This window comes from Erigeron canadensis, chromosome 2 (genome assembly GCF_010389155.1).
Source record: "Erigeron canadensis isolate Cc75 chromosome 2, C_canadensis_v1, whole genome shotgun sequence".
Taxonomy (NCBI): Eukaryota; Viridiplantae; Streptophyta; class Magnoliopsida; order Asterales; family Asteraceae; genus Erigeron; species Erigeron canadensis.
Genome location: NC_057762.1, coordinates 17,660,268 through 17,732,356, shown reverse-complemented (window position 1 = coordinate 17,732,356; position 72,089 = coordinate 17,660,268). Strand labels below are relative to the sequence as shown.

The 72,089-nt window shown below is 37.2% G+C and overlaps 1 long non-coding RNA gene across 1 annotated transcript; it reads right to left on the bottom strand.

Moving 5' to 3' along the window:
* Positions 1 to 23,973: 23,973 nt before the first annotated feature.
* LOC122590230 lies at positions 23,974 to 43,095 on the bottom strand. The gene is made up of 3 exons (XR_006322425.1): positions 42,838 to 43,095; positions 40,864 to 40,935; positions 23,974 to 24,037 (listed from the first exon to the last, which is right to left on the bottom strand). It is a non-coding gene; the product is annotated as an uncharacterized LOC122590230 (long non-coding RNA).
* Positions 43,096 to 72,089: the final 28,994 nt, after the last annotated feature.

The following is a 72,089-nucleotide window of genomic DNA, read 5'->3' as shown; positions in this document are numbered from 1 at the left end:
GGGTTGAAATTTGAAACCATCGATGTTTTTGGAATTTATCTCAGACAACGATGCACCCAAGTACTTCTCAGTGATACAAAGTTGGTTCTATGATCACAGAATCAAATTGTTTATTATTAAGAGAAAGGAGGGATGCCAGTACATTTCAATGAGTCAAAGACACTTCTACTCTCTCAGTGATTCTGATATGATAGATTTGGGAAGACGATGGTTCGTTAATCTTCAGAGAAATGGACTTGCAGATTTCTACTGGAATAGATTCAGAGATGAAAGAATTAAGAATTTCAGTGATAGAGGTCTAAAGCCAGAAGAGAGGTTAATTAATCCTACACCTCTGAAGAAGATTAAGAATCCAGATGGCACATTTCATTTTGAACAGCGAAGGATTAAATGTGTTAAGAAGGTTCCCGCTATCAGATGGGATCAAGATATGCTGACAGCGATGACATTTTGGCAAATAGATATTAAGTCAGGCGAAGCACAGATGTTTGTTGATGATTCACAGGAACAAATGTTGCTACGCATGTATGATCCAATGCAAGTTGTTAACTTGTCAAGAGGTGATTAGAGAAGACTTTTGGATACACCTTGTTCAGCAGTGGAATTTTGGAGAGTTGAAGAAAGGCGTTATTGCAACATTCTCGCACATTACTTACAAGAGAGAATTCATGCGAATAGCACAAGGCTTTTGTTTAACGGATGACTTTGAAGTTCAAGGTTTTTTTTAAGACTTTAAAGAAATCTAGTTGCAACTGTCAAGGGGGAGTCTGTAGATACAGATTCGTTGTGACAATCGCAACATAGAACTTGTGTTTGTAATCATTTAAATAAGAACTTGTGTTGATATTTAATGATTACAGTTGAACTTCAATATTATATCTGTTTGTCTTTTATATTGTGTTGGTGTGTTATATATTGTTTTGCAGGTACAAGAACATAGAACCAACGTCTACAAGTGTTGTAGAATACTTAAACGATGGTTGGATGTTGTGTACGAGCCAAACAAAGTCAAACAAAGCACAAAGGGTCGAACCTCATGCTGACGTCATCAGCATGAAGAACTGACCTCGTGCTGACATCAGCACGAGGTATATTGATTGGTTGCTTAATCGGGATTAATACTTAATTAAGGCCGAAGCCCGCACGATCCAATACACAACTAGTATATACAAGACCTAATCTATGAAATTAGGTTAATCGTTTTTAATCATTTTGAAGATATTCATGAATTTACGAACCACTACACAACTAGTATATATACAAGTCACTTGTTCCTTCGTGTGACCTCCTACACGAACCACAAGTGTTGTGCATCTCCTTAGGTTGGTTAATTACTCATTATTCAGCAAAAGGCAATAGCAATCTAGTTATCTCAAGAGGATTCCGCACTCTTGACATAACGAATCACATCTTATTACGATCCACGCAACAATAGGATACCTTATAGCTCTCATTCGAGGAATGTCAGCAGCTAACTTAGAAACACGTTCTTTGTTAGTCTGCGAAACTCCTTGCTGTGAAGAAGTCACTGATGGTCTGGTTGTAGACGGTGGAGTTGTCGACGAAGACATGATTGGTGTTGGTGCATTTTCGGGTGACAACATCATTATAGAAGTTCGTATTGAGTCGTTTGTATATGTAATTTATTATACGATTTGTTTTTGCACGAAATAAGGTCAAACACGACCAAGTCAACTATAGGGTTGACCAGGTCAAACTCAACTAGGTCGAGTTCGACCATGTGTGGTCAAGTTCGACCAGATGTGGTCTAGTTCGACCTTATGTGGTCTAGTTCGACCAAAGGTGGTCTAGTTCGACCAAAGGTGGTCTAGTTCGGCCATGGGTGGTCGAGTTTGATCATGTTCAATGCCTATATATAGAGATTATATGTTATAGGTTTGGGTAGAGGTTTTAGTTGCAACGTGTGAATCTCTCTAGTCTTTTGTTTACATTTTCTCTACTTAGTTGAGCTCGTGTGTTACTTGTAATCGTTATTATTGAAGTAATACAAGGCTCCGATTATCCCATCCATATTTTGTTCATCATATATTCGTGTTTATTGTATTGTTGATTGCTAGCTATTGAGAATTTCCGCACTCAATAGTTAGATATCTAATCTTGTATATCCGGTGGCAAAGGGACTTTCAATTGGTGTAAATTTTAGAGGTGTGAGGTCTTGCAGTCATTAAGACTGGTCTATCTCCAATCTTGATTCCCAAAAGTCAGACTACTTTGGGAGGTGACTGGTCATCTTCTGCACTAACCAGTGATACTATAGCTGGTTTGATGACAACAGGAGTAACATGAACTAGAGGAGTTGATGGTGCTGCTGAACTAGAGGAAGATGCACCAATCCATCCTTTACCTCTATCCGCAGATAGGAGAGATCCTTCAGTCAACTCTTCTGCCAAGTTCTGCACAGGCTCTTGACCACTCGATGTTGGTTCATCCAACCCTTGTCTTGTCTCTTCCACCTCAGAGTCCTGATGTTGTCTCTTTTTGTAGACGTACTACCAACACCTTGACCTATGGGTACTCTGCCACCATCATTATCTTGACCATCATCTACATCATCATCCCCGTTTCCTCCTTCTCCTTGGTTGACATCTCCTCCTATGTCATCAGCAACGTCGTCTTGGTTATCAGTAACCATATGTTCGAAGTGGTCTGCACCCAAACCTTGAACATCAACGTCCATGTTGATTTCTTGGTTTTGTGCAAGATATTGTTCAGCAACGATCACAGGATTTGCTTGAGCAGCCTCTTCCTGGATCAACAACTCTTGAGGATCCTCTGCTGTAGCTGGAGGTGGTTGTTCTGGTTGTTGTTGTTGTTGTTGTATCTGTTAGAAATCCAAAAATAGTGATAAATTGTAATTTAAGTTAGTGGACTTACTTGTTGTTAAGTCATAAATTAATAATCACTAAGGTTGAGGGACTAGATGTGATAAGTTGCATATGTATAGGAATAGACTATAAATACCTTCATACCTTGAAGATTATTAAGGCCTGGAACACATTTCATTCATACCTGTAACCATTTTCACACACACTTAATTCCAATCGTTCCTCTCTCTCTCTCTCTCTCTCTCTCTCTCTAAAACACACTAAAACACTAAGAACACACACACATCCTATCCACCATTGAATCTGTGAATTCGGTGCTGAAATCGTGTTATCACATGTGGTATCAGAGCAAAATCAAAACCGTTTTTCTTCACGTCATTTTTCTTCATTTTTCGCCTATCAAATCTCATAAAATCATTGTTTTTTGTTCACCAATAGATTCGTGATAGTCTAAAACATAATCCTGTCAAGTTTCAAGTTCCAATTCGATCTAAATTTCGAGTTTGAATTTTGGCATTTTGGCGCAATTTTTGGGTTTCGAATCTATTGTGTTTTATGTTGAATATTGTTCGTAGATTTGTAGCTGAGGTGAAAACAAACAGTTTGCAAGTGATTTCAAGTCCTAACTCCAAGTAATTCGAAAGTTATTGAAGTTTTTCTGAGTCATTAATGGAGTTTTCGATATTGACTGTTGTTGAGATGAAGAAGATGATGCTAAAACGATCTTCATCAGGACGATCTTCCCAAGATCGTCTTAGTGTCTGAGACTTCATATTTTCATTCTTGTGCTTTGTGGCTTGTTGGACGATTCTCACAAGATCGTTCTGAAAAGTGTTGTGTTGAGAAGTGTTTGTTGTGGCTAAATAATCCTTACGGATTGGTTTGGTCAATTCAAAGTGTTTTAACTTTGAAAATATTAAGACAGAAAGCTAGGACGATCTTGACAAGATCGTCTCAGCTCACTGACCCTAGGACGATCTTGAACAAGATCGTCTCAGTGTCCCTTTGAAAGTTGGTGTGTTTTGGTTGATCATTCGAAGTTGTTGTAATTTGGAATCACACACTTCTTGGGTAACTGATCTTCTAGATTGGTTTTGCTCAATTTCATTCCTTCCAATACATACTAACACTCTGTCCATTTTTCTTCAAAATACTTAGAATTTTTCTTCAAAATCTCAAGAACCTAGGACGATCTTCCTCCAAGACCGTCTCATTTCCAAAATTCAAAACGATCTTCTACAAGATCATTTCATTTCCAAAATCTCATTTCTCAGAATTCCAAAACAATTTTCATTAATTCATTTCAATTTCCATTTCTGAAAAATCCAATACCATACCTCAATTTCAATTTCATTTCATACTTAGCCAAATTTCACTAAGGTGGTGTTTGATAAACTCTTAATTAATAAAGCCATGACTTAATTTTAATTGTCTTAATCCATTAAGTCAAGAAAATATGTTTGTCTTTGACTTAATAAACCAAAAAATAACTATATTGACTTAATCTATACAGACATTGTATATCCATTCAGTCACTTAAAACAAACAAGCCCTAAATCTTCCAAGACGATCATCTTCAAAATCGTCTTAATTGTTCTTACATTCTAGAACGATCTTGCCCAAGACGATCTTCATCAAGATCATTTCATTTCCTGTTTTTATTCAACTCCTAATTCAATTCAAGTTTCAAATCAAATCTCTTTCAAATGGCTTCTCGTGAAGCATTGGCATTGGGTTCAAATACAAGACCTCCAGTTCTCTACCGTGGTTCCTATGGACAATGGAAGAAAAGATTTATGGACTATGTGGAATGTCAACCAAATGGTCACCTGCTTAAAGATTCCATCCTTAATGGACTTGCAGTTCATCGCCATCCCACTACCGGTGCAATACTCACTCTTGATCTTTTGAATGCTGAACAAAGAGATCGAACAGCTGCAGATAACAGAGCTAGATCATGCTTATACAAAGCACTACCAGATGAAATCTATGGCTCTGTTGATTCTTATGATACAGCCAAGGAGATATGGGATGAGGTGGCAAGACAAATGGAAGGATCTGATGTGACTTCAACAATAAGATTGACAAATGTGTTGACTGAGTTTGAATGAACTTAGGAAGAACAATGTCAAGAAATCAGAGATTGAGTTAAACATCAAATTCATCAAAGCTCTTGGTCCAGAATGGGAAGATTTTGGAACACAGATTAAGTAACATCAAAATCTGACCAAGTTCACCATTCATAATCTTCATGAATCTTTCAAACTCAATGAACACCAAGTTCTAAACAAAGCTTCATCAAGCAAAATGCCAGAAGTTGTATCTGCTGATCCTTTGGTTTTGATTGTTGAAAAGGAGGTTTCTGAAGCTCTTAAGAGACAAATGGTAGTTGTTTCTTCATCTGATGAGGAGGGAGATGATGTGATGGCTTCAAGAGATGGTGTTTCAGATGAACTATATCAAGCTCTTGCCGCAGTAACAAAGCATTTCAAGAAGAAATTTTACAAAGCAAAGCCAACAAACAACAATCTCCGCACTTCTTCTACAAGTGCATTTCCCAAGAAAGATCACTATCATCCTAAGAGTTATGGGCAAGGTGAAGCAAGTGGATCAAAGCATGGTGAGAAGAAAGAAGCTAATGAGAAATAAGTTGTTGAGAAGGGTAAAACATCAGACAAAAAGTGCTACAATTGTGGAATACCAGGTCATTTTGCTATTGATTGCAAGCAACCTCGAAAGCGGAACTTTGAGTACTACAAGCTGAAGATGTTGTTAGCCAAACAAGTGGAAGCCGGTCATGCATTGCTTGCTGAAGATGACAAATGGCTATTGCTCTCCGATGATGAAGATGAAGATCTCTCTGCTAATGTTTGCTTTATGGCGAGGTTGGCCAAGGACAAGGTTTTTGAAGCAGAAAGCACTGATGATGAGTACCCGGATGATGAGGTAAATCACGACTCTACTTTTTCATCAATTAAGGATAAAGAGTCATGTAGATTAGCTTTGTCAAACTTGACAACTCATATTAAGTCTTTAGCCAACAAAAACAAAAAGTTGCAAAATAGTATTTCATTGTCTAAAAGTGAATTTTCAAAACTTCTTGAAGAACATTTAAAATTACTTTTTGAACATGATGCTATTAAACAAGACTTTCAATTATATAAAGACCAACTGTTGGTTAAAGAATGTGAGTTGAATGCCTCTCCTGATTCTAAGTTATTGAACAAATGCCATAATCTTGAAAAGACCATTCATGATCTTGAAAAAGCCAATCAAGATCTTGAAATTCAAAAGACCAATGAATGGCTTCGGGCAAATGCGAGACAAATGGATATTGATATTCTTAATAAAAATCTCCAAGAATCTAAACCAAACAGTGTTGAACTCGAAAGAAAGATTTCCGACTTAAATCACACTTGTTTTCTAAAAGGCGTTGAGATTGAAAATCTTGAAAAACAAGTTGAGGAATTTAAAAAGAATATACTTTTCTATCAAGAGAAGTTATATAAAGTTGAACAAAACCCTCTCTTGGATTTCACTTCCTATTTTAACAAGTCAAAAATTGACAAAATGGATCTTCTTCTCGGGTTGGGATTTGAGAATATCACTCCATTACAAAAAGCCAAAGAGAAAATTGAACCTTTGTGTGATGAAAAATTTCTTCGACTTAGTATGGTACAACAATTTATTCGTCCATTGGATGACGAATTTGAGAAAGATGAAGTTGAGAGAATACCTAAAGATGAATTTTTAGTTAATTATGATGCTATAAATGCTTCGTACAAATCTAAATAATCTTCAATTTTTAAATTGGAAGAAATAACATCAAATTTTCAAAATCAAGAGTCCGTCGGTAATTCACCTAAACCAACAAAAATGTATGTTCCAACCACAATTTTGGAAAAACAAATAGAAGGTTTACATCAAAAGGTGGAATCTCAACAAAAAGTTATTAATCACCTAAAGTCTCAAAGTCCAAATCCAGAGGATGAATTTATTGTTGTTGATACTAAGAAAGTTTGTGTGAATGTTTCTACTCAAACTGACCTAAGTTCTTTAGTAGACCATTCTACCCAGACTAGTTGTATTTCATCTACCAATACCTCCACTCAGACCTTGACTGATTCTCTTGAGTGTACTTTTCAAAATGCTGCTACATTTATAGCTGATGATTATGTGCAATCTGATTTATCTGATGAAGAACTTGCGCATAGTTTAGTTTTGATATGGTACTTCTATAGGTTTTTCACATGTGATATTTGATGAGTTAGTTGTTCACCCTAAGCTTAGTACTAGTATAGATGTTGATACTTCTACTCAAATTTCTTGTGAGACCAAAGATGTGTCAGTTCAAATTGACCTAATTTCTGAGACTACCCATGATGTGAAGTTGGACGCCAAGATTCCTGATTTTTCAAAAATTTCAAAAGAAGAATTTAAAACTAATCAACCTTCATTGAAATCTTTCACTAAAGCTGATTTTGATAAATTCATGGAGGGAGAATATTTTTTTGATTTAGAAACTGAGAAAAAGATTGAATCTACCAAAATAAAAGTTGAAACAAAAGAGGAATCTCAAAATCTTTTGTCCAAAGCTCCAACTTCATATTATTCAAAGAAATGAGTTAAGACCAAACTCATCAAGACTAAACCAAAGACAGTTAAGATAGAAACAAAGACTCCTACCCCGGTGAAACATGTCAAAAAGAAACAAGCTGAGACCACTCCCAGAACAAAGTACACCAAAGTGAAACTTCCAAAAGACTATCCTAATGGGTGTCTAAGTGTAGTCTCAGAAATTAGGTGTCTAAGGTGTCTAAGTCTAGCTCAGGTGTCTAAGTCTAGCTCAGTTTTGCTAATCAGGGATACATCTAATGTTGCAACTAGATATAGGGATAAATATGGATGGTTTTCACATGATAAACCAAAGAAACAAGAAGTTTTCTCACCTCCAAAAGACTCTAAAAAGATGAAAGTGTTCAAAACTCCTTGTTCTAATCTTCTCAGTGTCAATTCAACAGGTGGAAAGAGCATAATTAGTGATACTAAATGGGTAGCTAAGTCATTAGTACCTAAGTTCACTAATGTTGAGAAAAAGAAGAAAATTCGAAGGAGAAAGGCTGGTAGTAAGAAGAAGAATGCTTCTATTAATTCAAACCATTCATCTTTTAAGTCATCTTTGTTAGACGATGTTAATGGTGCCAAGGCAAGGCCTTGTGTGTTTGTAAACAATGTTAATTCCTGTTCTCGTGTGATTGATTTGAATGCCTATAGACATGTTACTTTTAATTCATGTGTGAATGTTCGTACTTTTTATCCAAATGTGCTTATTGATGATGTGCTTGTTAATGCTTATGTTGATTCTAAAGCATGTTTGAATGCAATTCCTAAGTTATATACCCTGCCTTTGTTAACTAACCACAAAGGACCCATCTTCAAGTGGGTACCTATAGTCGGTTAAATTTCTTTGATTGCAGGAAATAACCATCTGTGTTTGGATACTCAATTCCGGGTGTTCAAAACACATGACTGGAAATAAAGAATTGCTCAAGAACTTTATCGAACGATTCATGGGAACGGTTCGATTTGGAAACAACAATTTCACTCCTATCTTAGGTTATGGAGACATTGAGAGCAATGGAATTGTCACCAAGAAAGTTCACTATGTTGAAGGGTTAAGTCATAACTTGTTCAGTGTTAGACAATTCTGTGACAACAATCTTCAAGTTCTTTTTCGACAATCTCTTTGCAAAGTTCAAACTCTAGATGGAGTTGATATTCTTTGTTGTGACCGCGATGATAATCTTTTTACCGTCAATCTTGATGATAACCAGCCAACCGATAATATTTGTCTCATTTCAAAGGCTACATCAAAGAATTCTTGGTTATGGCATAGAAGGCTTTCTCATCTGAATTTCCAAACAATCAATACTTTGGTCAACAAGCATCTTGTTGAAGGCTTGTCTGACTATAAGTATGAAAGTGAGAATGTTTGTCCTTCTTGTGCTGTTGGGAAGATTAAGCGAGCTTCTCATAAACCGAAGAAATCTCCAAATTCTTAAGCACCTCTTCATTTGCTTCACATGGATCTTTGTGGGCCGATGAAAGTAGAAAGCCGAAATGGGAAAAGATACATCTTGGTTATTGTTGATGATTATTCAAGATATACTTGGGTCAAGTTTCTTGCATCAAAAGATGAAACAACTCAGATTTTGATTGACTTCATCACTTCTACTCAAGTAAATCTTCAAATTCCAGTTCGTTATATCCGTTCGGATAACAGAACTGAGTTCTAGAATGTCGTCTTTGATGAGTTTTGTAAATCCAAAGGCATTACTCACCAATTTTCAGCGGTTCGTACCCCACAACAAAACGGTGTCGTTGAAAGGAGAAATCGAACGCTAGTAGAAGCAGCAAGGACAATGCTTGCTTATTCCAAGTTGCCATCCAATATGTGGGCTGAAGCTGTTGACAGTGCTTGTCACACTCAGAATCGGTCTATCATCAATCAGCGTTTCGAGAAGACTCCTTATGAGGTTGTTAACAAACGAAAACCCAACATCAACTATTTTCACATATTTGGGTGTGTTTGTTACACTTTGAATGATCGGGAGAACCTTGGAAAATTCGAGAAGAAAGGTGATGAAGGTTACTTTGTAGGTTATTCCAAGACATCAATTGCCTATCGAATCTACAATCACCGAACAAACACAATTCAAGAAACCATGAATGTTTGGTTTGATGAGATGTCAGGCATGATTTTTGAGCAAGAAAGTTTGCGACCAACAAGTAATGATCCAAGTGCTTCAAGTACTTCAACAAGGACTTCTACTTTAGCATCTAAATTCAAGAAGTTTCCAACTCCAACAAGTGATGAATTAGATATTCTTTTTGAAGAATTCTACAATTCCAAACCGATTCATGATGAAGAACCTCAAGTCATCGTTGAACCAATTCCAAACAATGATCCAGTTCCTGACAACAACTATGAATCATCATCAAGTTCTTCTGAGCAAGGTGCTACATCTTCTCAGACAACAAATCCATTGAACACTCCAAATGTGTATGTGCCACTTGATTTTGATCATCCATCCTATGAGGAAGTAGTTCTACCAAGCTATGATTCTATCTCTCAACAAAACTCAGGTTTTAATGATGATGATGTTGATATTCAACAACAAGATCCTCTTTCTCATGATCGCAAATGGTCACGTATGCTGAAAGATCATCCTACTGATCAAATTATTAGAGATCCACAAGCTGGAGTAACTACTCGTACTTCAGTAAACGAGTGTCTTGTTGCACTTTCTCTCAGCAACATCGAACCCAAAACTGTGTCTGAAGCTCTTCGTGATACAGAGTGGGTTAAGGCTATGCAAGAAGAACTCGCACAGTTTGAAAGACTGAAAGTATGGAGATTAGTTCCAAATCCGAGAAAAGCTGAGCCAATCGGAACAAAGTGGATATTCAAAAACAAAAAGGATGAGAATGGAGTGGTAGTAAGAAACAAAGCTCGACTTGTTGCAAAGGGTTATTGCCAACAACCTGGTGTTGACTTCGACGAAACTTTTGCTCCAGTTGCAAGAATGGAGGCCATTCGAATTTTCTTAGCATATGCCGCATTCCGAAACTTTAATGTGTTTTAAATGGATGTGAAGACTGCTTTCTTGAATGGTGACCTCAAAGAAGAAGTTTACGTTGAACAACTAGAAGGTTTTGTTAATCCTCAAAAACCAAACCATGTCTACAGGTTAGACAAGGCTCTCAACGGTCTTAAGCAAGCACCCCGCGCATGGTATGACTCCTTAACTACTTTCTTCCTAAGAGGTGGCTTTACCAAAGGAACAATTGACCCTACCTTGTTCATTCGCAAACAAGGTAAGCATGTTCTTCTTGTCCAAATATATGTTGATGACATTATTTTTGGGTCAACCAGTCAAACATTTTGCCGAAACTTTTCATCTCTTATGGTTAATCATTTTGAAATGAGCATGATTGGGGAAATGAACTACTTTTTGGGTCTTCAAATCAAACACTTACCAACTGGTATTTTTATATCACAAGGTAGATACATAAATGACATGTTGAAAAAGTTTGATATGACTTCATGTTCATCAATTTCTACCCCAATGGCTGCTCGAACAAACATAAATGCTGATAAAAATGGGAAACCATTTGACCAAAAGAGATATCGAAGTATGATTAGGTCATTGTTGTATCTTACAGCATCTCGCCCAGATATAATGTTTGCAACATGTATGTGTGCTAGGTATCAAGCTGCTCCAACTGATTTACATTTTCAAGCTGTGAAACGAATCTTTCGTTATCTAAAGGGTACACCCAATTTAGGTCTCTGGTATCCTAGGGATACTGGATTCAATCTAACTGCTTATTCAGACGTAGATCATGCAGATTGTAAGCTTGATCGCAAGAGCACTTCTGGTACTTTACAATTATTAGGTGATAAAATTGTGAGTTGGTCTTCCAAGAAACAGAATTGTGTGTCACTATCAACCGCTGAAGCTGAATATGTGGCTGCGGCTAGTTGTTGTGCTAAAGTTTTATGGATGAAGACACAACTAACTGATTATGGTCTGAAATATGTTCATATCCCTATCTATTGTGACTCTCAGAGTGCCATTGCTATTGCAGTCAACTCAGTAAATGACTCTCGATCAAAGCATATTGATGTTAGATATCATTTTCTCAAAGATCATATTGAGAAAGGTGACATCGAACTCTACTTTGTGGGAACTGACTATCAACTTGCATATTTGTTCACCAAAACATTGGATGAAAAGATGTTTAACTTTCTTATCTCCAAGCTTGGCATGCTAAATCTTGAACCGTAAATTATTTTGTTCTTGATACATTCTAGAAAAACAAAATGCAAAATTTGAAAAGATAAAATCAAATACAAATAGAAAATCTTGAAAAACAAACAAAAAGATTTTTTTTTCAAAGTGGTTTACATATACTATGTATGTAACCCGGACTTCATAGTTTTATTTATCTCAAAGTGGCTTATACATACTCTGTGTATAACCCGTTCTTCATTGTTTTATTTATTTACAAATGCCTATTCATTCTAAGATCTTATTGTTATACATATACATTGATATAAGATAACGCAGAATTGAACGCCTTCGTGTACTTCCAAGTGGTCTTATATGAATATGTATGTGTAATAGCAGCTTTGAAGCCAATTAACTAAATGTCAATCAAGTTTTTTTTCAAATAAAAGTTTTCCAAACTCTCAATTGTTGATATGAGCAACGAAGGATCGAACGCCTTTGTGTACTCCCTAGTTGTTTCATGTTGTATAATTGATTGAGTTAAAATTTGCATAAAATGTTTTATTGCTTCCAACTTGTTGATGTGAGATGCGACGGATTGAACGTCTTTGTGTACTCCCTAGCAGCCTTACTATTGACATTGTTGTTGATGCAAAACTTTGTGTTTCTTACTTGAAAAATATTATTCACAATAGACTCTCAAGTTTTCCGAAAATATCACAACAAAGATTTTACTCATTTTGATTTCACAAAACCAATTTTTGCTCCACCTTTCTATGGAAAACATTTTGATCTATTCTTGCATAGATTAAGGGGGAGTTTGTGATTTCAAAACTTTCTAAACCTCAAATGTGTTTTTTAAATCTTTTTATACACACATTTGACGATTTTCAAATGATTTTCTTTCAATTGAAGTTCGGTGATTAGTTTGCACATGAGCGATTCGTTCACTTCATCATCGCCGATGAGTTCTAACCCCGGAGTATTCAATTCTTTCATTAGATTGTAAGGGTATTTTGAGTGATGATGGTTTCGTGCAAATAGGATGAAGGGAGTAAAGTCGAAAAGTGAGAGGTTAAGGTGATATGTTGTGAGAAAAGGGTTAAAAGAAATGATACCCTTCCCTAAATTCTCAAATCGCCGGGTTAAACACGTTTTTATAGGATGTCATTTGTTGATATCTTGATAAAGACTTCATGGACCCAGTGAAGCGATGCACATCTTTACCTAACCACTCAAGTGTTTCTTAACAAATACTTGTTTCATTTCTCACAGAGATTTTCACATTTCTATTAACTCTTCATTTGGAAGATGTTAATATTGAAAAAGGGCGACACTCTGCTCCAGTCCCCGACTTCATTTAATCAATTTGTGTCTAGAGCTATCTTGGTTGGTCATTAATTTGATCATTATTCATTTATTTAGGACACATTCGTAAGTGATATCTTTGTGATATAGCCGGAACATTTGTAAGTGATATCTTAATAGATATTCCACGATGATCAAATGGAAATCCTACCAATGCTAACATCTTTTCCAACGTCGAACGTAGGTCTCATAATTACATTTATGTGATAATTGAGCGAACGAGAAGTCTAACAGTGACCTCGGATTTTACTTAAAAGTCTTTAAGGATAAAAGATTATGATTGATTGGGGAAGAAATAATAATATTTGATGGAGAAAAGTTTGTGTTTGTCCTCCAAATTTTTGCCGCCGAAATATGTTCTCATAAAAATCGAGCTATGGATTGTTCAGATTAACTTGTCAAAGATTTTCAAAACATTTCAGTCAATTGAGCTCAAATTTTCACTAGATTTTAGTTGATTGAGTTCTTGATTTTGAAAAAAAGGAAATCTAAATTGATTCCAAAGATAAGATTGAGACTGAAGATGAAAGGATATTCTCTCAAGATGGAACAAATGTTTAAAGATGCTCCAATATGGTTATATTCATGTATTGAGGGGGAGCATGATTACTTCATAAGAGACTTATCCAAACTTCATTCAAATGTTTACTCTCCAAAGTGTTCAAGTCAATGTGACAAAGATCAAAGCTACAAAATGTTGAAAGATTGGTTAGAAGATTCATGACAAAGAAGTAAAGATTCAAAAGAGTCTTTATCACCATGTTTGATTCAAGATCTTCAAGTCATACAATAACACTTGTTCAAGAAGCTCCAATGCATATAGCAAGGGGGAGAGTACAAGTTCATGATACTTCATGTCAAAAGTTGAAATTCACTCAAGAATCAAAGATTGAAGAATCAAAGCCAAGTTTATACCTTCCGCATTTCATAAGACAACTCTGATTCATGATTCAACAATCTTCAAAGATTCAAGACACACACACACTCTTTATTCTCTGTTCAAAAAGAACATTGAGAATCGTCTCATGATTTAACTTCAAGAAGTCCAAGACCAAGAATTGTTTCAACATACTCATTGTCTTCACCACCGGGCTCATCAAATACATTCCTACAAGACAAGATAACACGTACTTCATTCATTACAATATATCACTAAGGGGTAGAATGATAGAAATCCAAAAATAGTGATAAATTGTAATTTAAATTAGTGGACTTACTTATTGTTAAGTCATAAATTAATAATCACTAAGGTTGAGGGACTAGATGTGATAAGTTGCATATGTATAGGGATAGACAATAAATACCCTCATACCTTAGAGATTATTAAGGCCTGGAACACATTTCATTCATACCTATAACCATTTTCACACATACTCAATTCCAATCGTTCCACTCTCTCTCTCTCTCTCTAAAACACACTAAAACACCAAGAACACACACACATCCTATCCACCATTGAATCTGTGAATTCGGTGCTGAAATCGTGTTATCATAGTATCACTGGTGCAACAGGAGGCTGTTGAGAGATCGGCTGCGGAGCAACAGCAAAATCACCTTCAACATCAGAATCCTCATGCACAAATCCATTATGTTCTGGAGCAACATAAGCAGGATTAACAAGCGCTCCAAAGAGGTTTCTATCCCTCGGTTGAACTTGTGGAGCCAAGTTTCCACGATGTCTATAACTATCACTAAAGATACGGTTAGGCATCGTTGTCACCGAATCAGCAGGACCCTCCGGAACAAGGTTGGGTAGTCGAGCATTAATGGTCAGCATCACAAACCTTGGATACATCAAGAACCTCTCATCACCCTATGCCTTTATTTGTCTGCACATCTCATTAAAGATATAACGAGAAAAACTATAAGGCTTGTTCAGCACCAAAGAAATCACTTGTGACTGGATTTCGACATTCAGTGAGTCATAACCCGACTTCTTATTACTTAACGCAACAAGAATCACATGTGAAAAGAATTTCCACCTGCCCATCAAACAATTCTTCTTGAATGTGTTCTGATTAGCGGGACCAACATACCCCATTCTTCTGAAAGCTCCAAGTCTAAGTGCTTGAGGAAATGTGGTTGGATCGTTCACTCCTCCCTCTTGGTCTTCGGTACCGAAGTCTAGAATGCCAATCAAGTCAGAGGCGGTCAACTGGATGGTCTGATTATTCACCCTTGCTTCAATGCTTAGGACAACACGGGTAACAATCTTTGCAGATTCCCATAATTGACTTAAGAAAGTCAAATAGATAACTGGGTCAGCAGTGAGAACATGTCTGATCCTTGATTGCAGTAGATAGTTCAGAATCCCGACAAATCTCTCTACATTCGCTTGATTCACATCCAAATCAATCAAGTAATTATGATTTTTGTGAAAGTGTCTCTTAGCCATATGCAAAAGGATACATACAACAACCAAACAAACAGTTAGCAACAACAAATAAAGGCGAACTTTAAAGTTCCTAATCATTTCCTAAACCCTTGATACACCTTGTTTCATTGGCTCCAGAAATGTTATCAACTTTGTAAGTCCCCTAGACGCGGATCGTTAATAGTTTGATCCCGTTATCCAGAGGTGTGGAATCCCTCTCTATAACGTTGTGATTTACAATGAAAGCTTCTAGATCACCTTCTGCCTCGCAGGTCTTCTTCGGGCTAGCGGAACGACCTTTGACCTATTAACCTGCACAAATATGCTTGATAATTCGACAAATGTTCGACCCTAATCTCTGTTAGGGTTTTGGTATTTATAGGAAACCTCCTGAAAGGCTTCAGCACGACCAAGTCATAAATCAAGCCCAGCTCGACCCAATTACGAGGTCGTAATCGTGCTCTAGCCTCGTATTTGACCCTACAAATACGGGGTCGTATTCCTATGGTCCACCTCGTAATTCACCCTGCAATTACGAGGTTGTATTTCATCCTTAGCAGTATATCATTATACATTCAATATAAGTTCATTAATGACAATCACATGACAAACATATTACAATATAAGCTCAAACAATCTAGACTACTATTGACATAGACGTGCACTTACAGACTCCCCTTGGCAATAACTTCTAGACTTTAAGATAAATGTCTTCGTCTTGTCTTTGTCATCAATCTACTTCTTCTGCTTCTTCTTGGTCTTGCTCTGCTCCCCCTCAGTCTTAGCCTCATTCTCAAAATCGGAATCTGACTCTGACTCTGAAGGAGTATGAGTTAACCCTAACCTTTCCTTCATTTGATCCCTCAGAGATATTGGATCATAATAATCATCACTATCCATAATCTTGGCTCTAGCTCTCATATGAGCTTGTGGATCATAACCCAATTTCTTCTCTAGTCTATGCATAATTACTGGGTGCAAATCCGACTCTGTAGAAGTATTAGTAGTAGAATTGGCCTTGGTCGACTCACTATCTTGAGCAATAGCAATTTCTTTATTAAGAGCAACAGCTTCAGATTGCCTTACCAAACCCTTACCCAATCTATCAGCGTCAATATCTTCTGTAAGGAGTTTGGTTTGAGGTGCCTCAAACTCAACTAACATATTCAGCTCTGTGACAACCAGTTCTTGAGTCTGTGGAGTTTCTGAGGTAGCCTTGCCGGCAACACCAACCTGGCTAGACTCTCCTTGAGTCTTTGTCCTCAAAATAGAACTACCTCCTAGCTCTTGAGTAGCTCTAGCAGCATCTGGATCTTCATTCTGATCATCATCATGCCTTGCCTTAGCTAGCTTATCACCTCTGCATCCTAAGCTATCTTTCTCCGCTCTAACCCTGAGATAGTTGTTGATGAACTCATGAAGTTTTTCTTCAGAGATCTTGACTCCCTTCTTCAATGCATCTGCCATCCTAACAACCTTCTCATCTAGAGCCAAATAGTTCTTTTACATATTAGACACTACAACCTATGCCTTGTTCAGCTTATCAGTAAGGTCTACAGTTTTGGCAGCTTCATTCTTGAAGTTCTCAGACAAACTACAGATCAAGCTCCTCATCTCAGACAAGTCTCTGTCATGTTGCTCCTTTTGCTCAGATAGTAGTCTCTGCAGACTAGCAACATCTTGAGTAGCTTCTTCTGATGTCTGTGGTTGTCTTGTCTCTTGTACGGCAACCCTTGGAACACTTTGAGAGACACCAGCAACAACAGAAGTTTCTTGTTCCTTGACAAGTCTTGTTCTTTTCAGTACATGCTGCTCTGGCTCCCAATCTTCATCATCAGTCTCTATTCTTATTCTTCCTTGAGTTATCTCGGTAGGTCTAGGTACCATTCGAGATCCAACTCTGATGAAAGCATGAGATTTGTAAGTATCTTCATCACCATCACTGCTAGAATCATCATCAGAATGGTCAGAAGGCTCTTTGTCTGCTTGAATATCAACAATAGCCTTTCCTCTACTTACAGCATCATCTCCTGATCCAGCCTGACCAATACTTAACCCACTAGCTTCAGCTTCACCTGACCCACTAGCTCTAGTTGCTTCTAAACCAATAGCAGCTCCAGCAACATAATCATCTATGTCTTGGTCTAGGTTTTCATTCACTAGATCATTATCATTGGGATTATACCTCTACACTTGAGCAATATCTCCCTCTGGATTGGCCAATTGTTCCAATAAATCATCTACAATCTCAGGATTGGCTCCAGCTTGGTCGATCACATCATTTGCAGCTTGTACAATCACTTCAGGTTCATTCGGCACATCACCTTCAACAACAACCTCATGCAACTGCTCTGGAAGCTCAACATCCCTAGCAGCTTCACCATCTTTTGGCTGAGGCCCTTCATACGCTGATATGACCCCATCAGCTGTGCTACATAGTTGGCGTTGATAACTGGACCGAATAATGCAACATCTTGTGCATATGGATCATTCGGATAGCGAAACAAAAACTCATCATAACCACGATAAATGATCGAACTCACTTGCTTCACTTCCTTTCTAGCAGGTAGATTCGGAAGTCGAGCATTGATAATCATCATCACAAGTCGAGGAAACAACAAAAACCTCCTTTTGCCCGCAGCTGTGATCTATTTTCTCATCTCGTCGAAGAAGAACTTCGAGAAACTATATGGCTTGTTAAACACCAAGCCAACCATATGTGCATGTGCTTCCTAGTTTAACGTATCAAAACCAGACTTCTTGTTGCTTAACCCAACATTAAGCAAATGAGCAAGATACCTCTACCTGCCATAGAAACCTTTCTTGAACAAGGTCTTACTGGCCAGGTCTCCTGCAAATCCCATCCTTTTGAAAGCACCTTGAATAACTTCATGTCTGAACTTGGTGAGACCTGTCGCACCACCTTCTTGTTCAACTGTACCCAGACGTAATATATCAATGAGATTAGCAGCGGTGAACTGTATCTGCTGCCCGGCAATAATTGTGTGAAAAAAATATGTTCGTCTCCAGCACGAACAACATTTGCATTCGCCCAAAAGTCTCTTAAATAGTCCAACTAAATAATTGGCGAATGTGTAAGCGCATGATGAACTCACGATCTTCTGAAGAAAGCGAATATCTCGTGATAATATTCGGTCCCTTCCTGACCATCGTCAAAGTTCATCACATAGTTATGCGCACCAATGAAATTTCTTACCATTTATGTAATCAATAACAAATGATTAATTACCTAAATCGACATAAAAATTCACACGCATAATATACATCTAGCATTATCTCTGTAATCTAGTCAAACATATAAATTATCCTTGTAATTTATAACAAATACAATTAACATAAATTATCTCCGTAATTTAGTTAATATCATTAACTTTAATTATCTCTGTAATTAAGTTAATATCATCATAAATTATCTCGGTAATTTACAATCAACACATCTAAATAAATTATCCCGGTAATTTAGTTATACAAAATTAACTCATTTTCAAATCTTTATTACGATAAACTTTTGAAAATCTGTTAACTTAACTTAAATTATCCCTGTAATTAAGTTAAAATGATAAATAACCAATTTTCAAATATTTTATAAAAATAAAACTTTTGAAAATCTGTTAAGTCAAATACGAGGTCGTATCTCTGTACGAGGTCGTATTTCATGGTCAAAATACGGTCAACCAAACTCTAAAATACGAGGTCGTATTTTCCAATTTGGCCACGTATTTGTCCAGTTTTTAAATCGGCATCGTATTCTGGAAGTCAACATAAGTCAAAATTAATTGACAAATGCGAGGTCGTATTTCCGGGCTAGCAAACCCCTAAATACGAGGTCGTCGCACTGTTCATCTTCCCCAACTCGAAAACGCGATTTACCCAACCAAAACTTGTAAAAATTGTATCTATACGTATTCAAGTGATAAACATACCCCAACCCTTAGTTTTACCTAGAAAACATCAAAATCGAAGAACTTAGGAAAAACTTGTTCGAAAATTTCGAACCCTATTTTGTTGATTTTCTTGTTGCATGGTTAACTATTGGACGATTAGATTATATACCTAGATTCAGAATTTCGTGATGATCACAAAAATATCACTCAAAAACTCTCGATCTAATCGGGTATATCAAATCTCAAACGGGGTAGCAAAGTGGTATTATCGGGGTCGTAATGATCTAGAATTGATATTTAATATGTGAGGTCGTGTTTGGGTAAAATTGGTTTATATACCCAATTGACCCGAATGGGTCTGGGTCAACCCGGCCCACCAATTACGAGGTCGAATTGATGCAAGGCCCAATCAACCAATTGCGAGTTCGTATTCTGCCTTCTTCAATTACGAGGTCGTAATCTTACCTCCTACACACTTTAAACTTCAATTTTCGTCAAAGTTTCTGAATAATTAATCAACGTTTATTACGAACTTCCTGGAAACATGAAAAATTAAAATGACCAAACCTTTAGCCATCGAATATTCATTTTTTCCTTGATCTTCGTCTTAAACCTGAAAAGTTAATAAACTTACACAAAATTCTTTAACTTTTCCACGATCAATCTTTCTTAAACAAGTATACAAAGACACCCCAAGGACTTACTTATCCGAATCTCAAAGGCCAAATTAGCTCCATAATTTTCAAAAGATTAACTAGATATTTGCATATCTTGTCACAAGTATACATCCGAAAAAGCAATACACACTTATGTATGTACCCGAGACTTTCTATATAACGACCAAATATACATAATTACAATGCTAGATCTTTCGTAAGATTTAAGGACCATACTCTAAAAACAGAGCAGGCATTCTCAGCCATAAATCTGAATATGTTTCCCATAAAAACATTGTATACATTTAAGTTCAGATTATAAGGAAACCTTGGTACTTTGTGCCTATCGATACATCATATAATGGAGTCACTGAACAAAGCAGTTTTAAGGTACAATTAAGTAGGCTTAAAAGCTAAAGTATCGTCACATCTAATCGTCCTCACACAGTGACCTTACTCTTTTTTTTTTATTATTTTCTTTTTCTTTTCTGATTTTTATTTTGTTTTTATGACTCTATATGACACACAATACAACACGACACATTTTACAAAGTTCCTGTTGAGGGACACTTTCACTATAGATTTCTCATTCCAATCAATTGGACTAGCAACTTGAAACGAGTTCGGTCAAAAGCCTTAGTTAACAGATCAGCTAAATTAAAGTCACTCGGCACCTTTTCAAGGATTATTAATTTCTTTTCAGCACAATCACGAATAAAATGAAACCTTATGTCTATGTGCTTAGTCCTACTGTGCTTAACAGGATTATTGGTAATGGATATGGTGGATTCATTATCAATTTTAATAGGAGTACATAGAAAGTTCTGACCGTAATCATGCAGTTGTTGCTGAATCCATAGAACCTATGAACAACATCCACCAGCTGCCATGTAATCGGCCTCACAAGATGAGATAGCAACAGAAGTCTGCTTTCTTGCACTGCCATGAAACAAGTCTTCCTCCTAAAAACTGACATCCACCTTAAGTCGATTTCCTATCGAAATTGCAGCCACCATAATCAGCATCTGTTTAGCTCACGAACTCAAAATCTCCACCAAGCGAATACCAGAGTCCTAGCACTGGTTGACCTTTGAGGTAGCGAAGAATTCGTTTAACAGCTTTCATATGGCTTTCTCTTGGACAAGATTGATAACGTGCACACAAACAAACCGCAAACATGATATCTAGTCTTGATGTTGTAAGATACATCAATGAACCTATCATGGCCCTATATCGAGTAGGATCAACCTCTGGATCATTAAACGTGAACATTCCAAGTTGATGGTTCTTTTGTATAGGAGTATCCATCGGTGAAGTATCTTCCATTCCAAATCGTTTCAATATATCTTGAGCATACTTCGTTTGATGAATAAAGAATCCGTCCTTCTTCTGTTCAACTTGTAAACCCAAAAAGAAGTTCATCTCTCCCACAGAACTCATCTCAAATGTCCGTTTCATAATCTGCTCAAATTCCTTGCACATCTTTTCGTCTGATGACCCAAAAATAATGTCATCTACGTAAACTTGTACAATTAGGAAATCCTCTCCCTTCCATTTTGTGAACAAGGTACTATCGATCAATCCTCTTTCAAATCCATTTTCAAGAAGATGCTTTGACAGCTTGTTATACCATGCCCTGGGTGCTTGATGTAATCCATACAGAGCCTTATTCAGTCGAAATACTCTATCAGGATGATCTGGATCTTCAAACCCTGGCGGTTGGGTAACATACACTAATTCCTGGACAGTACCGTATAAGAATGCATCCAATTGATATACCTTAATGTCCTTGAAAGCAGCAAAGGCTAGAAATAGATGTATAGCTTCTAGCCTCGCCACTGGTGCAAACACCTCAGTGTAGTCCAACCCTTCCTATTGAGCAAAACCTTGAACAACTAGCCGAGCTTTATTTCATGTAACAATACCTTTTTCATCCTTTTTGCACCTAAAAACCCATCTGGTGCCGACAGGATACTCTCCCACTGGTAAGTCAACCAGCTCCCAAACTTGTAGCTTGTCAAACTGAAAAAGTTCCTGCTGCATAGCTTCTACCCATCATTGATCTTTTAATGCCATTTGGATATTACTAGGTTCTTGTTGAGATACAAAGCAGCTGAACTTGCATTCATCGACTATACCGGTTTCTTTCATCTCTGCGAATAAACCAGATAGCTTATTAAGTTGAGCTCTTGTCTTCACTCTAGCATTTAGTTCACCAATAATGTCTTCAACTGGATGATACTTGTTGATTCTATGCTGTATAACCTTATCAACTTGAAGATAAGCACCCAGGTTTGAACCTATCTCTCCCTTGTTGGATGCTCCTTGAGGTAAAGGAGTAACAGGTTCAACCTCTTGTGTACTTAGAACTTCAGTAGCCTTTGATGAACCATCTGCTGAAGAATCTGACATAAGCTCCTTAGTCCTGTTTACTTTTTGTTACTTTCTAGGCTTCGTATCATATTTCTTGTCATTCGAAGTTTCTGATGCAACTGAACTAATACTTGTGCTTTGATTTCGTAGCAATACCACATCTTCTTCCTCTGAACTACCTGTACCAAAAGAAATAGGGCCATTAAAGAAAGTAAACACATCATCATAATTAAACAAGATTGTAGACACTTGATCTACAGGAGAACTATAGCTAGAAATCATGACAATGTAACCAACATCGACTATTTCAGCCTTAATATTGTACACCCTCCTATTTGGAGATCCCGGAATGTAACCAAGAAAAATTCCCTCCTCTGCTTTCTCAGCAAATTTAGGTTGGTCACGGACTTTTAAAAACGTACATGGGACTCCAAAAGGTTCCAGCCCATTTAAATTCGGTTTTTGATTGTTTAAAAGTTCATAAGGTATCTTATTAAATCTTTTAACAACTAAAACCCTATTTAGGACATGACATACAGTATTCACTACTTCCCCCAGAACATAGTGGGAAGCCTTGAATCAGCCAGCATGGTACGGGCGGTCTCTATCAAGGTTCTATTCTTTCTCTCTGCAACTCCATTCTGCTGGGGCTCATAGGGTGCACTTAATTGATGCTCAATTCCTTTGCTCAGACAGTAAACTTCCATGATCTGATTCTTGAATTTTGTCCCGTTATCACTTCTGATTCTATTCACTCTTGTGCTGTATTGAATTTCGACCCTTTCGAGAAACTCCATGAGAATCTGCGTAGTTTCATCCTTGGTCTTCAAGAAGAACACCCACGAGAATCTAGAGTAATCATCAGTAATTACGAGGCAGCAGTACATATACCTTATGCTTTGAACGCTTACTAGCCCAAATAAATCCATATGTAGTAGCTGAAATAGAGCGGCAATACAATTCTAGGTCTTTGGCTTGTGTGGCTTCTTAGTCTGTTTGCCTTTTAATCACAACACACACTTGTCCTCCACCATAAATCTTTTGCTTGAAAAATAATAATAAGTATATTTATGTCTAATATAAATAGAAGCTTATGAACAAAGAGTTAAGTAACAAATTAGAACACAAATATATAAACATACATATATATATAAACCCTTACATAAAACTCTTACAACTATTATGTTTATAACAAAAGACATATATACTTACATAATCTATCCATCTCCATTCAATTTATACAAAAGCTATCCATTTTAAACAAGCCAACACACACACCTCAAGTGTGCTCTCAAAACACTCACCAACTCTCTCAAATTTTCTGCACACTTTCTTCATCTTTTTCGGAATAAACAAGCCAACAAGGAGCTCAAATCTAACTAATCTAATGTAATAATAAGTTTCGTTAATCATCCAACAACTAGTATCATGTATGATGGAAGCATAGAGTCGATTTGGAAGCAAAAAGGGTACGAAATCAGCCCCCAAAGTGGCTGGTCGGCCAGCAGCAGAAAAAGGGGCAAAACAACTTCAATCTACTTCTTTTCTTTTGATTCTTGATCATCAAAGGCTTGCTACAGCCAACAAACAACTCTTGGGCAGCCATCAAGAACAAGACCCAACAACACTCTTGACCTTCTTGTTTTGATCTTCAAAGGGATAGTCTTGATCTTCTTGTTTTGACCCATCAAGAACATCAACACTTTTAGGTCAAGAAAATCTGCATCATTTCCTTCATCAAAAACGTGTTCAAGAGGGTATATATCTTCATCCTTTTTACTAGATTTAGTCTTGTTATTGTTAATATTCAAAGGTTTTATCAAAAGTTCATGTTTTCTTCATGATTCTTATAAATATACACTTGATGAGGGCAAAGTTGATAGGATCTTTCTTTCCATGCTCATGCATTGAATCTAAGAAGAAAAATCCAAGGATTCAACTAGTTTAAGACATAAAAGTGTTGATGTAAATTATATAGCTTTTAAAATGATTTTTTTTCCTTTGAAAGATGGTTATATTTATATATATATATTTTGAAGATATTTTTTCTGTTCATTTTATATAAAAAAAAAAATGGACTTTGATGTTGTGTTGTAGCATGAAAAGTAAACATATATGTTGATGGTTGTAAGATAATCTTTTTGCATGAAAAGATGAGTATGTTTTTATATAATTTTTATGTATATTTTCTGGAATTTTTGAAGAAAAGAATATTTTTATTTTGTTAAATAAAAGTATGATAAAGATTTGTTGTTAAAATGATGAGGTGATTTTACATGCATGCTAGATTTAAGAAGGTTGGATTTGTTGTTGGATTATGAGATGAAGCTAGGCTTGTTCTAAGTGAAAAATATGTCAATCTTGGTGTGAATATTCTGGAAAAATTAATAAAATATCAAAGATATAAAGCTTGGATCAAAACATATTAAAATAAGCTAGAAATCAGAAACCGAAAACATGCAAAAATGCATTTTGAGCACACACATGCACCATAATCTTATGACCAAGAAAATATGATGAACCTACTGGAAATAATGTGTTTCAAAAGTATAAAAGTCAAGTCATTTGATGCATGGCAAGATTAAGCTCAAAAATCACCTTTTCGGGTCAAATAATCACTAACCGAAAGCACAAAATTACACATATCACACCACCACCACTCTCACGACTTGAACCACCAAAATATGATGTACTTACTGTAATTATTGAATTAAGAATGAAAATACATTTTGAAGTACCTTTATAGCTTAAGAAATGAGGCTAAAATCACTATTTCGGTAAACGATTTTTAATCATAAAGTCCTCAATGTAAGCTATACACAAGAAAGGTTTAATTGATATGAATTTACCTTGATAAAAGATGCCTAAAAGATCTGGGATTTTTGGACAAAAGCTTTTGTGGTGATTTGTAAGTATTTCTATGATTTAATGGATTAAAATGGTAATTAAAATGTGTATAAATTAATTTATAAATTATATAAACCATGAACTTGATTAAATTTACATAACCAATGGTAAAAGTAACTAAAACCTAATCAAAGTATAATTATCCATGAATTTCAAAGAAAATTCAAAAACTTAAAAGTAATTATAAGGAATTATTTAATTAATAAATTAATAAAATGAATAAATAATTAATTAAATAATATTTAACTAAAGGAATAATTATAAATCGAAAATATTCATAAATACAATTTTTATAAGGTAACTAATGTCAAATACTACAATTGAGCAAAGCATACAATGGAAATCATATAAATCTAAGTCAAACTACCGAAATTCCAATAAACGTACAAAATCGTATAAATGACCTTCACCACCAAACCTCTTCTAACCAAATGATGTGAACAATATAATACACTTGAATTTCATAATTAAACAACAACCAAAGATGGGCAAGTCTACTAGCGAACATCTCATGATCTAGTTTAATAGTTCATGCAACACACACTTATGTTGTGTATATTTTAAATATCATGGTTTAGGCTTGCTTGAGGGACGACACCACTAGCCAAAGATATCGCATTTGATCAGCCCCTTTTCATACTCCAATCAAGTGAGTCATAGCCCCCTTTCAAACTATTTTATGTGTTTAACTATCGGGGTGAAAAGCATGATATATAAATGAAATTGTTTTTTATATATATATATGAAATGATTCTTGATATTATGAATATAAAATGGAATTGTTTCGTATGTTCAATGTGGCAAATATATGATGATGAGCTTGAGTTCTGTCAACCCGTTTCCTTTCGGTACACTACTATTTACTCTGAAAGTGGAGGCCTGTAGTTAGATAGTTGCGCAACTAAGAGTCGTCCACCCACCCAGACTGTAACAGTGGATGGTTGGTTGCCTTTGTGACGACCTTCACTTCCAGTCCGACCATAGCGGTGTTCTAGCTACTTTAAATTGAAATGGCCGTCTCCATGGCACGACCCTATTTATGAATAAAGCACTTGATTGACAGCTTGTGTTATGAAATGAAATAATATATTGTGGGACTTGAAAAAGTGGTAGTAGTAGTGGCTCAAGCATTTACTCATCAAAAGTTACTTGAATTATGCCCTCGTGGCTAAATGAAATTGATGCTATTATATTGACTATTAGGAATTGAACATACACTTGGAAATAATTATTTTGGAAGAATACTTGGAAGTTTTATGACTCTTTATCTTGGAATATGATTGGTTTATATATATATGTTGTTAGTTAAAACCTATGAACTCACTCAACTCTCGTAGTTGACACTTTTTCTTCATGCTTTTCCGGAGTAGAGCAGTAAGTTAGCTTCATGGATAGCCTCTTCGATGATATGTGTTTGTTGTATGATTGGACAAGTAACGCAAACATTTGATCTTTTGATTATGAATTTGGTTATGTAATGGGTTTTAAACGTCAACTTAAACATGTAATCTTTTGAATTTGAATGTCATTTGAAACCTTATGTTGATGTTTTTATATTTAAATCTTTTGTACCATGTCGTTCTGTGGCATCTCGTGTTTCCGCCTTAGTCGGGGTGTTACAGAAAAATGTTATCAAAGCCAAGGCTATAGAGAATATTTGCTATAACCTACGTATTTTCAAAATGAGTCAAATATTTCTTAAACAATTGAGTCGATCGTAAAGTATTCTTCTTTTACTTATGCATAGCCTGATCAACTATGCCTAACTAAAAATTCAATATGGAATGATCGAAATGATTGTCTAAGGAATATTCAAAATGAGTCTTTTGAAAATGAAGCTTTAAAACGATTCTTGGTGCAAAAGATACATAACCAAATCCAATGTTTGCATTACATATTAGAACCCTTAGTTAATACCCCCACTTGGCTAGTATTACTTTGTCTATTTAGATATAATACACAAGAGCTATGCACAAGTTGAATTCTAGTCATTTCGTTGATTCTAAATGATCGTGTGAGTCGTGAGTGTCGAGTTGGTTGTTGGTAGTCTTGCTAATTATTGTTGGATACGTCGGTTGTGGATGGTCATGTCGTCATTCGGTAGTCAAGTTGTGAGTCGTTGATCAAATTGGTTGGTTGCTTATCGAATGGTTAAGGTCGTCTCATGGTCCGTTAAGTCGTTTTGCTGTCCGTAAGTTGTCACGTGGTTCGTCAATGGTCAAGTCGGTCGTAAATGGTCGTCTAAGCGTCTAGTGGAGTCGTCATCTTATGCTTTATGTGACTTGTGTAGGAATATCATGTCGCGAACGAGTGAAACTTCCGGATCAGCCCTAAGGTGATGGAACTTGTATGGATTCGTGGACCGTATGGAAGAGGAAGAGAGGAGACGCCTTGAGCAAGAGCAACCCCCGCAACAACTACAAGAAGAAAGCGAGGAGACGGAGCCCACGATGGACTCCCAATAGCCCCCGCAACAGGAGGAAGAGGAGGAGTCCGAGCCCATGGAAGATCCATCAAATGGTGGGGATGCTAGAAGCGTTGCTTCTAGCCAACCAATACATCGGTTGCCTACTCCACCGCGGCCACCACCAGCTCCTAGAGCTCCCTCACCGCCAAGACAAAATGTGGCTATGAACGTAAGTGATGGACTCTTTCCAACCCATGACCCATACACCCATCCACGCCTCCCTCGCAACCATCCTTACCATCTCGGCCCCAGACAAGGAGAAAACCCCCATCATCCCATTTACGGAGTACCCCCTCCACTTCCCGTGGGTATGACTCGGGAGAAAAGGGAACGGGTGTGGGATATAGCCGGTGGATTAAGGGATGCACGAGTAAGGGTCCGGCATCAAGAAGTCATGATGGAAAGAGTCAAAGGAATAATGAGACGAATGGGAGACGATGCAGGAATGGCCATAGATGAAGTACGCCGGATTAATGAGGTGATATTCATGATGGGATGCATACTTGCAGCAGTGTGCTCCATTGTGTTAGCTCTTGTGCTTAGGAAATGACCCTAAGGCTGTTTTATTTATGAACTTAATGATGTATGAACAATTGTACGGTGATTTTAATTTCTTGAACCTTTTTGTGTTTGTGTGACTATGATCACATGGTTGTTGGCATATAGCATTTTTGTAAACTGATATTGAATTATATGAATGTGAGCTTAATGCCTTTCCATGGTTATATGATGTGTTATCCTCCTTGTATTTTAGTTATACCTATTACAAAGATATAGTTACAGCAGGAAAACAGTTCTGACCACTTTTGGTAGAACGGCCATATCTGGAGTTCTTTTTGGTCTTTTGACCTGATTCCAGTTGGAGGAGAAACTCAACTCACTGGGCTACATTTTATATTTTATGAGTTTTTCCCAGATCGTCCATCTTGGGCCACTTTTACGTGCTTAAAGTTCATATACAGATTCTGGAAATTTTCTGAACAACCTAAAAATATGGTTAATGTGTTTTAAGTTCATCCAACCTCTTGTTTACTCATAGCGATGAGTGAGTAATGATTAAGAAAAAGGAATATGAAATGAGATATATGTGAACAAATGAAACCTCCATACGTTAGGAAGCTTAGGCACACACATGTGAGATAAAAAGTCGTGAGTCGGGTCTATGCCATATAATTCTATATACCAATGAATAAACTATGTTCTCCCGTGTAGAGACATGGCCCCACGAAGAGCCGGCGAAGAGACAAGTACTGAGGCTAGGCGCCAGGAGGAAGATGTCCGAAGGAGGACCGAGCTAGCCGACCTCATTTCTTACCAAATCAACTCCGTTATGCCAGCCATTGCTACTCAAATTGCGGAGAGTCTGACCGCCACACTTAACACGGCCCGAAGACAAGATGGATGAGGTAATGTGAATGATAGAAATGCTTACAAGACCTTTACTTCGTGCAACCCCAAGGAATTCAATGGGACAGAAGGTCCTGGTGGTTTGCTCACATGGTTCCTGTGAGTTGAATAAGCGAATGGTTAAGATTAAGTATTCTCTCCCAAGTATTGATGATCTCTTTGATTAGCTCCATGGTGCTTCTTACTTCTCAAAGATTAATTTGCGGTCCGGCTATCATCAATTAAAAGTAAAAAAGGAAGATGTAGCCAAGACAGCTTTTCGTACACGTTATGGGCACTATGAGTTCCTTGTCATGCCGTTTGGGTTGACAAATGCTCTTGTTGCTTTTATGGATCTAATGAATCGGGTATGTCGTCCATTCTTAGATCATTTTGTGATTGTCTTCATTGATGATATTCTTATCTATTCAAAGTTTGAAGCTGAGCACCGTGAGCTCTTAAGAGCCGTTCTTGAGGTCCTTAGGGAGAAAAAGTTATATGCAAAGTTCTCAAAGTGTGAATTTTGGCTTCAAGAAGTTAAGTTTCTCGGGCATGTCATCTCATCTGAAGGTATTAAAGTTGATCCCGCAAAGACGGAAGCTGTCTCCAATTGGGAACAGCCAAAGACACCCACGGAAATCAAGAGTTTTCTTGGTTTAGCGGGCTATTATCTAAGGTTCATACAAGATTTCTCTCGTATGGCTAAATCGATGACCGAATTGACAAAGAAAGGAGTGAAGTATGTGTGGACTGAAGCACAAGAAAAAGGCCTTCCAAATGTTAAACAAAAAGTTATGTGAAGCTCCTGTCCTCGCCTTACCTGAAGGTACCGATGATCTTGTTGTCCATAGTGATGCTCCTATTTCAGGTTTGGGTTGTGTTCTTATGCAAAGGGACAAAGTCATTGCTTATGCTTCATGTCAGTTAAAGCCTCATGAAAAGAACTACCCAACACATGATTTAGAGTTAGCTGTTGTGGTCTTTGCATTGAAGTTGTGGGGACACTACTTATATGGCACTAAGGGCACTCTATTCACTGATTATAAGAGCTTACATTATGTGCTTTCTTAGATGTATATGAATGTGAAATCAAGCACCATACGGGTAAAGCTAACGTTGTGGGGGATGCTTTGACTCGAAAAGGTGAGCTATTAGTATGATATGTTATGCATAAAAGGTTATGGCAAGTCTACCCTTTGTTCAATGAATCATGCGAGTCATAGTAGCAAGTTAATAAGGATATGTGTCGGAAGGTCTTATTCGTCAAATGAATAGTCTTTGCTGAATGTAAGGTGTGTACTACTTATGAAGGTTGAAGAAATGAGGTGATTACTTGGTTTGATTTAAAGGTTGTACCAAAGAAATGACGAAATAGATGAAATGTTAAGTGAAAGTAGAAAAGACTATGTAAGAAGTTCAACGAGTTTGGATATGCTAAGTTGATAAGACCATATGTCTTGATATTATATTCACTTAGGTGGTACAAAGGTGTATGCTGATTTAAAGCCCATTTTATGATGACCAAATATCAAGAGTGATGTGATAGTGTGCGTACGAAAATGTGTGACTTGTGCTTAAGTCAAACATGAGCACCGAACGCTATATGGAAAGATGAAACAATTTGTTATTTCGAAGCAGAAATGTACTTATATGATGATTATGGATTAAGTGACGAAGTTGTTATAACCCCTAAGGGCAATGATGTGATATGAGTCGTTGTAGACTAGTTGATGAAAATGTTTCTTTTCTTATTACTCGTGAGTAGGTGCACATGGCAGAGCTTGTCATTTTGTATAAAGTTGTAGTAAACATAGAATTTGTTTTATCTAATGTGTTGGATCTCCTCCATAAGATATATGTGCTTGTGTATTGCTTTCGAATGACATCCATAGAACTTGTGTGAGTGTTATTGAGCATATGCCTATTTGATTCCAATGAAAGATGTGAGTATTAGTGCTAAAAAAAATGATTGTAGATGTTCCAGTTGAGATTATTGGCTAGAAGTAAAAGAAGCTTCGTAGGAAGTTAATTGAACTTGTGATAGTGAAATGGAATCATATTAACGGTTGAAGTTGATTCAGAACTATCCTCACCTATTTGATGCTGAAGTGATTTCGAGGACGGAATCCTTCTAAGGGGGGGGGGGGTAATTGTAACATCCCGAACTTTTTAATTAACGGTTGACTTGAGTCGTTAAGTCAACACTACGTGTCCGTTAAGTCTCTAGGGGATTTAACGCTTAGATGTGTTTGATGTGCTAAACGAGTGAGGCTTGAATGCCTTAATGATTGATGTATTAATGTGTTTAAGGTGTATTTATATGCTTTTAAAGGTGCTTAAAGTGTTTAATGTGTTTTAAGTACTCCCAATAGGAGTTTTGAGCCAAATATGAGCTCTATGGAAGTTCGGGGACTAGTTTTGACATAGGTGGAAACCTAAAAACGGGATTAAGGGTTTTGTATCAGCTTATTTGCCCCTAATTGCAGAAAATTAATCCTCTTTTTGAACCCTAAATCACCCCCTAGCCTATATCAATCCGCTATTTGATTTTCTACCGATTTCGGGTCCATTAGGAGCAATTAATCACTTGTATATCGATCCGGTAATCATCTTCAAGGTAAGGATTGTATTCCCCACTGATTTTAGGTCATTCCTAAGTGTTTATCTCGTTCATACTTGAACTTGATCGGTTATTTGTGTTTCGTTGCTAGAAACGGTGATTTCGGATCGTTTCGTAACCCTTATTTCGATCAATTGAGGTTTAGTGATTTCCTACAGGTATGAACGTGATATTGATGATTTTTTTGATGATATTATGTATTTCATATGAGTGTCACATCTGGTCTTGAGGTTTGATTTGGATTCGATTGCGTTTGTGAGTCAATTTAGGTCATTCGGATGTCAAATCGATTCTAAAATGAGTATAATGAATCCATGAATCAATTGATGATTTGATAATTATAATTAAGCCTTAATTTGATGTGTATGAACTGTAGAGGTCATGGTGGCTTGACATGGATGTTTGATGGTGGAAATTGTTTGCAAAACAAAGGGTTTATTAGGTCTGAAAATTCAGTCGTATTGTAAAAATCATGTCTTCTTTATATGAAAGTATTAAAAGATGAATCTTACATTTTTGAAAACTTCTTTGAGTCCCCTACGTTTGTTAAGAACTGAGTTTTCTCTCATTTGGTTGTCTTGTATGCCAAAAGTAGTCTACAAAACTGAAAGTAGTCAAAATATGAAAGTAGTGTACAAGATGTGAAAGTAGTTTACAAAACGAGTCAAGTAGTCTACAAATGAGTCAAGTAGTCTACAGAATGGTATAGTAGTCTACAATAGGTGAAAGTAGTCAACAAAGACTATTATACGACATGTATATAGACTATAGGTCGATTTAGCTTCATTCATGCTCGTTAATCGGTCCTATGTTTGTTATAGGTAGTCGGGAATACTTGCTTTGCACGATAACCTTAGTTATCGTTTGTGTGCGCTTCTACGAGGTAAGATAACATCTTTTGTCACCTGGTGGTACAACAAAACAACTTTTTCATAAGTAAAACCTTCCAAACGTTTATGTATGATTAAAAGTAAAGTAAATGGGATTATGGTAGGTTGATATGAGATATGATGCTTACCTTTCTATGATGAATGACATGTATATGCACGTTGCAAAGGCATAAGGTAAGTTCCCATATTATGGAATGAAGATATGCATATGAAATGTGAATATGATATGATGCCATGTTATGTTATATGGTCATGATACGATGTTATGCTTAAGCTAAATGATCATGATATAATGTTATGCTTTTGATATGTGAACACATAATGGTGACATGTTTATGATATGATTACATGTGTGGCTTTATCACCTAGTCACTAGTCCTTTGATTAGGATTGCCATGTTCACGTACACATTAAGGGCCCTAAAGTAAAGATGATATGTGATTAACTTAGGTGAAAGTGTAGCCTATGTTAATATAAAGTAAAGATAAAAGTGATTAGTTTAGGTGAAAGTGTAGCCTAAACTAATGTAATAAAGAAGTCTCGAGCATATGTAAAGTTGTGTTAAGCTTAACCCGTGCTAGTTGTAAAGCTAGTGCGTACGTGGTCACTTGAGTTGCTCCTTGTGGCATAGTTATGTTTATTTATTCCAGGTGGAGTAACTAACCACCAATGCGTAAAGGCATAAACGGTTTATTCAATTGGAAATGACTTTGTCTTTCCTTAACGATGCTGATGGACCCCTTATTGGTTACCCATCATGTCGGGTGTGAGGACTCCCTGTATCGTCTATGACCGCCTACACACAACCCCACATCCCTAAGTATGTGTGGCTTATGTCACATAACCTACGTCTAGGCAAAAGAAAAGTAAAGATATAAAGAAAGTAAAGAAAGATAAAAAGTAAAGCTTTATGATGATAGGCACACTTAGGATTATGATGTTCCTAATGTGTTATGCCATATGACGCTTACGATGTTTAAGATGTTTCTTATGTTTATGATGCTTATGTGATATTAACATATAATGATGATATGATTTTGTTAATATATCTAATCGGCAAATGTTTACAAATATGTTATTCTTACTTAGCTATTTATTAGCTAACACTTGCTCTTTGAAAATGTTGTGCCATCAGATTAGATGAGTTTGGATCTAAAGAAAGGATAGCTTGGTGAGCATGGGTAGAGACGTTAAAGACGATAGCATTTATGTTCTTGATGCTTAAGCTACCCTTAGCCTTTTGTTTGGCTACTTCATTTACGATATTATAATTAAAGACTATGTAATAATGTTTGGCGTTAATGTTGGTGCCAAGACTTGGATTTTCATTTATTATTTCGATGATGCATATAGTAACACCAAATGTTTTCAAATGTTTCATCCGATTACGGATGGGCAGCTTTGTATGAGATCCTTTTCCGCTATTATTAAATGCCGTTAGGCGAAAGTTTTTTGAAAATCCAGGTTTTTAAATGACGGTTGTTACAACCATGCAAGCTGATATGTCTCAATTTATACATATTTCCCTCATACAATTTGGACGTTTTAGACACGTTTGATAGCCGTTTATACATGTTTGTGGTGCTTTATGGTATTTGCTAGTGATTTCAGGTCTAAAGCAAGTTTATTGCTCACAAATGGTAGAAAACGACTTAAAAAAAGGTCCATATGCACTAACGGATGAGTGTTCATGAAGAATGAAGCTGAAAAGCCGACTCTAGGCCAAACTAACAGCACTAGCTGGCTGGCTAGCGGCACGAGTTGCTGAATCAAGTCCAGTAGCGCCACGAGCTGTAGTCCTAGCGGCACGAGTTTCAATGTCCGTTGATTAGAATTGCTTAAAAATGCTCCTAGCGGCGCGAGGAAGGGTTCTAGCGGCGCGAGATCGAGCTGACATCACCATTTTCTCTCTCTTGGGGTATAAATACCATCCACCATTCCACCCTAACCCTAGTCTTGGACACTTTAGCTCACACACATATACTCCAGCCGTTTTTCAAGGTTTTCTAAGGGTTTTCATCACTCCAATATCATTGGAAGATTTGAAGATTAAATTTGGCTCTTGTTTAGTGATTGTAGCTCGGTTGTAACATCGATTTGGATTATTACTTCAAATTTGGTACATTATGTCTTCCTTTTTATTTTGATCTTTAGCTTTTAACATTATGAGTAGCTAAATCTTTAAACATGTGATGCATGTCAAAGGCAAGGAACTATCACGAAAAGAGATGAAATGCCGCAACAATCCATTCAAGTTTGTGAAGTTTTCGATGTGTGGGGCATTGAATTCATGGGCCATTTCCACCATCCAACAAGTGTCTCTATATTTTGGTTGTGGTTGACTATGTCTCGAAGTGGGCTGAAGCAAAAGCCTTGCCTACCAATGATGGCAAGGTTGTGATTGATTTCTTGAAGGCTTTGTTTAGCCGATTTGGTATGCCAAGAGCTTTGATAAGTGACCGGGGCACTCATTTCGCCAACCACCAATTGGAGAAAGTTTTGAGGAGATATGGGGTCACACATCGGTTCTTAACTTCATATCACCCGCAAACTAGTGGGCAAGTTGAGAACACGAATCGTGCTTTAAAGAGAATATTGGACAAGACCGTTGATGGAAACCCTAAATCATGGTCAAAGAAGTTAGATGATGCCCTATGGGCATTTCGAACCGCTTTCAACACTCCTATCGGCACCACACCATACCGACTTCTTTATGGCAAGACTTGCCATTTGCCGGTAGAAATTGAGCACAAGGCGTATTGGGCCTTGAAGCAATGCAATATGGACTTGATCGAAGCCGGTGAAAATAGGATGTTACAACTCCATGAGTTAGACGAGCTTAGAAATGGTGCCTACGACAATTCGTTGTTGTATAAAAGAAGAACAAAAGTTTGGCACGTGGAATTCTTAATTATGCCCGGGCACATGGTGATAAAAGGATGAAACAATCCGACTGGGAAATCGTCCGCAAAATCAAAAGGCAAGTACAGAACTTTCCAGATATGGAAATCCCTCCAGAGAATGCGTATATGATCATCGAAACGAACGGATGCGTGGAAGCATGGGGAGCAGTCTACAAATGGAAACGCAAGAAGAATGACCCAAGAAGAGATGAGAAAGTGTGTGCTTACGCTAGTGGGAAGTTTAATCCAATAAAATCCAAAATAGATGCTGAAATTCATGCTGCCATGGAAGGATTAAAATCCTTCAAAATTTATTACATTGGAAAAGGCAAAGTAACACTTCGAACAGACTGCCAAGCAATTATTAGTTTTTACAACAAAACTATCCAAAATAAGACATCAAGAGTTAGGTGGATGAATTTTGTTGATTATTTCACCGGAACAGGGGTTCATACCCACTTAGAACACATTGATGGCAAGCTGAATGTATTAGCAGATAATTTGTCAAGGTTGGTTAATATTCTCATTGCAGGAAACGAAGAATGCCTTAACCAGGAAGATCAAGGATTAACAACTCAAGGCTTAGAACTTTTAGATACAACGCTCAAAGAATTATGGGATGGAAGTCAGCTGGGCTATGACACAGCCCAACAAGAATCTCAAGTCAATCAAGGCCTCATTGCTTTAACACAAATCATAAGAGGTGTAGAACTTGGAACAGAAAAGGCATACTATCTCTTGGACTCAAAATTCAAGAAGTACTGGGGAACCAAAGCCCAAGAAGTCAAGAAAGGGCTAGTAGACCAAGTAAGTGAATCACAATTCGTCTCTGAAGAAAATGGTGCAAACGGTCCAACAAATGAAGTCCAGCCCAAAAATCCTTAATAAATCCAAAATATGAAGCAGTGGAAATAATGGACCTAACCACATCATCAATCATCAAGATTTTCACGTATCTTCAAGTTACTATGCTCTTTGTTTGATTCCCTTTAAAGGAATGGAGTGTGTCAAAAGCAAGAATAGTAATATGTCCTTTGCTTGTCGTTTGTAATAATTCCTTTAAAGGAATGGTGTGTAAGTAAAGAGAAGAATAGGTTGAAATTAGTGACTATGGGGCCCACAAGTGCACCCGGCTAATACCTAATCATATCTCTTGAAATTGTATAAATAGATGTCATTGTATATTGAGAAGAATCACGATAGGAATTACGTAATCTGATAATTCTCTAAATATTTTCAATATAAGTTTGAGTTTGAGTTCTATAATCTTTTCAAAGTTTTAAGTTTTATATTTTCTATAAGTTTTAATTATTTTAGCAGTTTAAGTTTTATCGTTTTGACTCTCTGCACGATCTATAAATCTAATGGTATCAGAGCCAGTCAAAACCGTCATGGCTAACTAAGCCATTTCAAGAACTGCAACAAGGGTATGTCTACTAAAATTCCTGCGTTCTTAATTTAAAATTTTCTTTCAAGGATGTTGAATTATTTTATAGAATTACTTTTATTAATTTGTTCAAAGACTGGAAGGTATAGGCATGGATAAGTCCTAGAGGTAGTACGGGTGAGGATAAATTAATAAAAGATAATTTTGTTTAAAAATTCTTTATGTCCGAAAGATATGAAAATACTCTTCAGGAATGGTATGATGAATCCCGAGTTGTAGGCCTTGATTATCTAAATCTAGAACTACCAAATTATAGTAAATCAGTAACTAAAGAAAATATTTCCTTTTATTGTTTTCATTGTTCAAAAATTCAACATGTTTCATCCTTTCATCTCTTCTTTTTCAAGCCAAGATCTCAATCAACTAAGATCTAGTGAAAACATGAGCTCAATTGACTGAAATGTAGTGAAAATCTTTGTCATTATGAATCTTGGTCTTCGGTCTTTCCATCTTTGAAACACCAAGCTCAAGAGAAAAGATTTCAAGGCGGGAGATAAGGTGTTGTTGTTTCTCTCGAAGTTCAAAATCCACCTACCCAAGCTCACATCTAGGTGGAATGGGCCATTTGTTATCAAGCATGTGTATCCCTCGGGATATGTGGAATTGTATCTAGAAAATGGAAGCTCGTTCATTGTTAATGGACACCGATTAAAGCTCTACCATGAGGAAAAAGTTGGAGAGGGAGCCTTGATCGAGGAGCTCCCGCTTTTCGTTTAAAGAAGGAGGTTGATCGAGTCAAGCTAACGACTCGTTAATAAATAAAGCGCTTCTCGGGAGGCAACCCGTGAGTTTTATAATTTTTTGTTTATTTTCTTTATGTAGTTTTGTTCTATTTTTATGTTTCCGTTGAAGATTTACAGGTGACAAATGATTTTGGATGAACCGGTTTGTGATGTGTTAAAAGGTCAAAAATCTGACATGTAACAGAACCTCGTGGCGCGAGGATGCTTCTCTTGGCGCTAGTTTTGAGAAATCAGGATAGAAATCTTTGTTTGCCAATCTAGCGGCGCGAGGTGTTATCCTAGCGGCGCTGCTGGGTCCAAACCAATAATCTTGTGGTGCGAAGAAGGAGATAGCGGCGCGAGTTGACGGGACTCGAGGTCAGAAGTCTTGGCCAGAAGAACTCATGGCGCGAGGTGGATTTCTTGCGGCGCTACTGGGCCCAAAACAGAATCTCGTAGCGCAAGATTAGGAGCTAGCGGCGCGAATCGAGGTCAGAATTTTTGGCTCGAAAAATCGTGGCACGAGACAGCAACTAGCAGCGCTACTTGGCCCAAAACAGAATTTCGTGGCGCAAGATTAGGACCTAGCGGCGCTAGTTTAAGGGGTTCGAGGTCAGAACATTTGATTGAAAGAAGTAGCGGCGTGAGGAAGAAAGATAGCGGTGCGACTGGAGTGAAACTGGAACATAGCGGTGCGAGGCAAGGAGCTAGCGGCGTGAGTTTGGGGCCTCGAGGTCAGAACTTTTGCTAACAAAATCACGGTGCGAGTCGCTCATCTCGTGGCGCGAGCAGGTAAGTCCAGTCAGGTATGTTCTTTTTTCTTTATTTATTAAATCAATAATCAATATATATATATAAAAAATTAGAACATCACAGGGACCGATCCTTTTACCTGCCCGTAAGTATGTGGTATTCAGTAAGCGGTAGATCTTGTTATAAATTATTAAACTAGATTTCACACATCACAAGCTTTTGTCCAAAAATCCCAGTCCTTTCTAGGCAACTTTTAACATGTCAAATTCATATAAATTCAACATCTCTTGTGTCTTGCTTATTCGAGTACTTTATGATCAAAAATCGTTTACCGAAAACGTGTTTTAAGCCTCATTTTTCAAGCAATTTAAGTACTTCCAATTGGATTTTTGTTCTTGTTTCAACATTTCCAGAAAGTTCATCATATTCTGATGGTCCAAGTCGTGGTAGTGGTGGTGGTGTGACATGTGTAAATTTGTGCTTTCGGTTAGTGATTAATTAACCCGAAAAGGTGATTTTTGGGCTTAATCTTGCCATGCATCAAATGACTTGACTTTTATACTTTTGAAACACATTATTTCCAGTAGGTTCACCATATTTTCTTGGCCATAAGATTATGGTGCATGTGTGTGCTCAAAATGCATTTTTGCATGTTTTCGGTTTATGATTTCTAGCTTATTTTAACATGTTTTGATCCAAGCTTTATATCCTTGATATTTTATCAAAATTTCCAGATTATTAACATCAAGTTCAGCATATTTTTCACTTAGAACAAGCCTAACCTCATCTCATGATTCAACAAAAGATCCAAGCTTCTTAAATCTAACAAACATGCGATTATCTCAACTTTTTAACAATAAATCTTTATCCATCTATAATCCATCAACATAAAAACACACTTTTATGAAAAATTCCAGAAAATTTCCAGAAATATGAACATAAAAATTATATAAAACATGTCCATCATTTCATGCAAAAAGATTATCTTACAACTATCAACAAAACTCAACACTTTTCATGCTAACTTTTATAGATCCAACAACACAACATCAAAAGTCCATATTTTTATAAAATTTCCAGAAATCATAACTTCAAAATATATAAAAACATAACCATCTTTCAAAGGAAAAACTACTTTAAAAGCCATATAATCTATATCTACATTTTTGGGTCTTAAACTAGTTGAATCCTTGGATCTTTCTTCATGGATTCAACATGCATGAGCATGGAAAGAAAGATCCTATCAACTTTGCCCCCATTAAGTGTATATTCAAAAGAAAACATGAACTTTTTGATAAAACCTTTTTAATATGAACAAGAACAAGATTAATCTAGTAAAGAGATGAAGATATATACCCTTGAAGAACACTTTTTGAAGATGAAAGGATGGCAGAATTTTCGTGGCCTCCAACCCTTATAATACCCTTTTTCTATGCTTAAAACAACCCTTAATCTATAGCTTACTATAACCCTTGCTTATTCCATAACAATCCTTATTATTAATATAGTTTAAGTATGATTTTTCCTAGTGTTTTTCCCCTTGTTTGATCCGAATATAAGAAGAAGAAAAGGAGGGGGGAGAAGTTTTTCTTGAGAGGAGACAAGTTGGTGTGTGAAGAGTGTGTAAAGTGAGAGTTTCAAGAATGAGATTAAAGGTGAAATTTGAAATGAAATGGTGAGTGTATGTGTGAAGGGGGACGGCCAAAATGGGGGTATTGAAGGGGTTTTCCTTCTTTTTTTTTAAATAAAAGTTGTAGTATATTTGTATAAGATGTGTGTATATATTTTGTAAGAGTATTTGTATTTATTAGTAGTGTAAGTTAAGTATTTATCCTACTATATGTACATGTATGTGTGTCGTGTATATATGTATGTATGTAAACATTTTCGTGTTTTTATTTTGTTACATGGCTCAATGGTTGTATTCTTGTATTTATATTAAGCTCTTATATATATACTTATTATCATTCAAGCATTTTCATGTACTCAAAGAGTTATAATTATTTTTATGATGTTCAAGGTATTTTCATGACCAAATATGATTTAGTTGACTTGATGGTACAAATTGTTGGACATTTATAAGAATTTTTTATTGCTATCTCAACTTGTGAGACTTATATTATTATTTATAATTTGATTAAATATCAATTAAAATTTTTGCTCAATGGCATTTTATTAAATTGAACTTAACACAAATAATAGCTTTAGATTGCAAATTTAGGGGCATTATCTACTAGCTTCACGTATAACTATGGCTTGCGGGAACATAGACAACCTAACTAGCACGTATATAATATTTAAAAAGTAGGGTTGTTACAACATACATCATAAATTTCATTTCATAAACATTCTTTCAAAGTATCATTTCATAAAATATAACAATTTTAATTATCATGCTTTTCACCCCGAAAGTAAAACACATAAAAGAGTTGAAAGGGGGCTATGACTCACATGTTTGGAGTATGAATAGGGGCTGATCAAATGCGAGATCTTCGGCTAGTGGCGTCGTTTCCCCAAGCAAGCCTAAACCATGGTATTTAAGTATACACAACGTAAGTGTGTGTAGGGGACAAGTCTACTAGCATACATCTCATGATCTAGCTTACTAGTTCATGCTACACACACTTTGATTGTTATTAGATTGTGGAGTTCAAGTATATTATAGCGCTCACATTATTTGGTTAGAATATATTTGGTGGTGAAGGTCATTTCTCATTACACGTTTTTGTTCATTTATTGGAATTTCGGTAGTTTGGCTTTGATTTATATAAATTTCCATTGCATACTTTGCTTAATAATAAAATTTGACATTTGTGATCTTATAATATGAATATTGATGAATATTTCTGATTTATATTTATTTATTCAATTTAATATTATTTAATTAATTATTTATTCATTTTATTTATTTATTAATTAAATAATGCCTTATAATTACTTTTAAGTTCTTAAATTGCCTTTAAAATTTATGGATAATTATTTTGTGATTATATACTGATTTTTATACTTTTTAATTTATAATATTATGATTTGTACATTTATTTGTGCATTATGTTTAATTAATTCAATAATAGTAATTTATTAGTGATTTGTACTTAATTATTTACTTTTAAATTATATAACACTTGTTTCTTCGCTTTCAATTATTTTTCTACAGTAACTTTAAATTACTTTCACCATTGGTTATGTAAATTTAATCGAGTTAATGATTTACATAATTTATTTATTAATTTATAAATCTTTTAATTACCATTTAAATTCATTTAATCACAAAAATACTTAGAAATTACTATACAAGCTTTTGTCCAAAAATCCCAGGCCTTTCTAGGTAACTTTTAACATGTCAAGTTCATATAATTTCAACCTCTCTTTTGTCTTGCTTATTTGAGGACTTTAAGCATGAAAATCATTTGCCGAATTAGTGTTTTTAGCCTGATTTCTCAAGCAATTTAAGTACTTCAAATTGGATTTTTGTCCTTGTTTCATAATTTCCAAAAATTTCATCATATTTTGATAATCCAAGTCGTGATAGTGGTGGTGGTGTGATACATGCAATTTTGTGCTTTCGGTTAGTGATTAATTGACCCGAAAAGATGATTTTTGAGCTTAATCTTGCCATGCTTCAAATGACTTGACGTTTATACTTTTGATACAACCTATTTCCAGTAGGTTAAGGATATTTTTATGTTCATTTGATCATGGTGCATGTGTGTGCTAAAAATGCATTTTTGTATGCTTTCGGTTCATGATTTCAAGGTTATAACAACTTGCTTTGTTTCAACCCTTATATCCATTATATTTTATGAATTTTTCCAGATTTTTAACATCAAGATTTACATATTTTTCACTCATAACAAGCCTAGCTTCATGTCATAATCCAACAACAAATCCAACCTTCTTAAATCTAGCATTTATGAAATTATCTCAACATTTTAACAACAAATCTTTATCCATCTATAATCCATCAACATAAAGACATATTTTTATGAAAATTTCCAGAAAATATGTGTATAAAGATTATATAAAACATAATCATCTTTTCATGCAAAAGTTACTTTATAAACTATTAACATATAACAACACTTTTTGATGCAAACTTTTATAGATCTATCTTTCAATAATAAAAGCCTACTTTTTAATAAAATTTCCAGAAAATATATCTTCAAAATATATAAAAATATAACCATCTTTCAAAGTAAAAATCACTTTAAAAGCTATTAAATCTATAACCATACTTTTGGGTCTTAAACTAGTTAAATCCTTGGATCTTTCTTCAAGGATTCAACATGCATGAGCATGGAAAGAAAGATCCTATCAACTTTGCACTCATCAAGTGTATATTTGAAAGAAAACATGAACTTTTGATAAAACTTTTTAATATAACAAGGATAAGATTAAATCTAATACAAAGGATGAAGATTATACCCTCTTGGATTCGGTTTTGATGAGGAGGATATGGCAGATTTTTCGTGACCTTTAAAGCCTTAAACAACCCTTAATCCAAGCCTTAAACAACCCTTAAACCTTGCTTGACTTAACCCTTTAATAATCTAACTTAAAACCTTTATTATTAACAAGTGTTTATATGGATTTTTCTTCCCTTTTTCCCTTGTTTTGTGGCTGCCGAAATTTGGAGAAAAAAAGAGAAAGGAGAAGAGTTTTGAGAGAGAAAATGTGTGGGGAGAAAAGTATAATGAGTAGTGTGTGAAAAATGGTGTAAAGGGATTTTGTGTTGGGAGTGTAAGACTAGTTAATTGTTGATTGGTGGAGTTTGTATGGGGGAAAGGGAGGGGCCGGCCTTGGAAGGGCAAATATGAGGGGATTTTTAGTTTAAATTTTGAAATGGGTATTAGTTGTAGGTATATAATGAGTATATGTATAAGTTATAGTTATATATGCGTGCATGCCTATTACTTACTAGTTATTTGTGATTTAAACAATTTGTGTTAGTGTATATATATATATTTGCGTATATATATGTATGTGTGTATGTACATTTTGGTGTTTTAATTTGTTACAAAGCTCATTGATTGTAATCTTGTATTTATATTAGACATATAAACATATACTTATTATTATTTAAACACTTTTATGTTCTTTAGGATTTATAAATATTTTTTTTTTAAGATGCTCTTGGTATTTCCATGACCAAATATTATTTAGTTGGCTTGATTATTCATATTGTTGGACATTTATAAAAACTTTTGATTGCTATCTCAACTTGTGAGACTTCATTATTTATAATCTTGATTAATCTTTAGTAAAATTTTTGTTCAATGGTAATTATTAAATTAGATTTAGAACTAAACAATAGCTTTGGATTGCTAATTTAGGGGCATTATCTACTAGCTTCTAGTATAACTATGGCTTATGGGATCATAGACAACATAACTAGCACATATATAATATTAAAAAGGAGGGTTGTTACATCATTACCCCCTTAGAAAAATTCCGTCCCGGAATTTGAATTTCCTTAGGGAAAAGGTGCAGATATATCTCTCGCGTAAAGTCCTCTTGCTCATACGTAAATCCGGGTCCGCGTTTCGAATCCCATATAACTTTAACGATAGGGATCTTGCTCCACTTAAGACGCTTTTCATCACGATCTAAGATTTCTATCGGCTTCTGGCAAAAATGGAGCTTATCTTCCACTCGTAGTTGCTCGACTGGAACCACTTTTGAGTCATTCGCCGCGCATTTCTTCGAATTTGACATGTGGAACGGGTCATGCACATCTCCCAATTCTTGGGGTAATTTTCACTAGAGGCTACAGGGCCTATTCTAGCAACATTTTCAAATGGCCCAATGTATTGGGGGCTCAACTTTCCTCTTTCGCCAAACCTTACGGCTCCTTTCAATGGCGATACCTTTAATAGCACTTTGTCGCCAACTTCAAACTCTAGGGGATTTCTTCTTTGATCCACATAACTCTCTTGTCGGTCTCTCGCGGCTTTAAGCTTTTCCTTAATTATTGCTACCTGTCCGTTGTTGTTTGTACAAAATCAACGATAGCTAGACTTCTTTCACCCGTTTCTATCATAAAGCTTCAAATGGTGCGTATTGCATGCTAGAGTGGTAACTATTATTTTAGGTAAATTCCGTGTACGGTAAGTGCTCATCCCAATTTCCACTAAATTCCAATGCACAAGCTCTTAACATATCCTCAACGTTTGTATCGTACGCTCACTTTGCTCGTCCGTTTGCGGGTGATAGGCCGTGCTTAATGCTAAGGTCGTTCCCATCGCCTCTTGCACAAGACCCAAAAAACGTGAGGTAAACCTACCATCCCTATCGGATATTATGGACAAAGGCACACCATGTAATGTTACAATCTTCTCAACATACAAGCGAGCTAGACGCTCGGTGTCCCAATCTTCTTTTATTGGAATGAAATGGGTTGTTTTCGTAAGACGATCAATAATCACCCATATAGCATCATGACCTTTCTTTGTTCGAGGCAATTTCGTCACTAGGTCCATTGCTATTTCTTCCCATTTCCACTCGGGAATTTTCGGCTGCTTCAACGATCTCGATGGCTTTTGATGCTCGGCCTTGACATCGCACAAGTCATGCATCGGCTCACATATCGAGCTACATCGCATTTCATGCCGGGCCGCCAAAAATCCCTTTTTAGGCCTTGATACATCTTATCCACGCCCGGGTGAATTGAATACTTCGTATTATGAGCTTCGTTCATAAGCACATTCCTTAAACCATTCACTTTCAGTACCCAAGCTCTTCCTTTAAAATACAAAATGCCTTCGTCATCCTTATCAAACCTTGCTTACATTCCACTCATGCCTTCATTTTCAATGTTCTTTCCTTCAACGGCCTTTCCTTAATCTTCTAAGAATCGATCCCTTAGAGACATTCTCACTCGTAAGTGACTAATCTTTGCCCTTGGCACCTTAGTGCTCACTTTCCTACTAAATGCATCAGCAACAACATTTGCCTTCCCGGGATGATACTAAATTTTGCACTCGTAGTCATTGAGTAGCTCCACCCATCTCCCTTGCCTCATGTTTAACATCTTTTGATCAAAGATGTGTTGCAAACTCTTGTAATCCGTAAATATTGTACACTTGGTGCCCTGAAGATAGTGTCGCCCTATCTTTAAGGCAAACCCCACGGCTCCTAACTCCAAATCATGTGTCGAATAGTTTTTCTCATGCGGCTTCAATTGCCTCGAGGCGTATGCAATAACTTAATCCTTTTGCATAAGCACACATCCAAGTCCTTTATTCGACGCATCACAATACACTACAAATTCTTCCATTCCATCCGGCAGTGCTAATATTGGTGCTTCACACAACATGTTCTTAAGCGTTTGGAACGCTTGTTCTTGTTCTTCACCCCAAATGAATTCTCTTGACTTTTGGGTCAATTGGGTTAAAGGTACCGCAATCTTAGAGAATCCTTGGATGAACCTTCTATAATAGCCCACCAAACCTGGGAAGCTACGCACTTTCGTTGTTGTTTTGGGCGTCTCCCATTTCTTGATCGCTTCTATCTTAGACGGATCCACATGGATTCCTTCTTCGTTCACAAGGTGTCCAAGAAATTGGACTTGACGGAGCCAAAATTCACACTTAGAAAACTTAGCATAAAACTTCTCATCTCTAAGTAACTACAAGATTATCCTCTGGTGCTTCTCGTGCTCGTCCTTATTTCTTTTTTTTTTGGATAAAGGGGAATTTAAACCCCGGTAAGCATTTATATCACCCAAAAACAGTTATTACAAGTAGTATGGCAAGGTACCATACTAGTTCATACATACGACCGCATGTATGTTACACAAGCAAAAAATAGCTACCTATCAAAACAATACACATCGGAGAACATTCAAGGCAAATCTAGTATGTAATCTAGTAGATATAAAGAAACCGAACTACACAACCATCCTGCTACGTCTTCAATATCTTCCAGTCATTAAGAGTGCTTCTGCCTTTAGTTCTTTTCTTGAACCTGAATGTCGCGAGTTTCAGACGCACTACGGAAACAATGATATCCAGGAGTTGGCTCGCTGGTCTTTCATTGGAGGTGAACAATCTAGCATGTCTCTCTTGCCAAATATAGTAAGAGGTTGCAGCCACAAGGAGCTTACCAATAACAGTCTTGGCAAGATTGGTTGTCGATTTCTTGAGCAATGTCAATATAATATCAGTCCATTTGTGCGAGACAGACTGCATTCCTACTAATGGTTTCACCATATTCCAAACCTGCAAGGAGTAGTTACATTCGAAAAACAGATGGATATGTGAATCTAGGCCACGTTTGCATAGGGAGCAGCAAAAAAAGATTAAAGTTAGGTGATCCAGTGGTGTCCCATTGCTTTATTTTATCATGCGTCTTCAGCTTTTCCTTCATGATAAGCCAAACATGAAACGAGTGTCTTGGGATGCTATGTGCAAACCACACAATATCCACCCATGGCACTTGATTACTACGATGACTTATGCACTCCCAAGCACCCGAGGCAGAATACTCAATCTCACGTTGATGCGGAAATGGCAAGGCTCAATGAACTGGTAGGTTCCAGTGAACTGGAGAATATAAATGAACTGAAGGAAAGTGAACTAGTGATGCCATCTGAACAAGCCATGTTGATTCTACCAGCAGTGGCTCATTTTAGACAAGTCTTCACTGAACTAGTCCAGTCGCCAGTGATAACACTTCTCCAGTGGAAGGGAGTTCCAGTGACAATAAGTCGTGACGCGCCAGTAAAGTCCACTAAAGCACTCCATTGGTACTGAAGCACTCCAGATGAATGCTCCAGATTTATATTCCAGTTTCCAAATAATAGAATGGTTCTGAAGTCATGTGTCTGGTAGACCCAATAAAAGAAGGTGGATGACAGTTGTAATAAAGAGAAAAAAAGGAGCATGTGACAACGTTATTTCTAACGGTGTGTGGGCCTGACTGCAAAAGGAATATTTCTAGAAGCTTTATGTGTGCTCTTTTTATTGGTCCATTATTTTAGTGGTTGTCCCTACCATGTGCCAGCCTTTTATTTATTTTATTTCCTTATTATTTTTATTATAATTTCGATGATTCCCAAGTAGGTAGTTATCTATAAATAGGATCTCATTTTCTTTGTAAGAACTTAAGTTATGTTGAGTTGAATGAAATTAATAGAGCAACCTCTATTTCTTAAAAATCTTCATTTACCTTTATATATCTTTGATCTTGGTGGTTTGGAGTGATCCCTTTATCTATAACTGTGGTGGTTCGTCCTTTATCAATTATAGTGGTGAGATCCAAAATCTTTGATTCCTTTATCTGTGTTTGTGGTGGCTAGACCTTTTTCAAACATAGTGGTGGGTTAGAGGGTTTCCTTTATCCTTGGTTCCGGTGGCTTAGCCTTTACAAATCTTGGTGGTGGATTCTTTTATCTATCATTTTATTTATCGTCTTGTTTTGTTGTTTATTTCATAAAATCCAGAAAATACCAAAAATACCTAATTCCATTTTGTTTAATTTCCGTTGTGCTTGAGTTATTGTGTGTTTTACGCATCACACGTCCATTGCTATCCTTCCAAAAGATCTGATCAGCTGTAAGAGGACGTATCACTGGGGGACTGATGAGTATTGGAAATAAATCATTCCAACCGACAGGCCAATTCCATCGCCCGTTTGAGACAATATCTTTAACAATAGTATCCAATCAAAACCCTGCTTGAGCTATCTCCATATTCGAAATAAACTTACACAGAGGGCCAACGGGTGCCCAATTATCAAACCAAGCTGAGGTGGAGGATCCGTCACCAATCGAGTATACTATGTGAGGTTTAATCAACTCCCTCATTTGGAGAAGTTTTCTCCATCCCCAAGTTGAACCGGTTCTAAGTGAGATATCCCAAAAATTCCTACCTTTTAATTTATAGGAATAGATCCATTGTACCCATTGAGAGTTTCTGTTTTTCAAGATGCTCCATATGTGTGTAGTCATAAGCGCCTTATTAACATCCCGGATCCTTCGAATATTTGGGCCACCCTCATATTTTGGAAGGCAACAATCCTTCCATGCCACCTTAGCTTTCCCATTCGACATAGGTCCTTGGTTCCATAAAAAAGCACACATCTTCTTTTCCAAATCAGAGCCGATTCTAGCAGGAAGTATAAAAACTGATGCCCAATAAACATGCATAGATGATAATACAGAGTTAATTAATTGTAACCTTCCAGCAAAGGAGAGAGATTTGTTTTTCCAATCATCTATGCGAGATTCCATCCTTTCAACCAGTATCTTGCAATCCTTGTATAACAGTCTTGATGAAATAAGGGGTACACCTAGATAGCGTACTGGGAGAGTACCTTCCCCAAAAGGGAGTATACTCAAAATGGCTTTCTTGGTATGATCAGGAACGTCACAGAAAAAGGCTGTACTTTTTGCCAAACTTGGAATAAGACCGGATACATTGGAGAAGTTATTAAGTCCCTCCATAATCGCCCTTGTAGATGATAGATCACCACGCGCAAAGAGAAACAGATCATCTGCAAAACAAATGTTAACAATATTTTGTTTCACACACAGGTTATGATATTTAAAACTGGTGGAGCTTTGAATCGATTTTTGCAGCAATAAAGTTAAGACCTCCATTACCATAGTGAACAGATATGGGGACATGGGATCACCCTGTCTCAACCATCTCTTCCCTTTGAAGAATCCATGAATATTACCGTTGAGGCATATGGAAAATGAAGCAGTCGTGACACACGTCATGATCCAGTGAACCATAGTATGATGAAAACCAAAACCAATCAGAATCTCTCTCAAAAAATCCCAATTAACCGTATCATAGGCCTTATGGATGTCTAGTTTAAAAGCACACCGGGGGGGACCTCTATTAGTATGATAATTATGCATAAGTTCCTGGTGATGCGTAAAACACGCAATAACTCAAGCACAACGGAAACTAAACAAAATGGAATTAGATATTTCTGGTATTTTCTGGATTTTATGAAATAAACAACAAAACAAGACGATAAATAAAATGATAGATAAAAGAATCCACCACCAAGATTCGTAAAGGCCAAGCCACCGGAACCAAGGATAAAGGAAACACTCCAACCCACCACAATGTTTGATAAAGGTCTAGCCACCACAAACACAGATAAAGGAATCGAAGATTTTGGATCTCACCACTATAATTGATAAAGGATGAACCACCACAATTATAGATAAAGAGATCACTCCAAACCACCAAGATCAAATATCTATAAAGGTAAATGAAGATTTTTAAGAAATAGAGGTTGCTCTATTAATTTCATTCAACTCAACATAACTTAAGTTCTTACAAAGAAAATGAGCCCCTATTCATAGATACTACCTGCCTAGAAATTATAATAAAAATAATAAGGAAATAAAATAAATAAAAGGCTGGCACATGGTGGGCACAACCACTAAAAAAATGGACCAATAGAAAGAGCACACATAAAGCTTCTAGAAATATTCCTTTGGAAACTGGGTCCACCAGACCGTTATAAATAACCTTGTCACACGCTCCTCTTTTTGTCTTTGTCACAGCTGTCATCCACCTGCTTTATTGGGTCTACCAGACACGTGACTTCAGAACCATTTTATTATTTGGAAACTGAAATATAAATCTGGAGCATTCATCTGGAGTGCTTCAGTACCACTAGAGTGCTTCAGTGGACTTTCTGCGCGTCACAGCTTATTGTCACTGGAACTCCCTTTCACTGGAGAAGTGTTATCACTGGCGACTGGACTGGTTCAGTGAAGACTTGTCTAAAATGAGCCACTGCTGGTAGAATCAACATGGCTTGTTCAGATGGCATCACCAATTCACTTTCCTTCAGTTCATTTCTATTCTCCAGTTCATTGGTGCCTACCAGTTCATTGAGCCTTGCCATTTTAGCATCAATCTCCTCCTCTGAAAAAGGACTTGTCCTCAAGTCCTCGAGGTACTCATCCTCCAGGTACGGCATCAGATCACCCACATTAAAAGTACTTGAAACTGCCATATCTCCAGGTAACTCAACTTTATAAGCGTTTTCACCAAATTTCTCCAAAATCTCTTGGCATCAACTTGTTTTTCTGTCTTGATGGAAATCTTTCGTTTCTCATATGCACCCAAACAAGATCACCTGGAGCAAACCTGGGCTGTGTTATGGACTTGTTTGCTCTTGCCTTGTACTCTTCATTAGTCTTTTCAATTTTAGCCTTCACTTGTTCATAAATTTTCTTAATTTCTTTCGCTCTGGCCTCAGCTTCAATACTTGCCTTAGGTTCAATTGAAAATGGTATCAGATCAATGGGAGTTAAAGGATTGACTCCATAACAAATTTCAAATGGTGATTTCTTAGTAGAATAATTAGGAGCTCTGTTGAAAGCAAATTCTGCATGAGCTAGTTTCAGATCCCAATCTTTTAAAGTTTTCTTCACCAATGTTCTCAACAGCATACCAATGGTTATGTTAGTAACTTCAGTTTGTCCATCAGTCTGAGGATGATGATACGTACTGAACATCAATTTGGTACCCATCAGTCTCCATAGTGTCTTCCAGAAATAACTCAAAAACTTGACATCTCTATCTGAAACAATTTGTAGTATTGCAAGGAACAAAATGGGCCATTTTCGAAAATCGATCAACAACCACCATTATAGAATCTTTTCCCCTTTGAGTCCTGGACAGTGTAACAATAAAATCCATGCTAAGATCTTCCCATGGTTGATTTGGAACTGGAAGAGGAGTATACAAACCCTTGTGAAAAGTGGCCTTCGCCTGGTGACAAGTTGGACAGCAACTGATAATATTCTGAACATCCTTCAGTAAACTTGGCCAGTAGAAGTGTTCAGTGAGGATCTCTCCAGTCTTGTTAATGCCAAAATGGCCATCTAAACCTCCTCCATGTGCTTCCCTTATCAATAGATCATGAATAGAACCCCTTGGAATACACAATTTAACATTTTTAAATAAGAAACCATCTTGAACAATAAATGGTCCTTTCTGGTTAGCTTCAGTGAGACGATCAGAAAAGTCTGGATCAACAGCATACAATTCTTTTATGAAAGAGAATCCAAGAACTCTTGCTTCCAAAATTGACAACAATGAATATCTTCTAGATAGTGCATCAGTAACAACATTAGCTACTCCAGCTTTATGTTTAGAAACAAAAGAATAAGACTGCAAATATTCGACCCTTTTTGCATGTCTAGCATTAAGCTTGTGCTGACCGTTAATGTACTTCAGTGCTTCATGGTCAGAAAATAAAACAAACTGTTTTGGCTTCAGGTAATGTGACCAGTGATTGATAGCACGAATAATTGCATAAAACTCTTTGTCATAGGTGCTATATTTTAGTTTGGAGCCATTAAGCTTTTCACTAAAATAAGCAACTAGACGCCCTGCTTGCACCAACACCTACTCCATTAGCGTCATATTCTAACTCAAATAACTGATCAAAATCTGGCAAAGATAGAACTGGAGCTGAACTGAGCTTCTCCTTCAGTGATTCGAATGCTAGTTGGGCTGACTTAGACCAGTCAAATATACCTCTCTTCAGACAATCAGTAATAGGAGCCATAACTGTAGAGAAATTATTAATAAACCTTCTATAAAATGATGCCAGTCCATGAAAACTTCTTACTTCAGTGATAGTAGTAGGAACTGGCCATGATCTGATGGCTTCACTTTAGAAGGATCCATGGAAATACCTTCTTTAGATACCACATAACCAAGAAATATTACACTTTCCACCATAAAATCACCTTAGCAGTAAGTGAACTCTGGTTAGGGCACTGTGCCTGGAAGGGACCAAAACCATGACACTTAAAGCATTTTCTTCCAACTGGCTCTTTTGATCCTCCAGTTTCTTTCTCTTTGCCTCTGTAGGACTGTTGACTAGTTGCACTGGGCTTCAAAACTAGTTGACTGGAACTGGACGAAACCTTAGTGAAAGGTTTGTACTGGACTTTCTTCTTCAGTTGCTTCTCAATCTGGAGAGCCAATTTGCAAGCTCCTTCGTACGTCCAGATGGGCTGCAACTCTATCTTTTCTGAAATGGTAGCATTCAACCCACCAATGAATCTGGCAATAGTACGCTTTTCAGTTTCTTTCACACTAGTTCGAGTCTTCAGTTTCTCGAATTCTCTAATATATTCCACAACCTCTTTTGTACCTTGCCTCAGATTATTCATTAGAAGATACTGATCTTGCTTGTACGACTGGGGAACAAAATAAGAGCTGATTCTAGCAGGAAGTATAAAAACTGATGCCCAGTAAACATGTATAGATGTTAATACATAGTTAATTAATTGTAACCTTCCAGCAAAGGAGAGAGATTTGTTTTTCCAATCATCTATGCGAGATTCCATTCTTTCAACCAGTATCTTGCAATCCTTGTATAACAGTCTTGATGAAATAAGGGGTACACCTAGATAGCGTACCGGGAGAGTACCTTCCCCAAAAGGGAGTATACTCAAAATGGCTTTCTTGGTATGATCAGGAATGTTACAGAAAAAGGTTGTACTTTTTGCCAAACTTGGAATAAGACCGGATGCATTGGAGAAGTTATTAAGTCCCTCCATAATCGCCCTTGTAGATGGTAGATCACCACGAGCAAAGAGAAACAGATCATCTGCAAAACAAATGTTAAACAATATTTTGTTTCACACAAAGGTTATGTTATATAAAACTGGTGGAGCTTTGAATCGATTTTTGAAGCAATAAAGTTAAGACCTGCATAACCATAGTGAACAGATATTGGGACATGGGATCACCCTGTCTCAACACTTTCTTCCCTTTAAAGAATCCTTGAATATTACCGTTGAGGCATATGGAAAATGAAGCAGTCGTGACACACATCATGATCCAGTGAACCATAGTATGATGAAAACCAAAACCAATCAGAATCTCTCTCAAAAAATCCCAATTAACCGTATCATAGGCCTTCTGGATGTCTAGTTTGAAAGCACACCGAGGGGGACCTCTATTAGTATGATAATTACGCATAAGTTCCTGTTGATGCGTAAAACACTCAATAACTCAAGCACAACGGAAATTAAACAAAATGGAATTAGATATTTTTTTGGTATTTTCTGGATTTTATGAAATAAACAACAAAACAAGACGATAAATAAAATGATAGATAAAAGAATCCACCACCAAGATTCGTAAAGGCCAAGCCACCAGAACCAAGGATAAAGGAAACACTCCAACCCACCACTATGTTTGATAAAGGTCTAGCCACCACAAACACATATAAAGGAATCGAAGATTTTGGATCTCACCACTATAATTGATAAAGGACGAACCACCACAATTATAGATAAAGGGATCACTCCAAACCACCAAGACCAAAGATCTATAAAGGTAAATGAAGATTTTTAAGAAATAGAGGTTGCTCTATTAATTTCATTCAACTCAACTTAACTGTTATACAATGAGAAATGAACCCCTATTTATAGATAACTACCTGCCTAGCAATCATCGAAATTATAATAAAAATAATAAGGAAATAAAATAAATAAAAGGCTGGCACATGGTAGGGACAACCACTATTTATTGTCGGGCCCACAAACCATTAGGAATAACGTTGTCATATGCCCTCTTTTGTCTTTGTTACAGCTGTCATCCACCTTCTCTTATTGGGTCCACCAGACACGTGACAATCTTTATCATTCTTAAACAAACTTTATTGAGACAACAGGAGAGTGACATCTGGACTTCCACTGGAGACTTAAATCTGGAGCATTCGTCAGTAGACTTGACTGGAGAGTGGTCACTGGAAAGCTTCAGTGGAGAACATTACTGGTGGATCACTACTGGTAACATCTGGAGACCCTTTCCACTGGAGTAATGATATAACTGGTAACTGGGCTGGTTCAGTAAATAATTGTTTAAAATGGGCGACAACTGGCAGAATGAACATTGCTTGTTCTGGTGGCATTATTTGGCCAGTTTTCTCTTCATTTCACTTAAATTCTTCAGTTCAGTTGGATCCTCCAGTTCACTCGATTTCTCTAGTTCAGTGAACCTGGTAATTTCTGTATCATCCATGTTATGAATCGCAATAGTAAGTTCCTTCTTAAAATCTTGGCAAGCTAAAATTTCAATGAGGGCCCTAGCAAAGCTGCTTCTTCCCCAGGATTCAACACACATCGAGTTCGTGTACGTGTCAAGCATTTTTGGGGTACCTAGAGTAGATGCAAGCATACTCAACCCGTCCTCTGAATATGCCGCAATAGGAACATCATGATTTTTGACCCATACAGCAACCTCTTTAATGTCTTCTTTTTTTAGTTTTGCTAATGGTGAAGAAGTATTGAGAAATATGAGCATGTTACGAATTACCCATGGACCGCCCTCTAGTACATCAAGCATACCCTTCTTCTTAGAAAACTTAAAGAAGAAGAATCTATTAGCATTCATCATGACCTTTTGTAAACCAAATTTCACCCAGTTGGTCCTGGCATAATATTGAACGACCGGGTACGCAAGGCGTTCCCCCATGAAATAACCAAATAAGGTGTTAGCAAATTTTTCTTGAATTAATCGAACAGAGCTTCTAGGTAACACCACATCAATGCCATCCTGCGACGCCACATCATCAATCTTCCTGAAATTAGCCACCTTCTTTACTGAGCCATATTTTAATTTAGCAGCATAAGATTGTACTTCTTTTTCCGGCGGAGGTTTAAGACCATCGTCCCTTGATTCTGGTTGAGTTGATTTGTCGACCCCATGTTTAGGACTAGTAGGTTGTTCAATTGAAGTATCGAAGTCCCTATTTTGATTTTTTGCCTGTTCAGTCTTTTTAATCTCCATATTAGGGTCTGAAGAGACCTCACGCTCATCACCTGTTTCAGTTCTCTTCCCTCCTCTAGAGTTAGGGTTTTCATCAAGCTTTGAAGTGGTTGAAGTCGCTACACTAGGAGTTTCACCGGTAGCATGCAAGCTACCACCTAGTGATTGCACATATGTTGTGTTACTATTAATTGTAGTATGTTTTCCAGTTGTGGGTTTAGGGTTTTTCAAGATACCACGTACCGGAACCCTGCCATCAATTTTCTTGACTTTACTAGCTAATCCAGCACCAATATTAACGTTTTTATTTGCATTTGATCCCTCCATAACTTAATTAAACATGAGAAAACACAAGCCCTAATTATCAAGAACCCTAGAAGACACCAAGAAGAAAACGGAAATAACCAAAAAATAAAAAACCCAAGCACCTTGAAAAAACCTAACAATCGCAACTCACAAAGTCTAAATCGATTAAGAGAATTCAGGTGATCTAGCTGAACTAAACAATTAGCCGCGATCAGAACCCAATTAATCAACAAGAGTCGTAAGAAAGATTTTTTTGAGAAAATTTAAACCCCGGTAAGCTTTTATAAATTACCCAAAGAAGATTATTACAAGTAGTATGGCAGAGTACCAAACTAATTCATACATATGACATGCCATATGCATGTGAAACAATAAAATGACATACGAGCTAGCTGTACTATACAGAAAAAGACTAATAAACATCAATAAGCAGCAATAATACACCTCTAATATGTAGATAAATAATATCAAGCTTCAACTTCTATCATTCTGCCAAATCGAAACCAAATCCCAAAACATGCACATCACAGTAAAAAGCTCGAAATGGCGAACAAAATGGAGACTCCTACCCTTAGATAATATCCAAAGGCCTGTCAGAGGGACACATTTGTAAGTCCGGTTGACTTCTCAATGGCAAAAACAATAAAAGTGAAGTTTAATAAATGTCTATGTAGTATCCAACTTCCATTCTTCTAGGATGCTTCTTCCTCGAATCTTTTTCTTGAACTTCATAGTGGCTAACTTCATCCGGACAGTAGACACAATAACATCACGTTGAGCAACTGACCTTTCTTTAGGAGAAAATAATATGGAGTTTCGCTCTTGCCATAAGTAATAAGCAGAGGCAGCAATCAAAAGCTTAGCAATCACCGTCTTAGCAAGATTAGGCTTTGATGTGCACAATAGCGTCGATGTGATATCACTCCATCGGTTTGGAACTGCATGGAATCCCATTAAGGGTTTCACCAAACTCCAAATCTGCAAGGAATAATTACATTCAAAAAATAAATGTTTATGCGAATCAGGTCCACGCTTGCAGAGGGAACAACAAAGTAAATTAAAGTTAGTAGATCCGCTGACATCCCATTGCTTCATCTTATCCTGACTCTTCAATTTTTCTCTCATAATAAGCCAGACATGAAATAAATGCCTCGGAATACTATGTGTAAACCAAACAATATCAACCCAAGGGACAACCGGTTTTCTAAATTGGATGGTTTCCCATGTGGAATATGCGGAAAATCCCAAATCCTTCCCATTATTATCATACCAAGTAATTACATCAGAAACAGATGTGTCCAAACCGAATGATCTAATCGAACAAAGAAGATCTAATCAAATCAACACACTAGACACCTAACTATGATCACGAATGATCATAATCAGGAGATCAGAAGTATGATGATCGAGCGGGAAATTGCAAGAGAAAAATCGCCCATAGTAAGGTTGGAAAGGTTTTGCTATTTCTCGTCCTTATTTCTAGAGTATAACAAAATGTCATCGATGAACACCATGATGAATTTGTCTAAGTATGGCCTACAAATCCTATTCATTAGGTCCATGAAAATGGCTGGTGCATTCGTGAGACCAAATGGCATTACTAGGAATTCATAATGTCCGTAGCGAATCCTAAAATCCGTTTTAGGTACATTCTCCTCTTGTACCCTCAACTGATGATAGCCGGATCTAAGGTCGATTTTTGAAAAATACGATGATCCTTGGAGTTGATTGAATAAATCATCTATTCGTGGTAGTGGCCATTTGTTCGTGATGGTGAGCTTATTCAACTCTTTATAGTCGATGCACATTCTTAAAGGCCCATCCTTCTTTTTGACAAAGAGGATTGGCGCATCTCATGGCAACAAACTAGGTTGGATCAAACCTTTTTCAAGCAATTCTTGCAATTGCTCGAAGAGTTCTAGCATTTCGGAGAACGCTAGTCTATATGGTGCTTTAGCTACGGGGCTGCCCCGGGAACTAAATCAATCGTAAACTCCACTTTTCTTGTGGGTGGAAGTCTAGGTAGTTCGTCGGGGAACACACCCAAGAAGTTTCTAACCACCGTTACCTTGTGAGGGTTGTCACTTCTTGCTCGCTTATCCACTACTTGTGCCAAGTAGGTGTGATATTCCTTACGTAAACACTTCCTTACTTTCACAGACGATACTAACTTGGGTTTGACTCCCGCCTTATGGCCATGTACTATCAACACTTCACCATTATCTAAGGGAATCTGTATGATCTTTTCATGACAAATAATTTCGACATGCACTTTTGACAACTAACTCATTACAACTATTATGTCCAAGCTTCCTATTTCTATGAGAATCGAGTCAATACTATAGTCCTTATTATCTAGTGTTAGAACGTAGTTGGGGATAACCTCCTTACTCTTATACTCATTTCCATTGGCATGTTCTACATAATAGGTCTCATCAAGTTCTCTAAGTTTCTTATTAATCAACACTTTGAATACAGAAGAAATGAAACTCCTTTTAGCTCCAGTATCGAATAACATGGATGCATATACCTTATTTAATGGAAACGTACCTATGGTGACATTAGGGTCATGACGTGTCCCATTCACGCCCATAGCATATGCTCTTCCTCTAGCTTGTCCTCCTTGATTCCTACGGTTTCCATGATTTTTGTTATTACCTCGATTTCCCACATTCGCTTGATTCACAACATTTCCTTAATTGGCTTGATTTCATTGGTTCCCAACATTCCTTAAATTACCATAGTTTCCATTTCCGTTCCCGCGACTTCCTTGTGCTCTTCCCATCCTAGGTCAAGCTCTCCTCCAATGATCTAGGCTTCCACACTCACGACATCCTTCTTGATTACCCTCAACTCTTGATCCACTCCATCAGTAGGCAGCAAGGTGTCCCATTCGGCTGCAAGTGGTGCAATGTCTACACTCTCCAAGGTGATGGTGACCACCTTGGTTAGAACTCGGGGGCATGCCACGATTTTGGTTGGGGTTAGGATCTACAACACTACAGTTTCTCACTACTTTTTGCCTCTTAGGACGTCCATCCCCCCTTAGATCATTTGAGCGACTTCCTCCACTTTGTTTCTCACTAGATTCACCTCTTGAATACTTTCTACTACTAACTAAATCTTCTAGAATCTTAGTTTCCAAACTAATGGCTTGTACAATGGTAGTGGGGGTTGTCGTAGTAACTATCCTCCTAAGCTTAGGCATTTGTCTACATTTAAATCTCTCAATCTGCTTCGTGTTCGAAGTCACCATACCGGGCATAAGCACACACAACTGATGGAAGAAAATCACACAGGTTTCCAACTTTAACCCCTTTCAGGGTGAGATTCCAAAACTCAACTTCCAACTTTTGAACTGCCTCTCGAGGACAATGTTCTCACACTAAGCTATATGAATAAGTCCAACTCACGACTCTATGAATAGACACAAGCGCATATATATATATAAGTGGGGGCGTATATCTACATATATTAATAGGTATGCATGTACATGTATATGTACTTCTCCCAAGTTTGCCAACTTATTTGCTTATATGCTTACTAGTTAGCTCTAACTTTGGGCGGGAGTTTGTTTATCACTATGGCACCTCATCTAGTCATTATATTCCAACTATGTATGGCTTTACAACCTTTCAACTATAGCCTTATATTATCATTCATCATACTCGCGTTTCATCACAACTACAATTCACAGCATCAATCATAGCTTGCTCTTATTGATGACACACCCTGCCTGAGTCACGAAGCATGTCACGAAGGTTGTGCGTAACAAAGGACGCACGAAAGATTAAAAAGGATAAGAATTGTTTCCCTACAAAATAGAGATTTGTTCTTATCAAAACGCCGACATTTATGGAAATAATATCCCTTGGAGAAAACCCTAAATCTTGGCCTATTTCTCAAGCCTAAGACGTTCATATAAAAGGGGACGTGATGAGGCGCCATTTGATATACAACACACCCTCGACATAACCAATCGGATCCTTGGAAAGCTCAAAAAAGATATACACATACATCAATTGGCGTAAAGAGATTCACTCTACCTTCGGAGAATCGTCAACTAACAACTAAAAACACCCATCATCCCCCTTCTAAATCTAATCTCGGTTTGGTGTACAAACATTTTGTGCACTCACGCCGCAAGAAATGGTGAAGAAGAACAAGAGCAGACCCCTAAAGGACAAAAGGGCAGCCTTGGCGATCAGCCAAGGAACCACCAGTCGCCCAGATCCGTGTCAGATCGAGACAGAAGGTTTCTATTTCCCTCCTTGGGAAAGGACAAACCATCCAACAACCCCCTCATTATTCAAACCATGATGTTCAACATCGAAGTGAGAAGGGTCTACTTAGATAGTGGTAGTGAGTGTGACGTGATCTTTGAGCACTGCTTCCTCAAACTACCAGACTGCGAGCCCGAAAGATAGACCCTCGGGGCCCGTTAATCGGTTTCTCGGGAGAACAAGCATGGCCGTTGGGAGAAATCGACTTAGACATCACCATCAGCGACGGAACACATGAAAGAACCGAGACCCTGGATCTTCGATAGTGCGCTCCTCGTCACCCTATAATATTCTCCTGGGGAGAACCGCAATGCAAAAGCTGGAGATGGTGCCCTCAGTGATTCACAGGCTTATAAAGTTCCAATCCGAGACAGGGATAGGAACAATCCCCTCCAACTATGAGGCAGCTAAGCAAGTTAGTGATGTAAAAAGGGGCGACGACGCAAGCCCGTCTGTCCTGAAGGATACGCAAGAAGAGGAAAATACAATGAAGGTCATAATCAACCCTGTTTACCCTGACCAAACAATCTCTATTGGAGCGCACCTTTCGGATGGATGCAAGCACAAGCTCCGAAAATTGTTACAGGCAAACATGGACATTTTCGCCTGGGAATACAAAGACATGACCGGAGTGCCTTGGATCCTCACGTTGGAAGACAAGCCCTTCGTGACGGAGCATCGCTTGAACGAGCGAAAGCATGTAGAACCGGTTCACCAGAAAAAGCGCAGTCTCTCCGCGGACAGAGATGAAGCTGCCAGAAGGGAGATAGAGGAGTTGTTGCAAGACAGCATAATAAGGGAGTCCACCTACCTAATATGGATCGCTAAACCTGTGATGGTGAGAAAAGGGGACGGGGGATGGCGGATGTGTGTAGATTTCACAAACATAAACAAGGCTTGCCTCAAAGACTGCTATCCCCTGCCGGAAATTGATTGGAAGGTGGAGTCACTAACGAAACATAAACTAAAGTTCTTCCTGGATGCATACAAAGGGTACCACCAAATATAAATGGCGGAAGAAGATGAAGATAAGACAGCATTTTACACGAGTAGGGGAACCTACTGTTATAGAAAGATGCCATTTGGATTGAAGAACGCAGGGGCAACGTACCAACGATTGGTCGATAAAGCCTTTGCGACACAAATAGGGAGGAACCTGGAAGCATATGTGGACGATATGGTCATCAAAAGCAGAGACGAGGAAGGCCTCATGGAGGATGTACTCGAGACCTTCGGGAACCTTCGCAAGATAAACATGAAGCTGAACCCTTAAAATGCTCCTTCAGTGTAGAGGAAGGAAAATTTTCAGGATATTACATCAGTAACAAAGGGATCCATGCAAACCCCTCGAAGATAAATCAATTAAAGCAGATCCCGGCGCCAAAAACAATTAAGGAGGCCTAGAGCTTAAACGGCAAAATCGCCGCACTCAGTCGCTTTCTTTCCAGGGGCGCAAACAGTCAGCTCTCCTTCTTTAAGATATTGAAGGGCTGTGCCAGCAACAAGGACTTCAAATGGACAGACGAAGCAAACAAAGCACTAGAACAAATGAAAGAACATATCGCCGACCTGCCAACACTTACGGCCCCTAGACCAAAGGAAACTCTCTTCGTGTATCTAGCAGCATCGGCTGAATGTGTAAGTGCAGTACTAGTGGCGGAAAGGGATAGGCATCAAACCCCGATCTATTTCGTAAGCAGGGTCCTACAAGGCGCAAAAGCCAACTACCCAAAGCTAGAAAAGCTTACCCTGGCGTTAGTTCACGTAGCACGTAGGTTGCGAAGGTACTTCCAGGCACACCCTATCGTTGTTTTGTCCAATAAACCGATAAAACAAATACTGGTGAAGCCGGAAAAATCAGGACGAGTAGCTAAGTGGGCCATCGAGTTGGGAGAACATGACATAGAATTTAGAGCAAGGAATGCAGTTAAATGACAGGTGTTGGCTGACTTCATTACCGAAGTCCATGAAGGAAAAAACTCCATCATGCATTCTGTATCGTTGGAGGTGATAGGAAGCGTAGAACATGACACCTGGAAGTTGTACACTGACGGGGCCGCCAGTTCAGACGGCTGTGGGGCGGGCCTCATGTTAATTAGCCCGGAGGACAAAGAATTCACTTATGCGCTGAGGTTTGAGTTCGAAGTAACCAACAATGAGGCCAAGTATGAAGCATGACTAGCAGGGTTGCGAATAGCCAGGGACATGAAGATCCGCAATATCCATGCATACGTTGACTCCCAGTTAGTGGCATGTCAAGTGAAAGGGGAGTACGATGCGAAGCAGGGAACAACAAAGCTATATCTACAAAAGGTGTGGGAATTGATAGAATGCTTCAGTCATTTCGAGATAGAGCACATTCGAAGAAACCAGAACAAAAAAGCAGATGCCTTGAGCAAGTTAGCTTCGCTCACATTTGGACATTTAGGAAAACAAGTACTGGTAAAAGTCCTAAAGGAGAGATCAATAGAAGAAAAACAGGTTTCGGACCTCGTGGAGAAGGAAGGAAAAAATTGGATGACTCCCATCTACGAGTTCTTGCTGAGTGGAATACTCTCGGCCGATAGAGACGAAGCCCGGAAAATAAGAGTTAAAGCCCTACAATACAAAATCCTAGATAAGAGATTATATATAAAAAAAAGGCTTCGTCACGCCGTAGCTTCATTGTGTAGGGCCTAAGCAAGCAGAGATGATAATCAGAGAAATACACGAGGGAATTTGCGGAGCTCTTTCGGAGGCAAGGTCTGTTGCGACGAAGGCCATGAGGCTGGGATATTTCTGGTGAACTATGTACCAAGACTCCACAGCATTACTGAAGAATTGCGAGGCGTGCCAGATGCGAGCCAACGTCTCGAGGCAACCAAAGAATGACATGACCTCAGTTATCTCGGCTTGGCCCTTCATGCAGCCATCCGGGAAGCCGCTTTCAAAAAGAAAATAGAAGGATACTACAACAAAAGGATAAACCCCACAAGTTTTAAGACCGGAGACTACGTGCTACGACTAAATATTGCTAGTGAAAAGGAGTACAAGGGAAAATTGGGACCGACGTGGGAAGGCCCATACCGAGTACATGCGTCCTTAGGAAATGGGGCATATAAGTTCGAAATGCCCGAAGGAGTTCCGGTTGATAGAGCATGGAATAGTTCGAATTTACGAAAATTTTACTGTTAAGTTTTTCTCTCCCTGCATTGATTTTTTTTACATTAAATACAAATAACAATTTCAAAGCATGTTGAATTACCACAATTAACAACATGAATCACCTTTCAAAAAAAAAAAAAAAACAACAATGCAAGGCTACGAGCCTAGAAAGCCCCAGAAGGGGCAGACCACACAAAAAAGACTAATCGCCTCAAAAGTTGGGGTCGCAACCTCAAATGGGAACAAACTGGCAGGGACTCCTAAGCAGATAACCCAAAAAGCAGGGAATAAAATAAAGGACGATATAAAGTCTAAACATTCTACCATAAAGTTCCATAAGACAAAATAAAAAGTTTAGTCCAAACGAGGCTTCACAGCCAGAAAATCATGCACATCAGGATCAGAAAAATGAGTAACATCATAAATAAAATTAGTTTGGTATGCAGCCAAGTTCCTGATAGCCTGATCAAATGACTCCTTCGCCTTCACATAGCCGGGATCATGTTCAGAGTGAGTAGCAGAAAGCACCCCCTATTTCTTCGATGTATTCACCACAAGATCAACAAACTTCACCGCCTCGGGACCTGTCGCAAGTGTTTCACATATATAAGGGATCACCTGGTGCACTAGACCATCAACCTTCTTCAAAAGATCTCCATTCTCGAGATCCCTCTGCAACAACTCATCATGACGCTTCGCCAAGCCACCATGCAAAGCCCTAATGACAACATCTTGCTCGGATAAACGTTTTTCCAGATCTGATATCCTGTCAAACAGGTTTCCAACAACAAATTGAGATTCCTTCAACATGTCTTGGGAATATTCATACTCCCAACACAAACCGCTAATTAAAAGATTTTCCCGATCACCAAGGTTCTTTGAAGAAAGCTCTTCCTCTATAAACTTACGAGTGGTGGTTCCGGAAAAAGTAATGGGTAACACATCGGCGGTGCCTTTCCCTTTCTTCAACATGGTATCAACAACATCAAAAGGAGAGCTAGAAGAACCAACATCAGTAACTTTCCTCTTCTTAAATGGCATTTACCACAACACGTCCTCATTAATTATTGGTTCAACTGGATTAGTCCAAGACAATGTTTGATTTGAAAAAACATCCCCTTGGACTGGGGGGCTTGATGACACACCCTGCCTGAGTCACGAAGGTTGTGCGTAACAAAGGACACACGAAAGATTAGAAAGGATAAGAATTGTTTCCCTACAAAATAGAGATTTGTTCTTATTAAAAGGCCGGCATTTATGGAAATAATATCCCTTGGAGAAAACCCTAAATCTTGGCCTATTTCTCAAGCCTAAGACGTTCATATAAAAGGGGACGTGATGAGGCACCATTTGATATACAACACACCCTTGACATAACCAATCGGATCCTTGGAAAGCTCAAAAAAGATATACACATACATCAATTGGCGTAAAGAGATTCACTCTACCTTCGGAGAATCGTCAACTAACAACTAAAAACACCCATCATCCCCCTTCTAAATCTAATCTCGGTTTGGTGTACAAACATTTTGTGCACTCACGCCGCAAGAAATGGTGAAGAAGAACAAGAGCAGGCCCCTAAAGGACAAAAGGGCAGCCTTGGCGATCAGCCAAGGAACCACCAGTCGCCCAGATCCGTGTCGGATCGAGACAGAAGGTTTCTATTTCCCTCCTTGGGAAAGGACAAACCATCCAACAACCCCCTCATTATTCAAACCACGATGTTCAACATCGAAGTGAGAAGGGTCTACTTAGATAGTGGTAATGAGTGTGACGTGATCTTTGAGCACTGCTTCCTCAAACTACCAGACTGCGAGCCCGAAAGATAGACCCTCGGGGCCCGTTAATCGGCTTCTCGGGAGAACAAGCATGGCCGTTGGGAGAAATCGACTTAGACATCACCATCAGCGACGGAACACATGAAAGAACCGAGACCCTGGATCTTTCGATAGTGCGCTCCTCGTCACCCTATAATATTCTCCTGGGGAGAACCGCAATGCAAAAGCTGGAGATGGTGCCCTCAGTGATTCACAGGCTTATAAAGTTCCAATCCGAGACAGGGATAGGAACAATCCCCTCCAACTACGAGGTAGCTAAGCAAGTTAGTGATGTAAAAAGGGGCGACGACGCAAGCCCGTCTGGGAAAAACTCGAAAGATATGAAATGAAGCCCTGTGAGTTAACTTTCACCTCCAACTGGAATCAGGTCAAAAGACGAAGTAGAACTCCAGTTATGGTCTTTCTACCAAAAGTGGTCGGAACTTATTTTCTATCGCAACAACAACCTTTATAATGGGGATAACTATAACCCGAAGAGAATAACACATCATGTAACCATAGAGAGATATTAAGAATACATATATATCATCCAAGATGAGTTTACAAAATTTGCAAGATGCCACGTATTATGTGGCTATTGCCACTTACACATAATAAAATTTAAGAAATAACAAGCAAAACATAATTGTTCATACATAGGAATAGGTTCATGCTGTAAAAATAAACTCCTAAGTCCACAACTTAATCATGAGAGACAACACAAGTATGCATAAGGACACGACTATCCAACCCATCACTTGGTTCCTCCAAGATATCCTCTTCTTGTTGTTGTGGTTGTGGCAATCGTTCTTGTTCTTGTCGTCTCCTTTCCTCTTCCTCCATTCGGTCTACGAATCCATACAAGTTTCTTGGTCTAGGGGCTGGTCCGGACGTTCCACTAGCTTGCGACATGATGTTCCTACACGAGTTACATCAAGTGTGAGATAACGACTCGATCCGACGTTTAGACGACTATTCACGACCGACTCGACCCTTGACGACCCATATGACGATTTGCGGACAGCAAGACGACTTCACGGACCGTATGACGACCTTAACCATTCAACGACCAACTAACCAACTCGACCAACGACTCACAAGCTTGACGACTGAACCATAACATGACCATCCACAACCAACGTAACCAACGACAATCAACATGACTACCAACAACCAAACTCGACTCTCAACGACCAACATAACCATTTACAATCAACATGATGACTAAGAATGAACTTGTGCATAGCTATGTATTATATCTAAGTGGACAAGGTAATACTAGCCAAGTGGGGGTTTTAACTAAGGGTTCTAATAAGTAATGCAAACATTGGATTTGGTTATGCATCTTTTGCACCAAGAATCATTTTAAAGCTTATTTTCAAAAGACTCATTTTTCAACATTTCCTAGACAATTAATTCGATCACTCCATGTTGTATCCTTAGCTAGTCGTAGTTGGCCAAGCTACGCTTCGCTAAGGCGAACACTTTATGATCGAATTGATTCTTTAAGAGATGTTCGACTTGTTTTGAAAATACGTAGGTATACTAAAAATTCTCTATAACCTTGGCTTTGATACCATTTTTCTGTAACACCCCGACAAAGGCGGAAACATGAAGTGCCACAGAACGACATGGTACAAAAGATTTAAATACAAAACATCAACATAAAGTTCCAAATGACATTCGAATTCAAAAGATTACAAGTTCAAGTTGACGTTTAAATCCATTACATAACCACAAATCCATAATCAAAAGATAAATTGTTTGCATTACAAACCATCAAGCATTCAACATATTGAGCAATCAAAGAGGCGGTCTTGCTACGAACCTATTGCTCTAAACCTGAAAAGCATGAAGAAAAAGTGTCAACTACGAGAGTTGAGTGAGTTCATAGGTTTTAACTAACAACATGTTTATATTCCAACCATACCCAGGGATAATAAGTCACAAGAACTTTTAGGTATTCCTTCATAAAATTCATACCCAAACCGTATGTTCGATTCATAATCTCCAAACATATTAATATCAATTTCATTTAGCCACAAGGGCATAATTTAAATAATTTTAATGAGTAAATGCTTGAGCCACTACTAAGACCCTTTCATGTCCAAATAATGATAATAATAACTTGCCTCGATAGATTATGATATAAAGGCACATGCTGTCAATCATGTGCAATAATTAATAATAAAGGAGTCGTGCCATGGAGACGACTAAATATAAAGTAGATTAGAGCACCCCACGACCGACACCGTTGAAGGCGGCCACGTAGGCGGCCAAACAACCTGTCGTCGCTGATGTGAGTGAGGGGATGAATCCTACTTGCGCAACCCTCTAACTACAGGCCTCAATGAGTTAATAGTAGTGTAGCGGGGACTAGACTTTGACAGTACTCAAGCTCAGCATATAACATATACCACATTGAACATACATCAAAAATTCCATTTCATAAACATTCTTTCAAAGTATCATTTCATAAAATATAACAATTTTAATTATCATGCTTTTCACCCCGAAAGTAAAACACATAAAAGAGTTGAAAGGGGGCTATGACTCACATGTTTGGAGTATGAAAAGGGGCTGATCAAATGTGAGATCTTCGGCTAGTGGCGTCGTTTCCCCAAGCAAGCCTAAACCATGGTATTTAAGTATACACAACGTAAGTGTATGTAGTATGAACTTGTAAGCTAGATCATGAGATGTATGCTAGTAGACTTGCCCATCTTTGATTGTTATTAGATTGTGGAGTTCAAGTATATTATAGTGCTCACATTATTTGGTTAGAAGATATTTGGTGGTGAAGGTCATTTCTCATTACACGTTTTTGTTCGTTTATTGGAATTTTGGTAGTTTGGCTTTAATTTATATAAATAACCATTGCATACTTTGCTTAATAATAATATTTGACATTTGTGATCTTATAATATGAATATTGATGAATATTTCTGATTTATATTTATTATTTCAAATAAATATTATTTAATTAATTATTTATTCATTTTATTGATTTATTAATTAAATAATTCCTTATAATTACTTTTAAGTTCTTAAATTGCCTTTAAAATTTATGGATAATTATTTTGTGATTATATACTGATTTTTATACTTTTTAATTTATAATATTATGATTTGTACATTTATTTGTGCATTATGTTTAATTAATTCAATAATAGTGATTTATTAGTGATTTTTACTTAATTATTTAGTTTTAAATTATATAACACTTGTTTCTTGGCTTTCAATTATTTTTCTACAGTAAGTTTAAATTACTTTCACCATTGGTTATATAAATTTAATCGAGTTCATGATTTACATAATTTATTTATTAATTTATATATCTTTTAATTACCATTTAAATTTATTTAATCACAAAAATACTTAGAAATTACCATACAATCTTTTGTCCAAAAATTCCAGGCCTTTCTAAGTAACTTTTAACATGTCAAGTTCATATAATTTCAACCTCTCTTGTGTTTTGCTTATTTGAGGACTTTAAGCATCAAAATCGTTTGCCGAATTATGTTTTTACCCTCATTTCCCAAGCAATTTAAGTAGGTTTATTTGATACATCATATTTCCAGTAGGTTTAGGATATTTTTATGTTCATTTGATCATGGTGCATGCGTGTGCTAAAAATGCATTTTTGTATGCTTTCGGTTCATGATTTCAAGCTTATAACAACTTGCTTTGTTTCAACCCTTATATCCATCATATTTTATGAATGTTTCCAGATTTTTAACATCAAGATTTACATATTTTTCACTTATAATAAGCCTAGCTTCATCTCATAACCCAACAACAAACCCAACCTTCTTAAATCTAGCATTCATGAAATTATCTCAACATTTTAACAACAAATCTTTATCCATCTATAATCCATCGACATAAAAGCATATTTTATGAAAATTTCCATAAAATAAGTGTATAAAGATTATATAAAACATAATCATCTTTTCATGCAAAAGTTACTTTATAAACTATTAACATATAACAACACTTTTTGATGCAAACTTTTATAGATCTATCTTTCAACAATAAAAGCCTACTTTTTAATAAAATTTCCAGAAAATATATCTTCAAAATATACAAAAATATAACCATCTTTCAAAGGAAAAATCACTTTAAAAGCTATTAAATCTATAACTACACTTTTGGGTCTTAAACTAGTTAAATCCTTGGATCTTTCTTCATGGATTCAACATGCATGAGCATGGAAAGAAAGATCCTATCAACTTTTCCCTCATCAAGTATATATTTGAAAGAAAACATGCACTTTTGATAAAACCTTTTAATATAACAAGGATAAGATTAAATCTAATACAAAGGATGAAGATTATACCCTCTTGGATTCGGTTTTGATGAGGAGGTTATGGCAGATTTTTCATGACCTTTAAAGCCTTAAACAACCCTTAATCCAAGCCTTAAACAACCCTTAAACCTTGCTTGACTTAACCCTTTAATAATCTAACTTAAAACACTTATTATTAACAAGTGTTTATATGGATTTTTCTTCCCTTTTTCCCTTGTTTTGTGTCTACCGAATTTTGGAGAGAAAAAGAGAAAGGAGAAGAGTTATGAGAGAGAAAATATGTTGAGAGAAAAGTATAATGAGTAGTGTGTGAAAAATGGTGTAAAGGGATTTTTTGTTGGGAGTGTAAGACTAGTTAATTGTTGATTGGTGGAGTTTGTATGGGGGAAAGGGAGGGGTCGGCCTTGGAAGGGCAAATATGAGGGGATTTTTGGTTTAAATTTTGAAATGGGTATTAGTTGTAGGTGTATAATGAGTATATGTATAAGTTATAGATATATATGCATGCATGCCTATTACTTACAAGTTATTTGTGATTTAAACAATTTGTGTTAGTGTGTGTGTATATATATATGCCGTAAATATATGTATGTGTGTATGTACATTTTGGTGTTTTACTTTGTTACAAAGCTCATTGGTTGTAATCTTGTATTTATATTAGACATATAAGCATATACTTATTATTATTTAAACACTTTTATGTTCTTTAGGATTTATAAGTATATATATTTTTTTAAGATGCTGATGCGTAAAACACTCAATAACTCAAGCACAACGGAAATTAAACAAAATGGAATTAGATATTTTTTTTGGTATTTTCTGGATTATATGAAATAAACAACAAAACAAGACGATAAATAAAATGATAGATAAAAGAATCCACCACCAAGATTCGTAAAGGCCAAGCCACCGGAACCAAGGATAAAGGAAACACTTCAACCCACCACTATGTTTGAGAAAGGTCTAGCCACCACAAACACAGATAAAGGAATCGAAGATTTTGGATCTCACCACTATAATTGATAAAGGACGAACCACCACAATTATAGATAAATGGATCACTCCAAACCACCAAGATCAAAGATCTATAAAGGTAAATGAAGATTTTTAGGAAATAGAGGCTACTCTATTAATTTCATTCAACTCAACTTAACTGTTATACAATGAGAAATGAGCCCCTATTTATCGATAACTACATGCCTAGGAATCATCGAAGTTATAATAAAAATAATAAGGAAATAAAGGAAATAAAATAAATAAAAGGCTGACACATGGTGGGGACAACCACTAACAAAATGGACCGATAGAAAGAGCACGCATAAAGCTTCTAGAAATATTCCTTTTGCAGCCGGGCCCACAAACCGTTAGGAATAACGTTGTCATACGCCCCTCTTTTGTCTTTATCACAGCTGTCATTCACCTTCTCTTATTGGGTCCACCAGACACGTGACAATCTTTATCATTCTGAAACAAACTTTATTGAGACAACAGGAGAGTGACATCTGGACTTCCACTGGAGACTTAAATCTGGAGCATTCATCAGTAGACTTAACTGGAGAGTGGTTACTGGAAAGCTTCAGTGGAGAACATTACTGGTGGATCACTACTAGTAACATCTGGAGACCCTTGCCACTTGAGTAATGTTATAACTGGTAACTGGGCTGGTTCAGTAAATAATTGTTTAAAATGGGCGACAACTGGCTGAATGAACATTGCTTGTTCTGGTGGCATTATCTGGCCAGTTTTCTCCATTTCACTTAACTTCTTCAGCTTAGTTGGATCCTCCAGTTCACTCGATTTCTCCAGTTCAGTGAACCTGGTAATTTCTATAACAATCTCCCCCTCTAAAGAAAGACTTGTCCTCAAGTCTTCGAGGTACTCATCCTTCAGATAAGGTATCAGATCACCCTCATTAAAGGTACTTGAAAAGGAGGTATCTCCAGATAAGTCAACCTTGTAAGCATTTTCACCATATTTCTCCAAAATTTTGAACGGTCCTTCAGCTCCGGGCATCAACTTGTTCTTTCTTCTTGCTGGAAACCTTTCTTTTCTCAAATGTACCCAGACAAGATCACCTGGAGCAAAACTGGACTGCTTTCTGTGCTTGTTTGCTCTTGCCTTGTACTCAGCATTAGTTTTCTCAATTCTGGCCTTCACCGGTTCATGAATTTTCTTAATTTCTTTCGCTCTGGCCTTAGCTTCAATACTTGCCTTAGGTTCAATCGAAAATGGAATCAGATCAATGGGAGTTAATGAATTGACTCCATAACAAATTTCGAATGGTGATTTCTTAGTAGAATAATTTGGAGCTCTGTTGAAAGCAAATTCTACATGAGCTAGTTTCAGATCCCAAGCTTTTAAAGTTTTCTTCACCAATGTTCTCAATAGCATACCAATGGTTCTGTTAGTAACTTCAGTTTGCCCATCCGTCTGAGGATGATGAGACGTACTGAACATTAACCTGGTACCCGTCAATCTCCATAATGTCTTCCAGAAATAACTTAGAAATTTCACATCTCTATCTGACACAATTGTCTTTGGAATCCCATGCAAGCGAACAATTTCCTTGAAAAATAAATTTGCCACTACTGAAGCATCATTTGTAGTATGGCAAGGAGTAAAATGAGCCATCTTCGAAAAACGATCAACAACCACCATTATTGAATCTTTTCCCCTTTGAGTCCTGGGCAGTGCAACAATAAAATCCATGCTAAGATCTTTCCACGGTTGATTTGGAACTAGAAGAGGAATATACAAACCCTTGTGAAAAGTTGCCTTCGCCTGGTGATAAGTTGGACAACGACTGATAATATTCTGAACATCCTTCAGTAAACTTGGCTAGTAGAAGTGTTCAGTGAGGATCTCTTCAGTCTTGTTAATGCCAAAATGGCCAGCTAAACCTCCTCCATGTGCTTCTGTTATCAATAGATCACATATAGAACCCCTTGGAATACACAATTTACCATTTTTAAATAAGAAACCATCTTGAACAATAAATGGTCCTTTTTGGTGAGCTTTAGTGAGACGATCAGAAAAGTCTGGATCAGCA